Here is a 72089-nt window from a genome sequence, read left to right as displayed (position 1 = left end):
TGGCTTCTTTTTGCAGGAAGAATAAGAATATTAACTCCTTACCTTCAAAATCAGGAGTTAAGAGTCAGTGTGTTAGATACAAACCACAAAATCCTTGTTTTCATTGTGGTAGTTTATGGCATTCCATTTATACTTGTAAGGAATATCATAGTTTGTACTATGATTATTATCAAATAAAACCTTCTTTGAAGAAAGTTTCCATTATTCCTTCTAGTATAAATTCTGATTCAAAGTCTGATAGTGTAAGTTCTGATAAGAAAGATGTTAACATAAACTCTGATGCTAAATCCGCTGCAAATGTTAACAAACTTAATAAGGCCAAAGGATCCAAGCAATTCTGGGTCCTTAAAACTAATAATTAATGGTCTTTGTGATTGCAGGGCAACAGGAAAAATATTCTAGTTCTGGACAGTGGATGTTCAGGACATATGACTGGAAATAAGGCCCTGCTATCAGACTTTATGGAGAAAGCTGGCCCAAGTGTTTCTTATGGAGATGGCAACATTGGAAAAATATTGGGATATGGCAACATCAATCTTGGAAATGTCATAATTAAACAAGTAGCTCTGGTCTCAGGACTTAAACACAATCTACTGAGTATAAGTCAAATCTGTGACAGAGGTTATCATGTTGATTTCTTTGAAGAACACTGTGAAATAGTGAGTAAATCTAAAGGCAAAGTTGTTCTGAAAGGATACAGGCGTGGTAACATTTATGAAGCTAAGCTTTCAACAAGTACTGATGGTTCTGTAATCTGTCTGATGAGTAGAGCATCAATTGAAGAAAGATGGAATTGGCATAAGAAACTCTCTCATTTAAATTTCAACAATATAAATGAACTGGTCAAGAAAGATCTTGTGAGAGGATTGCCAAACACAGTATTTGCTCCTGCTGATCTTTGTGATTCATGTCAGAAAGCCAAACAAAGAAAATCTTCATTTAAGAGCAAGACTGAATCATCAATTCTTGAGCCTTATCATCTAATACATGTTGATCTATTTGGTCCAGTAAATGTCATGTCTATTGCAAAGAAGAAGTATGCGTTGGTCATAGTGGATGAGTTCACCAGATACACATGGGTGTATTTCTTGCACACAAAAAGTGAAACTGCATCTATCTTGATTGATCATGTCAAACAGCTGGATAAAATGATCAAAGATTATGTGAAAATTTTAAGGAGTGATAATGGCACTGAGTTCAAGAATTTGATAATGGAAGAGTTCTGCAAAAGCCATGGAATAAAGCAGGAATTTTCTGCTCCTGGAACTCCACAGCAAATTGGAGTTGTTGAAAGGAAGAATAGAACTCTCATTGAAGCTGCACGTACAATGCTTGAAGAAGCAAAGCTTCCAACCTATTTCTGGGCTGAAGCTGTGCAGACTGCTTATTTTACTCAAAATGCAACACTCATTAACAAGCATGGAAAAATACCATATGAGACGGTGAAGAAAAAGAAGCCAAATCTGAAATATTTTAATGTATTTGGATGCAAGTGTTTTGTTCTCAAGACTCATCCCGAACAGCTATCAAAGTTTGATCTAAAAGCTGATGAAGGAATCTTTGTTGGATATCCACTTTCCATAAAAGCCTTCAGAGTCTATAATTTGAGAACAAAAGTGGTTATGGAATCTATCAATGTCTCTTTTGATGACAAGAAGATTACTGGTCTTGAAGATTTCATCGACCATGATCAGCTGAGATTTGAAAATGAAGACTCAAATTCTGATACTGAAAATCCTGACAGTCTAAGTCCTGATACTGTAAACTCTGATGGATTAAACTCTGATGTTATTGAAACTGTGGTGACTATGTCAAAGGAAGATGCACCTATGCAGGGGGAACATACTCAAGATCCTACCACATCTCAAGAAACATCAGAACATGCATCTGGCTCTTCAAGTTCTGATTCGTCAAGTTCTGATAAGCCAAGTTCTGATAGTGCTGAAAATCTAAATACTGAAGAATCCAACTCAGAGAGCATAGTTTCAGGGGGAGCATCAGAAAATGAAAATGAAGATAGCATGGATCATGGGGGAGCATCCAGTTCTAGAGAAAACCTTCCATCGGCAAGGAAGTGGACAAAATCACATACACCTGATTTGATAATTGGAAATCCTGATGCAGGTGTCAGAACTAGAACAGGTACTTCAAATGAATGTCTTTACAATTCTTTTCTCTCTCAGACTGAGCCAAAAAAAGTGGAAGAAGCTCTTCAAGATGCTGATTGGGTGCAAGCAATACAGGAAGAGTTGAATAAATTTGAAAGAAACAAAGTCTGGACCCTAGTGCCAAGACCAAAGAATAGATCTGTTGTTGGTATAAAGTGGGTATTCAGAAACAAAACTGACAGTGATGGCATAATTACAAGGAATAAGGCAAGGCTGGTTGCAAAAGGATATTCTCAATAGGAGGGAATTGATTATGATGAAACATTTGCACCAGTTGCTAGGTTAGAAGCCATAAGGATATTTTTGGCATATGCTGCTCACAAAAAGTTTACTGTCTTTCAAATGGATGTGAAAAGTGCTTTTCTCAGTGGAGAATTGGAGGAAGAGGTATATGTTGAACAACCTCCAGGTTTTGTAGATACCAAACATTCAGATTATGTCTACAGGCTTGATAAAGCACTTTATGGACTTAAGCAAGCTCCTAGAGTATGGTATGAGACTTTAGCTCAGTTTCTTCTGGAAAGTGGATTCAACAGAGGGACAATAGACAAAACACTGTTCTACCTCAACCATGGAAAGGACTTACTTCTGGTCCAGATTTATGTTGATGATATCATTTTTGGATCTACAAATGACAAACTTTGCAAGAAGTTTGCCAAACTAATGCAGTCAAGATATCAGATGAGTATGATGGGGGAACTTAGCTATTTTCTGGGCCTTCAAGTCAAGCAGAATGAGGAAGGCACTTTTATTTGTCAAACCAAGTACACCAGAAACTTGCTGAAGAAATTTGGAATGCAAGATTGTTCAAGTGCATCCACTCCAATGGCCACTGCTACAAAACTGGATAAGGATACCGGTAAATCAGTAGATATTACTGACTACAGAGGTATGATTGGCTCTCTACTCTATCTAACTGCTAGTAGACCTGATATCATGTATGCTACCTGTCTTTGTGCAAGATTTCAAGCAGATCCAAGAGAACCTCACTTAACAGCTGTAAAAAGAATATTTAAGTATCTTAAAGGAACAACTGCTCTGGGATTATGGTATCCTAGAGAATCAGATTTTAAACTAATAGGTTACTCAGATGCAGATTTTGCAGGGTGCAAAATTGACAGGAAAAGCACAAGTGGAAGCTGCCAATTTCTTGGAGGCAGATTGGTTTCTTGGTACAGCAAGAAACAAAAGTCAATTTCCACATCAACTGCAGAAGCAGAGTATATTGCTGCAGGAAGTTGTTGTGCACATATTCTTTGGATGAAGAATCAGTTACTGGATTATGGGTTAACATATTTCAAAATCCCTATTTACTGTGATAATCAAAGTGCTATTGCTATGACAGGTAATCCAGTTCAACACTCAATGACAAAGCACATCAGCATAAGGTACCACTTCATCAGGGAACATGTGGATGAAGGTACAGTGGAATTGCATTTTGTTCCCACAGATCAACAACTGACAGATATCTTCACAAAACCACTGTGTGAAGCTACTTTTACAAGATTGGTAAATGAACTTGGAATGGTTTCAGGTTCTTTCTCTAAATCTGCTTAGACTTGTTCTGTGTTATCAAACTTTATGCTCAGTATTTACAGAATTAATCTCATTGTATATTCTGTGCATAATTGATAAATGTCTTTAAGTACTGACTGTTGTCTGATATATGTTTCTAAACTCTGATAAGTGATATGTCTGTTCTAGTACCTATTCAATCCTATGAGGATAACTGTGCTAGATACTGACCTAGTAGTCTTCAATAAACAAATGATTCCTTGAAAGAAGTAATTATTTCAGTGGAAATCTTATGACACTAGCAAATTCTGATAATTGAGCTTAGTTAAGTTTACTTTGTATATCTTATTACTAAGTCACAAATTAGAATAATGCTACTCATCTGTTAAGTTCTGATACTAGTAAAACTGCTGAATGTACTAAGTGCTGATAAACCTCACTTATCAAAAGAAAAAGCAAAAAGATCAAAGAATTAAATCAGGTACTCCTTTGAGATCTAGAGTAAAAATGTGGAAGGGACGACCCAAGCGCATTGCTGGTATTAAGTAAAATGCATTAGAAAAGCAAAATATTTTCTTGGTGACTTTTCACACTCTATGATTACTGGAGAAATACTCTGATAATAGCATAAATTCTGATAAACAGTCGTGACTCACTTACACTGAGAAGCCACTGTAAAATAGAATTTCAAAAGATGCATAAAATTAGCACAAAACAGTTGAGGTGGACTCAAGCATGAACTCATTCATCAGTAGGTTTCAGGACAATGACAGCTCTTTAGCAAAATTTTAGTTATGCCTTATTTCTAAGATGTACTGAAGTGAATCAGACTTTACTCTTTGTCTGTTATTTAGCTTAATGCACACACTAATCACTCCATCTGAATGATGAAAATTTCTGTGGTGGTCTATGTTATTTTAGATAAACAGTCATTGTGTCATTTTTGCACAAATTCTGAGGACAAGTTCTAGTTACACGTTCTGATGATTAAGTTCTGATGTCTATAACTAAGAACTTGTATGAGGATTTACTAAGATGGGCATTCCTTTTTCGAGTTAAGAAATTATGTTCTGATGAATGTTAAGTTCTGGTATAGGTCTAAGTTCTGATTTCTCAGTCTAATCCTTTACTTGGCTTATCTATGAATAAAATTTGATAACAGTCTCAGTTCGAACTAGAATATATTGAAGTGGAAGAGTAATAGTCACTATGATTAGGATTAATGGTATTCGTCCTTGAACAGTCCACTGTTTCTTGTGTCTTGTGCGGCCGAGACCATGATTCCTCTTTCCAATAAATGTTATTCTTTTTCAAAGTCTAGGGAGACGAGGTAGAATTAATTCTACCTGTCAGCATTCAATTTCTTTGCGTCTCCTGGCATTCTCTTGTCTTTATAAGCAACCACTTCACATCAGTCTTTCCATCACATTCTTCTCACACACTTATCTTCATACTTTTTCTTTCAAAAACACAATGGTCAGATACAACATGTTTTTGAACCACCAAACCTTCAATATGGAGCTAAGTTGTGCCGAGTGGCAGCAGGAATGGCATGTCACAGCCATTCCTGAGGAGATATGGGACTCTGTCCCACAGGAGGTACTGACACGCCTCCTGTTCTTCTATATGGACTACCATCGCCATCTGGAGCGATTGGAGGAGGAAAGGCTGGAAGCTCTCCGCCAGCAAGAGCGAATCATCCGACTCGCCATTCTATTTGTCGAGAGTAGGAAGAAGAAGATGACTTAATCTTGTCTTCTTCCTGTTTTTCTTCATCATCAGCTTTGTCAGGCTTCTTAGCTAGGACTAAGGCTGTTGATGTTAGATTTAGAAGCTTAGGGAAAATCTTGTATACGTATTGATGTAATTTCCATTTCATAAATGTATTGACTTGATATATTAATGAAAATTGTTTTTACTTCAAGATTTTGTCTCTGAGTTATTTTATCTTGTGTTGATAAATCCTGATTGATATTCTGATGACCATTTAAATTTTGTTTTTATTTAAGTTCCGATTCTCTGTCAGCACTTATTCATCGAAATTATCTCGGTCATTTTTAACATGATTTATTTTCAGAATATTAATGTTGCAGTGAAAAATAATTCAATCAGTGCTAACGGGTTAAATTTTGAATTAAAATTGTTTCCCTTGATAAATGGAACAGTTTTTTCCTTGAAACTTGGCAAATGGGTAAGTAATGATTACTGTTTTCTCGAGCCCAGTAACTATCCGCTATTACTGCATGTCTGACAGGTGTTCAACGGTAATATTTTTTTGTATAAGTACAGCAGAGAGAAGATTTCTTTAATCTTTTCAATTTTTTTATCTTTTATCTCTCTTCTTACTTTTACTCTCCTTCACTTTACTTTTTCCGTTGTTTTCATACAGACATTATCTCAAACACCTAACAAGCATACTTGAATCTCAATATTTTTTCACATGGCACCAAAGGATTTAATCATTGATGGAGATAAGTTTGTTCCAAACAACTATGCTGCAGTTCTTGATCACACTGAAGCTCCATCTGAATTGCACTTTGTGCAAGATCTTCTTGCACATAGTGAGGTTGGGTACGCCCTAACTCAGCCTGAATTATTCTCAAGTCAACAAGTTCTGAGGTTCTGGAGGACTGGAGTTTTTGATGATGGTGGTAAACGAGGAACTCCCAGTATTATCTTCCAAGTGGGTGATTCATCCTATGTAGTCACTCCTGGTACAGTACGAAGAGCATTACATCTTCCAGAAGATTGTACTTTCTCTATACCAGAGGAATCAGAACTTCGGGAGTTAATGACTGATTTGGGATATGAAAAGAGTCTGATGAAACTAGGACAATTGAAACGGGCTCATATCAGAAGAGAATGGAGTTTCTTCTTCGATTGCATCACCAAGGCTTTTGGCAACAAGTGTTCAAACTTTGATGCTATCCCAATAATGAGTCAGCACATCGGGTATGCACTTATCAATCAAACTCACTTTGATTTTGCAACTGCTTTAATTGGTTTTATTGGGGATAGGATGACAGAGGATAGAACTGTTGTTTACTTTGCTCGATTCTATCAACTTATTTATATGTATTGTACTGCTGAACCCCAGTTAGTCAGCACTCAAACCCCACCTTTTAAGGTTGCAAAAAGGTACTTTAACGACCTGATAAATGCTGACACAAAGAAATCAATGGTGAGACCATTACAGATTCCTCAGTCTGTGAAACAGATTCTGGTAACTGCTGATCCTGCTACTTACCAATCTGTTTACTCTAATGTTCAACCAACTCACCATAACCAAAATTCATCATTTTCAGTCCCTACCACTCAGGGTATATCTCAGCCTACCCTCAGAACTTATCTCAAATCCTATCTCTCCACTTCACAGACTGCTCAACCTTCTTCTTCAGCACCCACTGTGAAGCTTACATCCTCTAAGCCAAAGAGAACAAAGACTGTTCCTCAAATACCTCAAAAGAGGAGGAGGATTACTTTGAGAGATGAATCAGATTCTGAGGAACAGATTCCTTCTTCAGAACCTGTGGTATATGAAGCTGAGAAAGCAACTTCTCAGAAGGATTCTGATATTGGGGGTTCTAAGCTTCTTAAAAGGCTTAGACGAATGACTGTTACTGAAACTCCCACAGAATCCAAATCAACAAGGAAGTACAAGAAACAGAGGGCACAAAGGCCAGTTTCAGATGATGAAGAGGAAGCAGCTAAGGAAGGGGATCAGGAATCTCTGATCTCACAAGACAAGGAATTTGCTCCAGTCACTTCTTCTCCATCTACTCCATCTCAGGAAACTGTATCTGACAGGGCTAATTCACCATCTGCGTCTCTTGGTAATCCAGACACAAGTGCTGATATTGCTGATCAACACTTAGTTGTGTCTGAAGTACTTCTATTAGAAGCTCCAACAACAAATAATCCTTCCACAACACCTGTTACTGATGCTGTTCAGACTCCAGAGTTATCAACACCACATTCTCTGCATCAAGATGCTGATGATCAGACTTTAGGTGAGCATCAGGATTTGGCTGTTGATCAGAACTTAGTATCAGATCAGCAATTAGAGGATGCTAAAGCCTCTATTGCTACTCACACTGTTGTCTTATCAGAAGATACTGATTCTTTAAGTTCTGATGCTGCAAATGCTGAAGATACTGGTGAAGCTGCTCCAACTATAGATGCTGATGAAGCAGGTCCTTCAGGACATACTCCTCAACCGACTCTTCCTAAGTCTGAACTGATAAAGGAGTTTGTTATCAGGGATGCACCAGTACCTTGGAGTGAAACTCCTGCAGGTCAGGAGTGGACTAAGGAATGGAACTCAGTTTCTTGTGTTCCAAATGCATTACATCTTGCTGAGCACCTGACTAAAGCTGATGAAATGTTAAATTCTGATGATTTTAAAACCCAGCTTAGAGTCACTGCATTGAGTACTAAACATCTACAAGGTCTTCATTCAACTACTCATGCAGAGCTACACAAGATTCAGGAGAACTTTATCAAACAAGAACAAGTTTGGAAAATTGATAAGAAAAAGTTCTTTCAACCTACCATTGACAGGATTTCTTATATTGAGAAAACTCAAGAGAAACAACAAGCTCAGATTGATGACATTCTGACAAATCAAGCTTCTCAGCAATCGCAACTTACTGAAATCCAATCCTCAGTGGAATTACTTATCTCTCTTTTACTACCTGCTGATGCCAAAAAAGGGGGAGAAGGTAATTAAGTCCAAATGCAAAACCAACAAGACACTGCAAGGAAAGGATGATGGAAAAGATGACCAAGGAAACTCTGGAATGGGTAGTGGTCATAGTCAAGGTAGAAGATTTACATCAAGACAAGCTAGTCACAGGACAAGTTCTGATACTGGGAAAAGAATAAGTTCTGCTGCTGGTAAAAGGATAAGTTTTGATGAACTTCTAGATCTTGATGAAGAAATGTCAAGACAGTTATTTCTTCAAGAAAATCCAGGAATGGACTTGGAAAGTTTAAAGGAAGAAGAAGCCATACTTAAATCAGAGAAAGTCACATCTAAATCTGAAGCTTCTGGTAAAAAGTCACTTCCAAAACCTAAAGGCATTGTGATCAAAGAAAGGACACATACTGAAGCAACATTGGCTAGATCACAACCACATATAGATCCAAGATCCAAGGGTAAAGAAAAGGTTGGTGAACCTATCAAGGCTTATGTACCTCCTGAGGAAGAAGAAATTGCTGATGAAAAAGATGATCTTGCTCTGACTTCAAGAAAAGTTCTTAAAACAACCTCTGACATGGCTCAAGTTGTTCAGAGTCAAGAAGTTTTAAGTTCTGATATTCAAAAGAAGCAAGTAACCTCTGACAGAGCTCAAGTTAACTTGATATCAGAAAATAGATCAAAGACACTCCTACCAGGATTCACTAAAGCAAAACAGACTCAATCTTTGAAGACTACTGCAAGTGGTTTTGAAGCAAGAGTAGTTACTGGAAAGGAAGCTAGAGATAAAACTGGATTGGGAAGTGCTGATGAAAGAAGAGTACACAACACTACCAATGATCCAACTTCCTTGAGTGAACCAGGTATTGGAGCAACTCCTGAGAGATTGAATCAACTGGAATCTGTACAGATGGTTTACCATACCTACTTGAAAGAATACATCATGTTGTATTTCATGACAGATGGTAGGGTTTATCATATAAGACAAAATGTCATTCCATTGAAGTATTTTGAAGAATTGTAGCATGTACTTTTCTTACTTCAAGTGGATGACAGAATAACAGGGACTGCTGCAAACTACTTAAAAGAACAGATTCAGAGACAGAAAAGGCTTTATTCTGTTAAGTCTGACAGCATATATGTTCCAAAGTACAGAGATCACAATGGTGATATTGTTGATATGAAGCCTAATACTGCACAGATCAGAACGTATCTTGGTATTAAGGGACTTGAATTCAATCTAGAGTCTGACAAAGCTTATGTTATAAGACTAGATCAGGAGTTGAGAAAAGCAAAGATCAATGATCTCAGAGCTGCAATCTTTCAAACTGGTGAAGATACTGCAGAGCTTAAAAATGTTAAAAGGAGAATGATTGATGAACTAAGATATGCTGAGAAATGTTTGTTGAAGAACTATCTCAGAACAACTCCTGACATCAGAGAGATCAGAAAATGAAGAAGCCAAGTCGAAGATCTACAACTGCTTAAATTCTGATATTTATACAGACTGAAGTTGTTATCAGAAGTTGAAATTGGTAAAAACTTTAAGGACTGTAAGTTGTAGTTATCTAGTCTAATTCTCATGCATTTGTACTTAATGTTTTTGACATCATCAAATATCTGTTAAACTTGTATATTATGTTAATTTACAAGTTGGGGGAGATTGTTAGATATATTTGATAATGTCATGGCTAATATGTTTTATGTTTAGCTTTCAGATCTTACTGAACAGGATAAATCAGTACTTAACTGTTGATCAGTACTTATACTGGAAGTCAGGACTTAAGGATATCAGTACGTATGTTATCAGGAGATAATCATCAGAAGATAGATATCAGAACTTAAGTGCTGAAGGACAATCAGATAAGGACAGTAGCTGATTAAAGGAAAGAAGATGGAGATAAACATAAGAAGAGATATGCATGAAGAAGGAATTCCGTGAAGAATGGAATACTTGGAAGAAAAGATATCTGATTGATATATTTTAGGAAGCAGAATTATATTCCATATCAATTAGCGATTATCTTGTAACTGTGTAGTATATAAACACAGACATAGGGTTTACACTATAAGTGTTATCATTATTAGAAAAGATTATTCATTGTAACCCTAGCAGCTCTCGTGATATTTGTTCATCACTGAGAGGTAACAGTTCCATACTGTAACAGAGTTTATTGTTTCAATAAAGTTTGTTTTCTGTTACTTAAGTTCTTAAAGTTCGATTTGAGTGTACTATACACTGTATTCACCCCCTCTACAGTGTGTGTGTGACCTAACAGTTTAATCTTTAATAATGGAGTTATATCACAAACTTATAATACTGAATAAATAGAGGACTTACCGCATATTTATTTAATTACAAGCAGAGGTTTGTGACAATAAACGTGATGCAAACTATGTAGTTCTTAACATCTTATTTTTAATAAATTTATTTGTTAACAAAATGCTTTTTTTCTATATGGAGACTTTGGAAAGCTATTAAATGAGGCATAAGTTGTTTTATTATGTAATGTGTCTCGTTATTAAACAATAGTTTGACTGGAAAATTTTGTTCTAGTATTCTCACTTGGTGCACCGGATATTATGAAGTAATATGTTTGTTGTTAAACAATGTGACGAGTTGTGTAGCTGAAGTGAACCAAGTTTACAATTGCTCGGGATTCTCTACATAAAAAAAACCTAATGGGCCTGGAGTACATGTTATGGGTCGGCACAAAAATTATATTATTCTGGTTGGATTTTTTCTCCAGATAAATAATAATTTCACGTGTTGGTGTCGGTCTGCTGCGGCAGTGACACACGAGCCTATTACGGTGATCCATGTGATACCTAATATGACGACTATTGATGTCAGCTTTGTCAGCTGAATTTCGGAAAAATCCGGAATGATGTAAACTCTAACGCATTAACTGATCAAGGATCACTGAATGTGAGTTTATTGGAAGCCTATGGGTCTCTTCTGGTTGTACTAGTAGGTGAAGCAAAATATGTTAGTTCATGCGAACCATGTTAAAATTATGAAACCCAACCCTATTAAGCGTGTGATGGGTTGGGCTGGTTTGGGTTAATCGGGTTGGGTAAGAAACAAACCTGTCAAAATTTTATATAACAAACTAATGTTGATTGTAAAATATAAAAAGGAAAAAATTAAAAACAAAAAATTAAGTACTCAGTTTAGAATATTACAGTAATCCAAAATATTACCAACACTTTATTCGGAGGAAAAGGGAAAAATAGAAGACAGATAAACAAGCATGCAATATGCAGGTAAAGTCTCAGTAGCTAGTAGATAATTTGCAGATAACAAAAACCATGCAAGAGTAGTACATGTGACGGTTTGGATTGGGCTGTGTGGGTTATGTAACCCATAAGCAGCCCTACAACACGGTGATTTATAAAATGATAGAATATTGCTTGTTATTTTTTTTTTAAGAAATATTACTTGTTACTTGTTACTAGAATGGTGATTTAATGTTGTTCCAACTTCACTTCCTAATCTCTTAATACAAGTATTCTATAAATAAGTCAATATTATCAAGATTTTCAAACAAACACAGCCTTATTGGTTGGATCTGTTTGTTAGGACTTGAGACGTGGTGTTAAAAATTGCGCGGACGATATATTCTTATAGGAAACTATGTCCCTTTCATCTAATTTAATAAATATTCAATATTTTTGATTTAGAAAAATGTAACATATTCGCCATTAAGAGGATTACATGACACATGCAAATCAAAAATGACATATCTGATTAATCTAGAGTGACTCGACTTTCTCTAAAATTTGTTTTTTAAGTAAAAGTACTTTTCAGAAAATAAAATTATAACTTTTACATAACAATTTTCAACTATTTTTAGGTAAAAAGCTATTGTTGTTGTCCCAAACATACACTCTTAGTAAAAAAATAAAATAGAAAATAATTTTTAGGGAGGTTTTAACGAAAAAATTTACATATGTTTATGATTAGTAATATATATTTGAAGAAAATATTTATTTATCTTTTAACATAAAAATAACATTTTTTTCCCCGTATTTTAAAACATATCTTCGGAATGTACAAATAAAAATGCCATAATTCTAATAATCAATTCAATTAAATAAATACTTAAATAATTGTTTAAGTTATGACTTTAAATAAAACTAGCTCTATAGCCCGTGCAATGCACGGACATACTCTTTATTGCGTTAATTCAATTTTATTTTATAATTGCAATTGCTAATTGTATATTTATGTTATTTTCCGATGGATAAATGATATATTTATTTGTGTATGTGAGCATGAATACTTGTGGTATGATTACAATGTTGTTGCGATTATTTGTTTTAATTACAATTATTGACAGTATATGCATGTCGTTGCCTGGTGGATTGAGTACGTATTTGTTTGAATATATATGAGTTATTTTTTGGATGTGGTGATATTTGGGTTGAACGTATTCTTGAAAATTTGACTGAAACAATATATGATAGAAGTGGTATTTCTTGTTGTACACTGCTAATGGCGATCCATGTGGGTTATTTTAAAAATATTTGTGGTATTTCTTGTTGTCCACTGCTAAAGGTGATACATGTGGGTTACTGTAAAAGTGTTTGTGCTTATTTGAGAATACTGCAAAATATAGTAGTTTGTACATTTATAATTTTATTTTTGATTATTATTTGAATATTTATTCTTGACCTCAATAATTTTTCACATCTCTCATTCAATATTAACAAATACATAGTTCTGAATATGTTAGGCTTCTTCTGGTTTCATTTGATACAAAAACAGTACTAAGATTACCTGCTTCAGTCGCTGTCATTCTTTCAGGTTGTGACGTGTAAGGTCGCAACTATACATCAATATAAACCAACACGATCATATGTTTAATGAATGTATGTGTGTCTGTATTCATTTTCTACCATACATTTCAAAGAAAATAACACGTGAGAAATAGAATGGTATATAACTCACTTTGGACGATTAAAGAGAATAATAACAAGATATCTTGGAGGTCGATTACTTATACATAACACAATCTATAGCCAGTGTGATGCACGAACATTCTCTAAATATGTATAAAATTTTGATTTGTTCATAATAATTCAATTTGTTTGTATGTTAAAAATGTGATTAAAAATATTTTATGTATTTGATGTGTTCAAAATGCGATTGATTAGTGATACAACACTTAGTATCAATACAAGTTTGAATTGTACTTACACACACACACACACTTACACACACACATATATATATATATATATATATATATATATATGAAAGTTCCTTAATCTTTGTCTAAATTCGAATTTATTTGTACCATAAAAATATAATAGTTAAAGTGACAATAGTATATATAATTTATCTAATTAGATGCATAAATAGTTCAATGCACATATGTATGCTCGATACGTAGTTTTTTCAGTTGACATCTAACTCATATCTTATTAATTATCAAATTTATAATATGAATACGTGAATTATAAATGTTAATATTTAGAATTTTAAATTTCACTTAAATATCAAAAAATACTTAATTTGAATTAGTTTTATGTTTGATATGTTTCTCACGTATAAATATTGGATGATATATTATTATGAATAATATCATTGACAAAATATATGTATATATGGACTTATTACTCAAACATAAATCTAAATCAAAATAAGTAGTTTTTGATATATATTTTAGTGATATTTAAAAATATAAATATTAATGGTGCATTAGTTGAAAGAATAAATGGGAAATAAATATCATTAAATTATGAACGAACATGAAAATATGTATAATTTATTAATTTTTTTTAGATTATTTTATGTGTTTATATTATAATTGCGATTAGATTATTTTTTGTGTCAAAAATGTGATTGATGAGTAAAAATTAGTAGCCCAATCGAGTATTCAATTGGAGTATTCGCTTTTAAAATGCTAGACTGATTCGAATAAGTACATATACATGTGTGTGTATGTATGTGTATATCTATGTATATATGAATATGTATATGTGTAAACTAATCATGTAAAATTAATAAATTTTAACAAATGATTATTTAGTTAATTAAATTTTACATTTACGTTAATGTATATATAAAGTACACAATGGTGAAGCATATTAATGATGCGTCAATTAATATATATTAATTATGAGCAACAAATATTATCTAAGTATTAATAGTCAACTAAGAAAAATTAATTGTGAGAATAAATGTAAAATAAATATTATATAGATATTAAGTAGGGGTATAATAGTCATATAAATTAATTTACTCAACAAACTCGCTTGTTGTTGTATTATATATATATATTAGTTAATAGATTAATTAACTATTAAGAATGTTTTAATCAAAATTAGTTATTAATGTGTAGAGAATTAAATATCTTATAATAATGGCTGTATTAATACGAAATAAATAGGACGGGGTTAAAATGTCTTTTTACATTTTAGGGTGTATAACAATCATTTTACTTGATTAAATTATCTCATTGAAACCCCCACTTGCTCTATTATATATATAAATAATAGATACCCTAAAATCTATATTATATTTATTATATCCTGAAATTGTAAAAATAGAAAAAAATAAAATAAAATTACGGCTCTTTATTAGTCAAAATTTTGATCAACCAATTGGTTTGACTTTGACGAAGCAAATCCCAAACCATGTCCGCAACGGAATATTATAACGCGTTTACAGCTGACCGCCTAATATATCCCGCGTGATTTGTGCGTATCCAACCGACCTTGTACCCCTATATATACACACACCCACCACACACCTTACTTTCATCTTTCCGATCTTAGCTTTTTCTTTTTCACAAGGTACGTTCATCCTCTCTCTCGATCATCTCTCTCCCTCTCTATCTCGATTATTTCTCTCCTCTATCTATCTCTCTCGATCATCTCTATTCCTTATATTCCCCTTACATTTGAGGAAGGATGTTATATCTAATTAAGGAGGTTAATTCTAGGTCAATGACTTTTTCCTCGTTAAATATTCTTATGGATTCTGGTGAATATATATCTCTGTATGCTCTAATTAGATGTTGTAGGATATTATTGATTACTTAAGTGAATACGATGATGATGCTGTTGATGATCGCTTGTTTTGGGGAAAGCTAGATGTATTTATATACACATGATTATGATGATGATGATGAAGAAGACGATAATTCAGGACTCCTTGGAGATCCTTATGGTAGACTTATTTCGAGATCCCTACGGTAGACTTTCTCCGAATAACTTTCCACTAGTTATCAATTGATGCTTTGCTATTGGTAGTTTTTTGGTTTGTGTGTTGATGAAGATTGTAGGTTTCTCTCGTTCGAGCGACCAATGAAGCGGTAATAACTGGTTTTGTTTTGAGTAAATATTCATTACTGTTATCGTATCAATTCGTATATCGTGTCGATTGCTGATTTTGATCACCTATGGTTTACTATGGATTAGATCATTATTTATCTGCATATAAGTTTGAACGAGACAAGACACGTGGATGCCACTATGACACCTATTCTCTATCCGTGTATTTGAGATATGACTGACTAATTCTCTATCTGCGTATTTGAGATATGACAGCTTGTTAGACTTTGTGGTTGAGGTATGGTTGATTTGTGGCGTGGGTTAATATCGGCTTTTAATGTTTCTCTTTTCGTGCATTAGTCAAGATTGCAGTTGTAGTGGTTCGGAATTTGTGGTGCGAAGGATTTTGAGGATCAGGTATGTAGATGCCATGGGCGAAGTGTGAGGATTGTCTCTGGTTTGATATTGTTCTCAATATTTTGGTGAAGATTTAGAATATGATGAATGCATGTGTTTTGGTTTGTATGCAAGATGTTTGACTTAATTGGGGTGTTAATAAAGTGCGGATGTAAGATAACGGTCCCATCACAAAACTTTTGTCTCAGCTAAACCGGGTTCCTTACGGTGATTACTTAACCCTGGCAATTAGTTTTCATGAGTTTGCTTCGTGGGCTTTGGTGTATCACCATGTATGTAATATGCATAAATGGCTTATATGCTGCTATGAACTTGTAACAGTTGCTGTGTAAACATGTTTGCAATGAAAATGCCTGTTCCATTACATAGATGACTGTGTTTACCATTATCTGTCCTTTTTTTACATTTTTGCACGAATATCACTACTTGCATATTTCAGAACAGCAATTTTTCTATGCTTTTGCTATTGATTGATGAATCCAAGTAAGGTCAGCTGGTTGAGAAATCCCCTGATCTCGACGTTTGCCCCAATGGTCAGCCTAAACTTATGATTTGTGCTTAAGGATTGTCTTAGATTCTCTTCTCTGAATTAATGCCCTGTTCAGTTATTTCTGTGTCCAAACCCCCTTTCTCAGAATTTGTTACCCAGTTCTCAAAGATAGAACATCAGGAGGTGGTTGATTTGTCCTTTTAAAATTGCATCGACTACCAGGAGTGTGGTTTGCTTCCGTTTCTCATTTTACTTCCAGCTGTTTTAAAACTATTTCTTAACATCTTGTTTTTGTGTTGCCTGTTACACATTATTCTTTGAAGTATTTATGTTGGTAAAGAAAAATAAATCTATAATGTTTAATGTTATACTCAGACTATATTTCTTTGAATGAGATCTCAAGTGGTGGACTATATATTTTCAAATAACGAATGTAGTAAAGAATCCTCTTCTCAAGTAATTTGTTTGAATTGTTTTCTTTTTGCATTTTTTCCTTACATTTTATCTTTATTAAAAAAATAATTTCAGTCAGTATTTGTCATTCTGCAATCAGGATTCTCAAGTACTTTTTTTTAATGTGAAAAGCAAATTAATGAGGTTATACCGTACGGGTACAATTATTATGAAATTTCTCAATTATTTCCAACATGTTATATATACAACTATCTTTAATGTATAATATGATAATATCATTTGTGAGGTAAATTACATTTCATCTTTATTAAAAAATGATCTCATTCAATATTTGTCATTCTGCAATCAGGATTCTCGAAGTATTTAATGTGAAAAACAAGTGAAAGAGGTTATACTGTGCGGGTACAATTATCATGAAATTTGTCAATTATTTACATGAGATGTTATATATACAGCTATCTTCTATGTATATTATGAATTGTGAGGTAAAGTTTTTTTGAGGAAAAAATGTGCTGCTGGGGATCCTAAATTAATTAAGGTAAATAGTTAATAGAATTTTTCTTCATTATATTTTTTGTGAGGTCTGGTGAATATGTAGTGACTCTGATTATATGCTGTAGGATGTTATCAATGAAATAAGTGAATCTGATCAGAGAATGATGTGGCATGAAGTAGATGTATAAATATACTGAGGTGATGACTCATGGCTTTCCATTATGTCAAACTTCATTATCCTGCTCTTCTGAGAGTTGGCTGTTGTTCAAATTCATAGATTTAGCCTAATAGTGACATGGAGGGCATCTACTGACGTGTTACTGTTGTCATGTCAATCAATTTAGTGGGTGAATTTGTTTATATATTTTTGTGAATTCAAGGGAAATAGGTGACAAAAGGATGAAGGCGGTAATTACATATTCTCCTTATGTGCAACATTTAAATCCACGGTTAGTTTAACTTTTTAGTTAAGATGTGGACGAAGTATGGTTATTGTTTCTGATTTAACCTCTCAAGATTTCATTTCTCGGTTATACTTGGTACCATTTAGTAAATGATTCAAAGTCAAGTCTAATGAATTTCTGGGTTTGGTGGGTTTTGTGCATTTTGTGGATGTCAGGTTTGTTGTATGTGAGAAACAATAGAATTGGGTGGTACATGACGGGTACAATTATTTTCTGTTCTTTAAATTCTTTCTAAAACGTGTGATATAAGCAAGATTAAATTTTGTGTTTGAGGAAATAGATGTGCTGCTATCAAGGAATTTTTCTGCTTCAGTAAGATAACGATTCCTTTTCTACAGTGTGTTTTCTTAGAGGATCTGGTGAAGCTATAGAAACTGTGCTTAAATGTTGTAGGATGTTACTAATGACGTGAATCTGGTGAAAGCATGTGCTTTGGTATAAACTATGCCAGGGTGACGATAAAACAATTGCATTACTCCTTTGACATGGAAGGTGGAGTTCAGTCCTCATTTCACTTCCCACCATTCAACTGTGTGTTGGTAATAAAGTTGATTCTCTTCTATTTGTATTTTCGATGTCCACTAGTTATTCTTTCTATATGATCCCCTGTAATCCAGGCCAGAAATGAGGACAGGTAGGAAATGTTTGATTTGGTTTGATGGAGTGATTCGATCATATTATTGTTGGTGTTTGATTTCAATCACATGTCTTATAAGTTATTTTCTGTCTAAACAAGAGAGATGAGACAAGAGAATGATTACGGTAGCGATCTATTATCCTAATAGATGATTAATAATGAGTATGGTGTTGTGGATTAATATCTCTCATTTAAACATCGATACATATATTTTTTGTGCTGAGAATTGTTAGAATCAAGGTGTAAAGGATTTTGAGGGTGGTGTGTGCAGGTCAGCTTTCTATCTCAGGTTTAGTAAATTACAAACTTTATTCTAAATGTTATGGTGAAGATGTGAAGATTTTGATTACATGTTGCTTTTCTCCTGTCATTATTGGATCCGACGAAACTGTGTGTTTTGAGGGTGGTAAGTGTAGATGAGTGTACTGTTGAGGACGGTCCCAGGTTTAGTAAGCTATGAATTTTATTCTGAATGTTTGGAGAGAAGGATATAGAGACTTAAGACTAAACGTAATATTTTAGTTGTGTCATTATTGAATTTGATGAAACTATATGTTTTGGATTGTACGTGACTTGTGACTTATTGGGGATTAAAGACAGAGGTATGAATCTTTGATGTATGGTTGTAATTTTTAAAATTTTGCAACTCCTCCCAGTTTTTTTTCATTTTTCTCCAGATTCATTCTATGCCCCTGTTCCTTTGTGGTTTTGTTTCTTGAGTATTGTTTGAATCTCTTTAAGCTTGTTTGTTGTACATAAATCTAGCTTTGTTTTAGCATTATCGATCATGGGAAACAAGTGGTGCGGAAGGTGATTGTCCCATTATACTGTGTCTTGCTGAGTCAGTACACTGTGATTAGTTGATTCTGGTGACTACTTTTTCCAGGCATACTTGGGGGCTTTACGCTGTTAATATGCTCTGCTTAGATGACCATATGTGATTCTATATTTGTAACATTTGTTTTATGACTTCGTGACAGTGCTTGCATTTGCTGTATAATTATACAAGTTTACAAGGCGTGTCTTCACCTTGAAGATTTAAATATGTTTTTGTTACTAATTATTCCAGAAATTTACCTGAGCTTGAGATCTGGCTGCCAGAGGTTAGCTTATTTCACGGCTTGTGCTTAATGGTCAGATTTAAATATGTTTTTTTTTGTGACAGTGCTCTCTCCTGCTCTCTCTCTCCCTCCCTCCCTCCCTCCCTTTCTCTCTCTCTCTCTCTCTCCCCCCCCCTCCCTCCCATCCCAAGTTCTCAGGTTTTTTTACTTGGGAACTTTTAATATGGAACTTCGAGAGGTCGGTACATCATTCTGGACCTGTTAGGGGTTCCTCTTTGAAGAAACAAATGTGCTTCTAAAAGTCTGTTTTAGTTCAGTAAGTTGATGGTTCTGTTCCTCTGTTATCTTTTCATATTCATTGTGGTGAAGATACAGAAACTGTAATTAGACTTTGTAGGATGCTTTTAGTGGCATAGCTTAGTGAGTCGGACAAGAGTCTTGCTTTGCCCAGAGGTGTTAATACACTGAAGTGATGATAAAGCCTTCTTAGGACTTCTTTGAGATGGTTATGGTAGATTTATTTTGATCTCATTATAGTGCCTATCTTTCCGCTAGTTCCCGTTGATGCTTTGCTATTTTTTGGTGTTGGTGAAGCCTTGAAGATTTTAGGTTCCTCATGATTTTTTGAGGCGACAACAATGAAAAAGACTTGTGCTGTTATATTTGTTCTCGTTTTGGGAAGGTATACATTACTAATGCTGTATTGATCAGTTTGTCGTGTTCTTTGCTGGTTTTGGCCACATACATACTAGATTATTAGCTGCGTAATAGGTGACAGGGAAACTACACGGTAGTAACATACTTATTACTTACCTCTATATGTCTTATTCGAAACTACAGCTAGTTAGATTTTTTAGTTGAGAATGACTTTTAATGGTGGGTTGTTATTCAATTTTACAGTTGGTGGGTATGGTTCAGAATTTTTTCAGCTGTAAAGGGATTTAAGGGTTTGATATGTACATGCGACGGGCATACTATGAGTGGTCTCTGGTTTGATTTTATTCCTAATTGTTTGGTTAAGATTTAGAAACTCTGTATAAAAGTTATGGTGGTTTACTTTGTCATAATTGAATATGGTGTATGCATGGTTTGACTTGCATGCAAGGTGTATGACACTACTGGGGTGACAATGATAAAGACAAAGACATGACTCTTTTGAAGCGTAACGGTGGAGTAGTCTCAATCTTTTATTAATCTTTGCTTTATTGATTCTATTGATTTTTTTTTCTTTTTCGTGTACATGATATATGCTTTCTTCTTTGTGGTTATTTTTCCTGTTTATTTAAACAAGTTTGCTGTACAGAAAGTAAACTTTGTTTCAGCTTTTCTGACAATGGTATGCAAATTATACATTATTATTTATTTATGCTAAATTTAAATTATATATTATTGTTTAAATTAATTGAATATACAATAATTCTAAAAGAATATAATTAATACTTACATTTACTAACTGACGAATATGTTTAATTAATTTAGTGGAATTTTTTACTATAATAACCCTCTCCCTCCCTCCCTCCCTCCCCCTCTCTCTCTCTCTCCCCTCTCTCTCTCTCTCCTTCCTTCCCTCTCTCTCTCTCTCTCTCCCTCTCTCTCTCTCTCATGATAAGATATAGATGTGCTAAAAATGTTTATTAAGTTAAAGTTTCTTTTCTCTTTTTCCTTATGCAATCTGGTGAAGTAATAGAAAATTTTGAGGCATAAATACACTAGGTAATGATAAAATTAACACATAAATACACTAGGTAATGATAAAATTAACTATAGCTACATCGAGATGGTTGTTAGATATATTTTGATCTTCATTGTCATGCCTGATGTTGAGTTTCTGCTCGTTCTAATTGATCTTTTGTTTTTTATTGTGATGCCGATGAAGTTTCTAGGTACCTCATAATTTTGTCCAAAAGTGACTGATGATGGCATGTGTGGCAATATTTGATATTGTTCTGGGTAGGTGTTCGTTATTATAGTCGAATCACTCAGTTTATTTGTTTGCTGATTATGATCACACACGGTTTAGATCATTATGTTTGTATTACAAGAGAAAGTCAGGAGAATGACTAATAATGTCTTGTGTGCATATTTCGTTTGTTTCAAGTAGGTATTTGTTACTGTTGTCATTGTCGATCAGTTTGCAGAAAATGTAGGTACGTTTTAGATCATTATCTAAGTAATAAAAATGATTGAGACGAGACAGGAAGATGAGTATGGTAGGGATATACGTATTCTAGCGATCTGCACTGCGGAAGCGACACTCCCTCAATCTGTTTATTATTAAAAAACTACAGCTCGTTAGACTTTGTACTTGAAAAATGGATGTTCTACTGTAGGTTATCTCACTAAATTTTCTGTTTCTTAAATTAGTTAATACAACAGTTTCCATCAGTGGTTTAGAAATTGTGGCTTGAAGGATCTTAGAGGTTTGCTTTGTACATGCAATGGGAGAACTATTGAAGATGGTCTCTGGTTTGTTTTCTTATAGATTTTGGTGAATATATATCTAATGTATGCTCTGATTAGATGTTGTAGGATGTTATTGATTACTTAAGTGAATACGATGATGTTGATGTTTGCTTGTTTTGGGGAAAGCTAGATGTATTATATACACAAAGGGATGATGAAGACAATTCAGGACTCTTTGAAGATCCTTATGGTAGACTTATTTTGAGATACATATGGTAGACTTATTCCGAAAACCTTTCCACTAGTTTCCAATTGATGCTTTGCTACTGTTAGTTTTTTGGTTTGTGTTGATGAAGATTGTAGGTTTCTCTCTCGAGAATTTTCCGCGACTAATGAAGGGGACTGGATTTGTTTTGAGTAGGTAGTCATCACTATTATCGTATCAGTTCGTTTATCGTGTTGATTGCTGATTTTGATTACCTATGGTTTGCTACGGTTTTCATCATTATTTATCTGCATATAAGATGGAAGAGACAATACACGTGGACTAGTACCGTATATCATACCTATCCTCTATCTGTGTATTGAACGAGACAAGACACGTGGACTAGTACCGTATATCATACCTATCCTCCATCTGTGTATTTGAGATGACGTACTTACTCTCTCTCTCTCTCTCCCTCTCTCTCCCTCTCTCTCTCTCTCTCTCTCTCTCTCTCTCCCTCCCTCTGTGTGTGTGTGTGTGTGTATTTGAGATATGACAGCTTGTTAGATTTTGTAGTTTAGATATGGACAATTATGGGGGGTATCTTAGGTTATTAACATTCCTCTTTTCGTGTATTAGTCAAAATTATAGTTGGTGTATTTGGAGGATCAGATGGTGTATTGGTTCGGAATTTGTGGTGCAAAGGATTGTGAGGATCAGTTAAGTAGATGCAATGAGCGAACTGGTGAGGATGGTCTCTGGTTTGATATTGTTCTCAATTTTTTGTAAAGATTTAGAATATGATGAATGCATGTGTTTTGGTTTGTATGCAAGATGTTTGATTTAATTGGGGTGATGATAAAGTTGCAGATGTAAGATAACGGTCCCATCACACAACCTTTGTCAGGCTAAATCTGGTTTCTTACGGTGATTACTTATCCCTGACGAGTAGTTTTCATGAGTTTGCTTCGTGGGCTTCAGTGCTTCACCATGTAATATGCATAAAAGGCTTATATATGCTCTGCTATGAACTTGTAACAGTTGCTATGTAAACATGTTTGCAATGAAAAATCTCTGTTCTGTTACATAGATGACTTTGTTTACTGTGTCCTTTTTGTACATTTTATGTATGCTTTTGCTATTGATTGATGAATCCAGAGATTCCATGACCTCGAGGCTTGCCCGAATGGTCAGCCTAAACTCATGGTTTGTGCTCTAAGATGATCTTAGATCCTCTTCCCTAAATTTATGCTCCATTTAGATTGTTTGCGTCTCTAAACCCTCTTTATTTTCTCAGAATTCGTTACCCAGGTTCTCAAAGATAGAACATCAAGAGGCGGTTGATTTGTCCTTTTAATTGCATCGAATACCAGGGTAGTGGTTTGCTTCTGTTTCTCATTTTACTTCTAGCTGATTTAAAACTATTTCTTAACATCTTGTTTTTGTGTTGTGTGTTGCCCAATTTTGTTTTGAAGTATTTATGTTGGTAAAGAAAAATGAAACCAAATCGCAATGTTTAGTTTCATACTCGCACTATATTTCTTTGAATGAGATCTCAAGTGGCTGCCTGTATATTTTCAAATAACGACTTAAGTAAAGAATCCTCTTCTCAAGTAATTTGTTTGATTTATTTTCTTGTCTTACATTTTATCTTTATCAAAAAATAATCTCATTCATCATTTGTCATTCCGCAATTAGGATTCTCAAGTAATTTTTTTAATGTGAAAAAAAGTGATAGAGGTTATCTCGTTCGGGTACAATTATCATGAAATTCCCCAATTATTTCCAACATGTTATATATACAGCTATCTTTAATATATATATTATGAATTGTGAGGTCAGGTTTTTTTGAGGAAGAAGTACGCTGCTCGGGATTTATTTAGGTAAATAGTTCATTGAATTTTTCTTCATTACATTTCATGTGAGGTCTGGTGAAGATATAGTAACTCTGACTAGATGTTGTAGGATGTCATCAATAACGTAAGTGAATCTGATCAGAGCACGCTCTGGCACGAAGTAAATGTATAATACACCAAGGTGATGATAAATGACTTTCCATTCTTATTTTCAACTTTATTATCCTGCTCTTCTGAGAGTTGGCTGTTCAAATTCATATTTTTTAGCAGATTAGCAGATTTAGCCTAATAGTGACATGGAGGAGGACATCTACTAACTTCTTATTGTTGTCATGTCTATTAGTTTATAGGGTGAATTTGTTCATATATTTTTGTGTATTTCAAGAGAAATAGCGACAATTGATGAAGGTGGTAATAACATATTCTCCTTCTGTATAATATTTAAAATTTCGGTTAGTCTTTCTAGTTAAGATGTGAATGAATTATGGTGATTGTTTCTGATTTAACCCAGTCAAGATTTCATTTCTTTGTTATACTTGGTGCCGATTAAGTAAATGATTCAAAAATCAAGTGTAATGAATTTATGAGTTTGGTGGTTTTTGTGCATTTTTTGGATGTCAGGTATGTTGTATGTGAGAAACAAAAGAATTGTGTGGTACATGACGGGTACAAATTATTTCCTAATCTTTAAATTCTTATTAAAACGTGTGGTATAAGCAAGGTTAATTTTGTGGTTGAGGAAACAGACGTGCTATCAAGGAATTTTTCTACTTCAGTAAGGTAACGGTTCTTTTTCTACGGTGTGTTGTCTTAGAGGATCAGGTGAAGCTGTAGAAACTCTGCTTAGATGTTGTAGGATTGACAAGTGAATCTGGTGAAACATGTGCTTTGGTGAAAACTACGCTTGGGCAGTACTCTTTTGACATGGGAGGGGGGAGTTCAGTCCTCATTTCACTTCACACCAATTAACTCTGAGTTGGTAATAAGTTGATTCTCTTCTGTTTGTATTTTCGGTGTCCACTATATATTCTGTCCATATTCTTTTCTGTGTGGTCCCTGTAATCCAGGCCACAAATGAGTTCAGTCCCTGTAATCTTTTCGGTGGTGTTTGATTTCAGTAATATGTCTTATAGGTTACTGGTATCTGTGTAGACAAGAGAGAGATGAGAGCCTATTCTCCTCATAGATGATTTATGAGTATAATGTTGTGTATTATTATCTCTCATTTAAACATCGGAACATATTATTTTTTTGTGCTGAGAATTGTTAAATCAAGGTGTAAAGGATTTTTAGGGTGGTGTGTACAGATCAGCGTACTGTCAAGGATGGTCTCAGGTTTAGTAAGTTATGATTTTTATCTCAAATGTTTTGGTGAAGATGTAGAGATTTTGATTAAATGTAGGTTTTACCTGTCATGAATTCGAAGAAACTATGTGTTCTGCGGGTGGTAACTTCAGATGAGTGTTGAGGATGGTCCCAGGTTTAGTAAGCTATAAATTTTATTCTGAATGTTTTGGTGATGATATAGAGTCTTTGACTAAATATAACATCTACTTGTGTCAATAATTTGATGAAACAATGTGTTTGGATTGTATGTGACGTACAACTGACTGGGGATCAAAGACAAAGGTGCGACCCTGTTGATGCATGGTTCTAAATTTTAGCTTTTCCAACTAATTACTTTTTTTCTTTTTGAGTTCCCCTTCATCTTTCCCCAAATTCATTCTATGCCCCTATATCTTTTTGTTTTTGTTTCTTGAATATTGGCTGAATCTGTTTAAGCTTGTCTGCTTTACAGAAGTCTAGCTTTGTTTTAGCAGTATCGATCATGGAAAACAAGTGGGGCACGAGGTGATTGATTCATTGCACTGTGTCTTTCTGAATTGGTACGATGATTAGTTAATTTTGGCGACTACTTTAGCTGGACATGCTTGTGGGCTTTACGCTTATATCTGTAACATTTGTTCTATTATTTCGTGACAGTGCATGCATTCGCTATAAAATTATACAAGTTCTCAAGGTGTCCTTTCCCCTAAGATTTAAATATATTTTTGTTAGTAATAACTTCAGAATTTACCTGAGCTTGAGATCCTTCCTGATGCCGGAGGTCAGACAATCTTATGGCTTGTGCTTAATGGTGATGATAGACTCTTCCTTAAACTATTTGACTAAATACACTATAATAATGCTCTTTTAGCCTCTTGTCTTGTGCTTAATGGTGATATGGACTCTCCCTTAAATTGTTCGACTAAATACAATATAAAATGCTCTTTTAGCCTCTCTTCACTCCCTCCCTCTTTTCCTCCTATCCCACTTTCTCAGGATTTTTACATTAGAACTTACAATATGGAACTTCAAGAGGTCGGTTCATCATTCGGTCATATCAGGGTATTTTGCTCACTGGAGAAACAAATGCGCTTCTGAAAAATCTGTTTTAGTTCAGTAAGTTGACTGTTCTGTTCTCCGTTATCTTTTCATATGCATTTCGGTGTGGATACAGAAACTCTAACTGGACGTTGTAGGATGCTCTTGGTGGCATAACTCAGAAAGTCGGAAGTATCTGCGGACGTGAGCTAGAGGTATAAACACACCAAAGTGATGATAAAGCCTTCTCAGGACCTCTTTGAGATGGTTGTGGAAAAATTTATTTTTTGTCTTCATTGTAGTGCCTGATAATAGATTTTTCATATTTTTCGGTTGATAGACTGCTATTTTTTGGTGTTGGTGAAGTCGTGAAGATTCTAGGTTCCTCTCATAATTTTTTCGGACGTGACACTAACAAAATGACTTGTGCTGTAATGTATGTTCTCGTTATGGCTACGTATACAGTACTAATGCGGTAGGTATACATTACTAATGCTGTATCGATCAGTTAATCGTGGTGTTTGCTGATTTTGGCAATGTACATATTAGATTATTAGCTGCATACTACGAGACAGGACAACAGCGCGGTAGTAACATACCTATTATGGACCTATTCTCTATATTTGTTATTCGTAGTTGCAGCTTGTTAGATTTTTGTTGCCGAGTGTAGACATTTAATGGTAGATTATCTTGGGATATTAATGTTTCCTGTAACTCCAGTTGGTGGGTATAATTAAGAATTTGTTCAGCTGTAAAGGGGATTTGAGGGTTTGATATGTACATGCGACGGGCATACTATCGAGGATGGTCTCTGGTTTGACCTAATTCTTGGTGAAGATTTAGAAACTTTTTATAGAAGTTAGTGTTTTACTTTGGTATAATTGAATATGATGAATGGATGGTTTGACTTGCATGCAAGATGTATGTACTGGGTTGAGACGATAAAGACAAATGCACGACTCTCTTGAAGCGTAAGGTAGAGTGATCTCAATCTTTTATTAGTTGTTGCTTTATTGATTATCTGTTTTGTGATCTTTTTGTTACATTATAAATATACACTTTCTTCTTTGTGGTTCTGTTTCTTGTCTTTTTTAACATGTTTGATGTGCAGAAAGCTAACTTTGTTTCAGCTTTTCCAACAATGGTATGCAAGATTAAATCATACATTATTTTGTAATGCTAAACTAAATTATGAAATGCTGTTTTACTTGAATATACATTTTTTTAATGCTAAACTAAATTATGAAATGTTGTTATACTTGAATATACATTTTAGAACATAATTAACAGTTATTCATAACCAAACCAATGAATATTATTAATCAAACTAGTTGATAATTTACTACAATATCTCTCTCTCTCTCTCTGTCTGTCTGTCTCTCTTTTTATATCTATCTCTTCTTTTCGTTCTCAAAACAATTTCCAGAAACTCTCTTTCCCCCGTCCTTCCTCCCTTCTCTTCCTTTCTCAGGATTTTCTACTTGGGAACTTTTAATATGAAACTTTGAGAGGTGATAGTCGATACATCATTTTGTTAGGGGAGTTTTTCACTTTGAATTTGTATTTTACTATTTTCTGAACAGCTGTTTCCTGATATCTAATTTCTGTGTTGCATGTAGAGTTTTAATTTGAAAGAGTTAACTTTTCCGTTGAAGATATTGATGTGTTTCAGAGAATTCTTTCTAGGTATTGACTAAATTCAGTGCATAACTACGTCGTTGCTATGGTAGACCTGTTTTGATCTTCACTGTCGTGCCTGATGTTGACCTTCTGCTAGTTTTCAGTAGATGTAATGTTTTTTTGTGATGTTGATGAGGATTCTAGGTTCCTCTTGTAATTTTGTCCGGAAGTGACTGATGAGGAGGACCGTGAGGTAATATTTGATTTTGTTCTGGGCAGGTATTAGTTACTATAGTTAAATCGTACGTTTTATATCATTATGTATGTATTACAAGAGGAAGAAATGACAGGAGAATGACTATTAAGGTCGTGTGTCGTCATATTTGGTTTGTTTTGAGTAGGTAGTTGTTGGTGTTGTCGTGTCAATCTGTTCCAGAAAAAATCAGGTAGGTTTTAGATCATTATCCACATTAAAAGCAAGATAAGTGGATGAGTATGGTGGTGATAACGTATTCTCAATATTGTGTATTTTGGGAAAAATATAACCCGTGAGACTTTATACTTGAAAATTGGACGTTCCACAGTAGGTTATTTCTGTAATTTGAGTTAATTGCAGTTTGCAACCCCTAACTTTCATTGAATAAAAAAATTATATATACTTACTTTCAAAAATACAGTTTGCAACCCCTAAATTTAGACATTAAATACAATATGCATCTTTTTAATTATTTTGTTATAAATATTTATATTGTGGAGGGTAAATTGAAATTCAGCAAAATATTTAAATAATAATTTTAATTTTTTAAATTAAACTAAAATTTAGAATTTCAAATTATAAAAATAAATTAATGTCAATTATTTTATTACTTAATATGATTTTTTAAAATTTTAAAATATAGATATATTTAGAAACTTTATGATTATATATATTTTAAGTATTTTGCATTATGATTAATTTAGAGTATTACTAATAGAAAATAGCTATAATTTTTTTCATGTAAAATATGCATTAAAATAAATATTTTAATTAATTTAAAATTTTAGTTATTAATATTAACATCTCAATTTCAATTTTATAACCGCAAGGGATGTATGTTGTAGTTGATATTGAAAGTTAAGGGTTGCAAACTGTATTTTGCAAAGTAGGTATACTGTTTTGATTTTAAATGAAATGTGTGGGTTGGAAAGTGCAATTAACTCCTGTAATTTATCTCTTTCCTGTATTACCTAATACAACAGTTTGCATGAGTGATTCAAAACTTGTGGCATGAATGATATTAAAGCTTTGCTCTGTACGTGCAATGGGAGAACTACTGAGGATGGTCTCTGGTTTGATTTTTATTCTCAATTGTTTGGTGAAGACATATGCACTGTTTAAAAGTTGCGTTCTACACATGACTTCAATGAATACAAAGAATGCATGTATTTTCGCTATGCAAGATGTAATACTTAACTGGGTTGACGATGATAAAGATTAGTCCAGACTCTTTGATGTATTTGAACATTTGTTAGTCATTTATTTTTTGAATCCGTTTATCTTTTTTCGCGCTTTTTATAATACCCTTTCTCATGGTTCTGTTTTTTGTCTGTTTAAACATGTTTTTGTACAAATATGTAACTTTCTGTCAGCTCTAATGACCATGGTAGCATCTTTTGTCTGGCTAAAGCTGGTGGGGGTATGGTTATTACTAACTTTTGGTAACTAGTCAACCTGAACCTACTTTGTGGGATTTACCATGTAATATGCATATTTTGATTATATGCAATTATGTACTTGTAGCAAATGCTGTGTAAACAATTCTGCGAGCTCCTTAATGTTTTCACAACTCAGAGAAGGCCCATCGTTCTTGGAGCAACGATTTTAAGATTATTTTGCTAATTGGAACTGTTGATTCTGAAAATCGCCTGATCTTGAGGCATATGTTAGAGGTGTGGCAAAATTTTATGGCTTGTGCTTAATGGTCTTCATAGATTATCTTTCCTTAAATCAAGTCTCTTTTTAGATTTTATACCTGTCTGTCCACGACCACTTTCTTTCTCAGAATTTGTTATGCGGTTTCTTCAGACAGAACTCTGAGAGGACGTTGATGTATTGATTCAGTTGCATTTTCTACCAGGGAGGTGGTTTGCTTTTACCTCAGTTTAGCAAATGAGTCTTGGCTGATTATAATTGCTGCATGATCACAACATTTTGTTATTGTTTGCTGATTTAAAATTTCATTGTTGTATCTTTATGGTTCTATTTCTTGTTTGTTTTAATATGTTTGCTTTACAGAAATCTAACTTTGCGTTAATTGACCATTGTATGCAAGATTAAACTATACATTTCTATTAACTACTTACACATCCAACAATACTATAAGAAGTAATAATATGAACTTTTTAATTAACCAACAAATAAATTTTTTTTATTAAATTGTTGGACTGAACCTACTATAATATTGTTCTTTTTTGGTCTCCCTCCCTCTCTAACTGTGAGGGTCTCTCTCTCTCTCTCTAATTGTGAGGGGAGTTATGTGGTGTATTTTGATTTTGTAGTTTACTTCCAGACTTGCTATTTCTGTGTTGCATGTTGTCTGTTTCTTATTTTGAAAGGTTTATTTTTTTTTGAAGAAATAGATGTGCTTCTGAGAATTCTTTCTAGTTCGGTAAGTTAACAGTTTTTTTACCTTCATCTTTACGATCTTTGCTATTTCTTTTTCACAAGGTACGTTCATCCTCTCATCTCTCTCCCTCTCTCGATCATCTCTCTCCCTGCTCTGTCGATCATCTCTCTCCCTTATATTTGCAGAAAGATATTGTATCTAATAAAGGAGGTTAATTCGATTCTCTCTCTCGATCATCTCTCCCTTCTATTTGCAGAAGGATGTTGAATCTAATTAAGAAGGTTAATTCGATTCTCTCTGTCGATCATCTTTCTATCTCCCTTAAATTTGCGAAAGGATGTTGTATCTAAGGAGTAAGGAGGTTAATTATAGGTCAATGATTTTTTTCCCGTTAAATTTTCTTATGGATTCTGGTGAATATGTATCTATGTATTTTCTAATTAGATGTTGTCGGATGTTATTGATTATTAAGTGAATACGACGATGATCGCTTGTTTTGGGGAAAGCTAGATGTATAAATAACACATACACGTAGATGATGATAAATGTTTTACGACTCCTTGGAGATCTTATGGTAGACTTATCCCGAGATCCCTATTTTCGACTTATTCCGAATAACTTTCCAGTAGTTTTTGGTTGATGTTTTGCTATTGGTAGTTTTTTGGTATGTGTTGAAGATTGTAGGTTCGAGAAGCGACTAATGAAGGGGACTTGTGCGTTAATATCTGGTTTTGTTTTTAGTAGTTATTACTTTATCGTATCAATTCGTTATCGTGTTGATTTCTGATTTTGATCACATATTGTTTACTACGGTTCTGATAATTATTTATCTGCATATAAGATGGAACGAGACAAGACACGAGGACAAGTATCGTATACCTATTCTCTCCATCTGTGTATTTGAGATATGACATACCTACCTAATCTCTTATATTTGAGACATGACAGATTGCTAGACTTTGTAGTTGAGATATGGACGATTTGTGGTGGGTTAATTAAGGCTACCAATTTTCTCTTTTTGTGTATTAGTCAAGATTACAGATGGTGTAGTGATTCGGAATTTGTGTTGCGGAGGATTTTGAGGATCAGGTATGATCGTCTCTGGTTTGGTATTGTTCTCAATTTTTTTGGTGAAGTTTTAGAATATGATGAATGCATGTGTTTTGGTTTGTATGCTTAAGTGGGGTGATGATAAATTGCAGAACCGCTGTAAGATAACGGTCCCATCAAACGACTTTCGTCTGGCTAAATCTGGTTCCCTATGGTGATTACTTATCCCTGGCAATTAGTTTTCATGAGTTTGCTTAGTGGGCTTTAGTGCTTCACCATGTAATATGCATAAATGGCTTATATGCTGCAATGACTATGAACTTATAACAGTTTCTGTGTAAACATGTTTGCAATGAAAAATCTCTGTTCAATTACATAGCTGACTTTGTTTACCATCTCACGTCCTTTATGTACATTTTGCACAATGTTCACAACTTACATATTTTAGAACAGCAATTTATATATGCTTTTGCTATTGATTGGTGAATCCAGAAATCCCCTGATCTCGAGGCTTGCCCCAGTGGTCAGCCTAACTTACGGTTTTTGCTCGAGGACGGTCTTATGTTCTCTTACTTAAATTAATGCTCTGTTTAGATTATTTCCGTCTCCAAACCTCCTTTCTTTCTCAGAAATTTTTACATGGGTTCTCAAAGATAGAACTTCCAAGATGCAGTTGATTTATCCTTGTAATTGCATCGACTACCAGGGGAGTGGTTTGCTTGAGATTTTCATTCTACTTCTAGCGGATTTAAAAGTATTTCTTAACATCTTGTTTCTGTGTTGCATGTTGTCCAGTTCCATTTTGAAGTAGTAAAGAAAATAAAAATTAAATAGCAATGTTTAATGTTACAGTCAGACTCTTTATATTTGCGCTTGACAGTATATTTTGAAAGATATCCCTAAAGTTAAGAATTAAATAATGAGTTAGGTAAAGTATCCTCTTCTCAAGTAATTTGTTTTGAATTATCTCGTCACATTTTCTCCGTGCATTTTTTTTTTTAATTTAAAATAAACTCATTCAATATTTGGCATTCTGCAATCAGGATTCTCAAGTACTTTTCAATGTGAAAAACAAGTGAAAGAGTTTATATCATACGGGTAAAATTATCATGAAATTTCTCAATTCTTTCTAACATTATTACATATACAACTATCTTTAATATATATTATGAATTATGAGGTTAAGTTGCTTAGGAGGAAAAATGCGCAGATGGGGATCTATTTAGGTAAATAGTTAATAATGAGGTTAAGTTGCTTATGATATAGCAACTCTGATTAGATGTTAGAGGATATCATTAATGACATAAGTGAGTCTGATCAGAGCTTGCTCTAGAGGGAAATAAATGTGTAAGTACTCCAAGGTGATGAAAAATGACTTTCATAGGTATGTCAAAATTCATTATCCTGCTCTTCTAGGAGCAGGCTGTTGTTCAAATTCATTAATTTAGCCTAATAGTGACATGGTGGGGGGTATCTGCTGACTTGTTACTGTTGTCATATCAATCAGTTAATTGGTTGATTTTGATCGTATATTTGTGTCTGCAATACAAGAGAAATAGAAGAGACAAGAGGATGGAGGCATTAGTAACTTATTCTCCGTTTGTGTAATATTTAAAATCACGTTTAGTTCAACTTTCTAGCTAAGATGTGGAAGATGTATGGTGCTTGTCTCTGATTTAACCCGTCAATATTTCGTTTTCTGTTATACAGTTATACTTGGTACTGGTTTATTATAGGATTCAGAAATAAAGTGTAATGAATTTATGGGTTTGGTGGTTTTTGTGTATTTGGTGGATGTCAGGTCTTTTTGTATGAGAAACAGAAGAATTGGGTGATACGTGACGGGTATGATTAGTATCAAATCTCTAAATTCTTTTAAGACGTGATTCAAGCAAGGTTAATTTTGTGGTTAAGGAAATAGATATTTTATTAAGGAATCTCTCTAATTTGGTAAGCTAATGGTTCTTTTTTCCTGTGTTTATTCTTATGGGATATGTGAAGCTATAAAAACTCTTGTTAGACGTTGTAGGCTGTTACTAATGACAAGTGAATCCGGTGAGAGCATGTTCTTTGGTGCAGAATACACTATGGTGACGATATAACAACACATTACTCTTTTGACATAGAAAAGTGGAGGTAAGTCCTCATTTCACTTCCCACTGTTCAACTTGTGGTAGAAATAACTTGATTCTCTTCTATTCAGTCATATTATTGGTGGTGTTACATTCGATCACATGTTTTATAGGTTATTATATGTGTAAACAGGAGAGATGAAGCAAGAGGATGATTACGGTAGTAACCTATTCTCCTCATAGATGATTTATGAGTATCATGTTGTGGATTATTATCTCATTTAAACATCAACATACATTTTTTATGCTGAGAATTGTTAGATTCAAGGTGTAAAGGATTTTGAGGGTGTGTGTGCAGATCAGCGTACTATCTCAGTTTTAGTAAGTTAAAAATTTTATTCTAAATCTTTTGGTGAAGATGTAAAGATTTTGATTAAATGTTGCTTTTTTCACCAGTCGTTATTGAATGTGTTTTGAGGGTGGTAAGTGTAGATGAGAGTATTGTTGAGGATGGTCCCAGTTTTAGTAAGCTATGAATTTTATTCTTTTTTTTTGTCGGAACTATGAATTTATTCTGAATGTTTTGGTGAGGAGGATATAGAGACTTTGACTAAACGTGATATTTTACTTGTGTCATTATTGATTTTGGTGAAGCTATGTGTTTTGGATTGTATGTGACTTATGAAGACTCACTGGGGATTAAAGACAGAGGTACGACTCTTTGATGTATGGTTGTAATTTTTACTTTTTGCAACTCCTCTCACTGATTTTTTTTGAGTTCCCATCATTTTTCTCCAGATTCATCCTTTGCCCCTATGTCTTCGTGGTTTTGCCTCTTGAGTATTGTTTGAATCAGTTTAAGCTTGTTTGCTGTACACTGTGTCTTGCTGAGTCAGTACACGGCGTTTAGTTAATTCTGGTGATTACTTTTTCCCAGACATACTTGTGGGCTTTACGCTGCTAATATGCTGCGTATATGATGATAACTGATAAAAGATATTCTAAAAGAGTAAACTAAAACAGAACTATTTTATTATCTGAATCCATACTTCTATATTAAAATACATTATAATTCACCTCTTTATATATGTGGACATTTAACCAATACACCTAATAAATAGGTAACCCTAACCTTATCTATAATTCAAAAACTACATTATTTAATAAATATTTAAACTCTATTTCTAACAACCTAATCAAAATCAATCCAAAAAACAATTCAAATAATTTTGAATTATTATTTCCAACACTCCCTCTTAATTCAAAATTTTTAAAATTACTTGACCAGTGATGTACTTCCCATGAGCATTCTCTCCACAATTTCATTCGGGAGCCCTTCTCTCCACAGTTTCATTTGGGAGCCCTTCTCTCCACAGTTTCATTCGGGAGCCCTTCTCTCCACAGTTTCTTTATGGTGCACATAATCACCAATAACTCAAAAAAAAATATTTTTTTTGAAGCTTTGAGACACACATCTCATTCTTCATGAATCTCTAGCAATACTACCATCTGTTTTCTTCCATTTCTTCATTTGTTCGCAGCAATTTTTTGACGCCCAGTTACTCAATCGAACATAGCTCGGATACCATGTTGGATTATGTGATTCTATATTTGTTTTATTACTTCGTGACAGTGCTTGCATTCGCTACATATTGATACAAGTTCATAGGGTGTGTCTTCCCCTCGAAGATTTAAACATGTTTTTGTTAGTGATAATACAGAATTTACATGAGCTTGAGATCTGGCTTGTGCTGAATGGTGATCATAGACTTTTCCTTTAATTACTCTCTCTCTCTCCCTCTCTTCCCCCGCCCCCCTCCGTTGTTACATTACTAATGTTTCATCGATCAGTTTATAATGTTCTCTGCTGTTATGGCCATATACATGCTAGATTATTAGCTGCATAATAGGAGACAAGGCAACTACACGGTAGTAACATACTTATTACTTACCTATTCTCTGTATGTGTCTTAATTGAAAGCTAGTTAGATTTTTTAGTTGAGATTAGACGTTTAACGGTGGATTATTATTCAATTTTACAGTTGGTGGGTATGATTTAGAATTTTTTCAACTGTGAAGGGATTTAAGGTTCGATATTTACATGCTATGGGCATATTACCAAGGATGCTCTCTGGTTTGATTTTATTCTAAATTGTTTGGTTAAGATTTAGAAACTCTGTATAGAAGGTGTACTGTTTTACTTTTTGGCATAATTAAAAATGATGTGTGCATGGTTTGGCTTGCATGAAAGATGTATGACACCATCGGGTGACGATGATAAAGACAAAGACACGACTCTTTTGAAGCGTTACGGTAGAGTAATCCCAATCTTTTATTAATCATTGCTTTATTGATTCTATTGAACTTTTATCATCTTTTTCGTGTACATGGTTTTATGCTTTCTTCTTTGTGATTTTATTTCTTGTTTGTTTAATTAAGTTTGCTGTACAAAAAGTTAACCTTGTTTCAGTTTTTCTGACAATGGTATGCAAGATTAAATTTGTACATTATTTTTTTATCCTAAATTAAATTATATATTATTGTTTAAATTACTTGTATACTATACAATAATTCTAAAAGAATATAATTAATAATTATTAAATCACTAATCAATGAATATTTCTAATTAAATTAGTGGAAAAATTATACTATAATAACTCTCTCTCTCTCTCTCCCCCTCTCTCCATTTCATTCTCAAAACAAATTGCAGAAACTCTCCCCCCCCTCCTTCCCTCCCCTATCACTTTCTTTCTCAGGATTTTTTAATTAAGGGACTTCCATTATGAAACTTTCAAGAGGTCGATAGTTGATACATCATTTTGGAACTTACAAATCATTTTTGTGTGTATTACAAGAGGAAGAAACGAGACAGGAGAATGACTAATAAGGTCTTGTGTGTATATTTGGTTTGTTTCAAATAGGTATTTGTTACTGTTGTCAGTGTCAATCAGTTTGCAGAAAAAATAGGTACGTTTTAGATCATTATCTACGTAATGAAACTGATATAGACGAGGCAGGAGGATGAGTATGGTAGGATATGCCTATACTCAATTTGTGTATTTTTTGAGATACCACAGCTTGTAAGACTTTGTACTTGAAAAATGGTCATTTTACAGTAGGTTAATTATTCTCTTTCCTGTATTAGTTAATACAAGAGTTTGCGTGACTGGTTCAGAAATTGCGGCGTAAAGGATTTTAAAGGTTTGCTTTGTACATGCAAACCTTAAAAGTTGCGTTTTACACATGACGTCAATGAATATGATGAATTCATATATTTTGGCTTTTATGCAAGATGTAAAACTTAACTCGGGTTATTGTGATGTCCCTACTCTTTCAACGTGTGCTGGTAGATTTATCTGAATCTTTGCGCGTCATTGCATTTCCAATTTGTTTATCTTTTTTCGTGTTATGATATGCCCTTTCTTCTTTGTGGTTCTATTCTACACCAAAAATATTCTCTTAAACGAAGGTATTCTTGTGTGTTAAACATGTTTTTTGTACGAGGATTTAACTTGGTTTCAGCTCAAAAAACTGGGTAAGCAAAACTGTCATCGCGCAACTTTTGTCTAGTTGAAGCTTCTGGATTATGGTTATTACGGTTATTACTTACTTCTTGTAACTAGTTAACCTGAAATTAGTTTACCATGAAAATTGCATATTTAACTTGTATGCAATTACGTACTTGTAACAAATGCTGTGTAAACATGTTTGCGAACTCCACAAAATTTCCAAAACTGAGGCGGCGCCGTTACGATTTTAAAATGACCGCTGAACGGGGCGGATCAATGATTTTAAATTTAATGGGGCTGGGGTAAAATATTTTTTTTTTGCGAATCCTATATATGTAAAAGTAAAATTACAAAGTTCAAAAAAAATAAGTAATAAAGTACTAATTTATTGTTAAAAATAAAGTAAAATTTACTCGGAATAAAAATAAATTTTGACATAACACTCATTTAGTGTATTAAAATTATAAGGTACACATATTTAATTTAATGGTATATTTGTACTCACATTCAATTAATTACATAATATTCAATTATAAATAAAAAAAACTAAATAACTTCAAAAAAAGGAACAAAATAAATCAATCAACCCAACTGATAAATAAATAAATAAATAACATCGTTAAAAAACAAAAGTCGATTAAAAGATGATTGATGAACAATATGATAACTGATAAAATAACCTCTTTTTTATTTACAGTGTAGCCCGTGTGCTTGTTTTTTTTTTACTTTGTTTATACATTAAATATGATAATGGACTGTCTTATTTTTAAGATAATGACCCATTTAGTTTTCATATTATTATGCAATAGCTAAATATCTACGCGGTTATATAAACAGGGCTTCTTATTTAAGTAGACTAATTTGTAGCAGGCTGGAATTATATATATAAAATTTTAATGGCCCACTAAAATTTCACTGGGGCCGGAGCCCACTAAGTCATGTGCTAGGTCATTCCCGCTGCTGAATGCTGCTGATGGTTTTGAAAATCTCCTGATCTTCAGGCGTATACCAGAGGTTTGGCATAATTCATAGATTATCTTTCCTTGAATCAGGGCTCTGTTTAGATTATATATTTTACTCTCCAAGACCAGTTCTTTCTCAGAATTTGTTATGCAGGAACTCTAGATGGAACTCTGAGAGTTTGTTGATGTATTGATTCTGTTGCATTATCTACCGGGGGGTTTGCTTTCGCCTCGGTTTTTCATTTGCATCTTGGCTGATCATAATTCATAGTTGTGTGACATCTTGTTTTTGTCTGCTGATTTAAATTTTTATATGTCGTATTGTGGTTCTATTTCTTGTTTGTTTCAATTTGTTTGCTGGACGGATGTTTAACTTTGTCTATACTGACCATGGTATGCAAGATTAAATAATGCATTACTATTAATTACCTACACATATAAAACTCTAAGAAATAAGAATATGATTTTTAGGCTACCTCTCTCTCTCTCCCTTCTTCCCCCAACTCCCACCTCACTTTCTTTCCCAGGATTTAAGTTAATGGAACTTCTTATATGAAACTGTAAATAGTCTATAAGTCATATTGGTGCTGTAACTTCGAGAAGTTGACATCTCATTTTGTTTACAATGGAACTTTTTAAATGAAACTTTGAATGGTCTATAAGTTATATTGGTGCTATAACTTCGAAAAGTCGATATCTCATTTTGTTAATGTAAGGTTTTGTGTTTTACTTTTTGCTGAAAACAGCTATTTCCTTATTATTTCCGTGTTGCATGTTTTCTTTAAAAGGTGTAGTTTTCTCATTAAAGAAATAGATATGATTCTGAGAAGTTATATTTTGTGTGCAATCCGGTGTTGTACTAGAAACTCTCGTCATAGGTTGGACAATGTTCCTGGTAGAGGTCTGTGCTTTGGCATGAACGACAGGTATACATACATCAAACAAGGTATTCTTTAATATGGTGCATGATCTTAAGTATCTTCTAGTTTTTGGTTAATGTTTCTTTCTCTTTTGGTGGCGGTGGCGGTGGCGGTGGCGGTGAATATTCTTGGCCTCTCTCGTGATTTTGTCAGAGTGAATAATGAGGTGGACTTGTGCGGTAATATATGATTTCATTTTGCCTAGGTATATGTTACTGTTATCAATTTTTTTGCGTTTGTTGATTATGATCAGACATGATTGTTATCTGTGTATGCAATACAAAGAAAAGTGACAGGCGGACAAGTAAAGTACCAAATAACAACACACTATTTATGTTTTTTTTCGAAGTTACAGCTGGATAGAATTTATAGTTCAGATATGGACATTACTGGGTTTTCTTGGGCTATTAACATTTCACCTTCCATGTATTATTTCATATTACAGTTGGCGTGAATGGTTCATAAATTGAATAGGAGTGAAGGATTTTGAGGTACGCAAGAGTACAATATACATAATGGTTTAATTACTTAATTCTACAATAATTTTAAAAGAATATACCTGTTTAATTAATCAACAAATAAATATTTTTAAATAAATTGTTGGATTAAGTTTACCATAGTATTGGACTATTGGTATTTTCAGCCTCCCTCTTTCTCTGTTCTCTCCCCGTTATCCCCCTTCCTTCATCAGGTTTTGTTACTTAAAAACTTTAAACATGAAACTTTGATAGGCCGATACACCATTTTGGTAACAGCTTTTCCTAATATTGTTTCTGTGTTGCATGTTGTCTATTTCCATTTTTAAAATTTTATAAAGGTTAATTTTATCATTGAAGAAGTAGATGTGCTTATCAGAGTTCACTTCACTCGAGTTCAATAAGTTGACGGTTTTTTACTAGTAAAACACACTCACATGCCCACCTTTTTCTTTGAAAAGGTTCGAACCCTTAACATCCCATAGAGGGGAGCAAGGGAGACACCGTTAGACTGATGACCTTGTTTCTATTTTTATTTTTTTGCATATGCAATCTGGTGAAGTAGTAGACTCTCTCATCAGATGGCTGTTCTTAGAGCATATGCATCCACAAAGTCCATTGATTCATCAATTCATGGATTCAATTGATGAAGTTGATTACTATTCACGGTGAATCAACTATTTTTGTTGATTTTTATGCACCCGTGAAACTCCATCAATTCATCGATTACTATTCATCAAATAAATAACTTAAATTTATATCATAAATTTAAGTTCATCTCCATTATTTAATGGTCCCACAAATAATATCCAATAATAGTTTGTTATATAATTTTAGATTTTTGATAAGATTGTGGATAAATTTAAATTTTTGATAAGATTTTCTTTGAATCATGTAATGACACGTGTCTTGATCTAAATTTGTAGATAAAAAAATTATCCATAAATAATATCATGATCTCCTCAGTTTAGTATCTCAAAATTATTATATTTTGTTGTCGAAATGAATGCATTGAAAAGATTGTTGAGTCAGAGGCAACAACACAGTCAAGAAAGTCTGAAATCATGAATACCATGGTCACCGAAGCGGCAATTGACTTCATCGACACTTCAGATGAACCACAAGGACGTGGCTCACGGCGTGTCAAATCTCCCAATCATCAAAGACAAAGGCTCTCGAGGGGAAAAAATCTCATGGAAGATTACTTCGTTGATCGTCCAATTTTCAGGGAAGACGACTTCCGTCGAAGGTATAGAATGTGCCCTCATATTTTCAATCGCATCATGACAGCTCTTTGCACTCAAGAATCCTACTGGCATCAAAAAACAGATGCGGTTGAATTATTGGGGTTGCTACCCCAACAAAAAATGACCTCTGCATTACGAATGCTAGCTTAAGGTGCAACAGCTGATCAATGTGCCGAAATATGTATAATGGGAGAATCAACTACACTTGAGTGCATGAAAATTTTTTGTGAGCAAGTGGAAGGAATCTTTGGTAAAGAGTACTTTCGTGCTCCAACACCCGCAGATTTAAAAAGGCTTCTAGCAAGAGGCGAACAAAAAGGATTTCCAGGTATGATTGGGAGTATCAATTGTATGCACTGGGAATGGAAGAACTGTCCAAGTGGGTGGGGTGGAGCTTATAGTGGTCGAAAAGGACGTCCGACTATCATTTTAGAGGCCATTGCTTCTTATGACACTTGGGTGTGGCACGCTTTTTTCGGTGTACCTGGAGCTCAAAATGATATCAACGTTCTAGATCAATCTCCCGTATTTGATAAAGTTATCGCAGGAGATAGCCCAACGGTGGCGTTACACGTCAATGGCAAAAGATACAATAATGCTTATTATCTTGCTGATGGGATTTATCCTAGGTATTCAACATTTGTAAAAACCATATCAAATCCTGCCACTCAAGCACATAAATTATTTGCTAAGAAACAAGAAGCATATCGCAAAGATGTAGAGAGGTGTTTTGGTATCTTGCAATCTCGATGGGCAATTTTTCGTCACGATGCTCGGATGCATAAGCGTTCCACACTTAAAAGTATCATGATGACTTGCATCATATTGCATAACATGATAGTTGAGGATGAATTTGTTGAAGACGAATTTGTGGAGTCAGTAGAAGAAAATCTAATGATTCCATTAGCATCACGGGTTTACGAGGGGCCGGTAGATTGTAATGGAGTTAGAATTTCTTTTGCACCAGTACAAAGAGATGGAAGAAATCAACAAGCATTTTGGGATCGTATTGAAAACTTGAAATCAGCTTATGCATACAATGCTTCAAAATGATTTGGTAGAGCACAATTGGGCACTGGAAGCCAATGAATAGTTATGGATGTCAAATTATTATCCCTTCAAATGTACCACTTGATAATATGAAAGCAAGAACCACAATTTGAATAAATTTCATTTATTGAATTAAAAAGCATTGAACATAATTAAATTAAAAAGTATAATACATAGTTGGATGAAAAAACAAAGTACATAGTTGAATGAAAAACGTAGATGAAGCTAATCATAATAATCATCGTCAAAGTGAGGAACGTAAGCACCATCACTAGTAGTCTCATTCACTTGTTCCATGATCTCAACTTTCTTTCTTTTAAACCACTTTTTCGTATTCAGAGTCATTTGGCTAGTATCCATTGTCATGATCTTTGTTTGCGCCCTTAATTCTTCAATAGCAATTTCTTTTGCCAATATTACTTCTTTTCGTTCTTCTAGAGCATCAAGTCTTGCATGTCTTGCTTCCTTTCATTTTTCAAGTTCTAATATCTCCCTCGACATTTGAAGGGTTTCCTCGTCTCTTTTGATGTTGGCCTCCAGAAGTTGTTTTTGGTTACATTGCATATTATTGAAAATAGCTATAGACATCTCATCTTTTTTTGTCATACCTTGTTTTCCTTTCTTTTTGGCTTGCTTTGATGCCTTCATGCCCATGGGTTTAATCGGACTAGAAGGACCTCGGTTTCTCAATTAGACTCCGGAGTCGTGAAACCTTCTTCATCAACGAAATTATCACTATTCAAATTAATTGGTGATTCCATTTGTGTTGGAAAGTTTCGTTGAAACGGAGGAGAAGTGGTTGGAACGTCTACAAATTGAGGATGCGCCGCAACTGCTTCATAACAATCCCATTTGTCAAATGTTTTATTCATGTCCTTGAAATATAATCCTTGAGCTTGAGTTATCTAAATAAAATGACAAGTTATGCATATTAAGTTACCATACAAATAATATATAACATATGATTGTGAAAAATAAAAAACTTACCTCATCCACCAAATTGGTTCCGCTTGCACTATGTCTACTAGCTTTATTCTTCGTACAATGCCATTTTTTTAGTGTTCTTTTCAATGGTGTCCAATGTGAATCAAGAGCAACTTTTGAACGAGGTTTGGCATGAGGATTCTCGGGAGTGCCACACCATTTTTTTGCATAATCTTCATAAATTCGCCCCCATAAATTGCTCTTGTTTGAATATCGACCGATGATCGGATCAATGGATTGTCGAGCCCATGAAATACATAATTGTAATTTTTCGGAAGGAAGCCAATTAGTACCCATTAAATATTTAATATATAATAATTTCAAAGAAAAATAAAATTGAGAAGATAGAAAAATGAGTATTGTAAAATTTGGTACAAGCAGTAAGCAGAAGAAGCAGAATAAGTAATATATACACATAAATATTGGACCGTTGTTGCATCAAAGCTATAGCCGTTATGGTGTAAAAAGTAAAAAAAAATAGCGGACCCACTGATTGCCGGCCGTTGCATCGTCCGCTAAAAATCAAAGCTGGGGTTGTTGAATTGATGGAGCTTCAAAAATTGAAGCCATCAATTTTTCAGCGGTGCATGTTCATTTTGGTGTGCCCCATCAAAAAAGCAGCTGAATCAATCTAGAAACCTTCCCCGGTGCATATGCTCGTAGTGTTATAAGTCTTTGTTTTGGTGTGAACTTGAGGTATTAGATACACCAAGGTAATCTTAAACCAACTTAGGACTCATTCAAGATTTTTGTGATATACTTGTTTTGATCAGCATAATGGTGCTTGATACTGATTTTTGCTAGTTTTCGGTTGATATTTTGCTATTCTTTGATGGTGGTGTTAATAAAGATTCTTGATTCCTCCCATAATTTTGCCTGTCTGAAGGTGTGACTAATGAGGACTTTTGAGTATCTGATTTCCTTTTGGGTAGGAATTTGTTACTATCTAAATCAATCAATTTTTTATGTTATTCGTTGATTATGATACTACATATATTTTAAATCATTATCTGTGTATTAGAAGAGAAAGAAACAAGACAGGAAGAGGACGAGTATGGTAGTAACGTACGAATTCCTTATTGATATGTTATTTAGAATTACAGCTCTTCATATTAAGATGGACTTTTTCCGAACGTGACCCCTAGCTGCTATCGTTTTCCCTTCCATCTAATATCGAATATTGCAGTTGGGTGCAAATGGCTCAGAAATTGACCAGTTGTAAAGGATATTGAGGGTTTGGTATATTCATGCAATGAGAATTATTATCGAGGATGGTCTATGGTTTGATTTTATTCTTGATTGCTTGGTGAAGATTTAGAAACTTTGTATATAATTTATATTTTCTTATGTGTGGCCTAACTGAAATGATTGCATGTTTTGGCTTGTCTGCAAGATATTTGGCACTTCTTATTTCGTGTAAAGGGACAATGATAAAGAGACGTGTAAAGGTAGAGTAATCTCAATCGTTGTTAGTCTTTTCATTGATTATTCTTTGTTTTGTGTTCATGATGTGTATTTTCTTCTTTGTGGTTTCGTTTCTTGATTGTCTATACATTTTTGCTGTAACATAAGTCAACTTTGTTTCAGTTTTATAGGCCATATATGCAAGATTAGATTATGCATTACAGTAGATTTTAAGCTCAATCAAAATGTACATTATTGTTTAAATTACTTGAGTATACAATGATTCTAATTTATCGACTAAACAGTGATCTCTCTCTCTCTAAACAATCTCCAAACAGTCTCTCTCACTAACCTCGGTTACTAAAATATGGACACCTGAATTTGTAATATGAGATCCCTCCTTCTTCTATCCATCTATACGTACAGTAGTTATAGGCTGAAATGATTATACATAGAAAAGCTATTTACATCTCTATCTCTATCATAAGGCGGTTAATGGTTATTTTTCTCTATTATTTTCTTATAAATTTAGGTAAAGATATTTATTTTGTAATTAGCTGTTGCGGGTCGTTATTGATTGCGGAAGTGAAAATGATGATGAGGGAAATTGTTTTGGTGGGAACTAGATGTATTTATACACAAAGATGACGACGAAGACAATTTATGGCTCCTTAAGATTGTTATGTCAACTTATTTTGAGTTTAATTTTTTGTGCCCAATGTAAATTTGTGCTAGTTTTGAGTTGATGCTTAACTATACTTCCTTGGTGTAATTTTGTCCGAAAAGTGTTAAGGAGGAGGATTTGTGCGGTAATTTTATTTGATCTTCATTATGTACCTGATGCTAGTTTTTAATTGATTATTTCTTTCTGTGTTTTTTTGGTGCTGTGGTTGATGAAGACTTTGAGGCTCTGTTTGGTAATTGCCGAGTGAATATTATTCATATCATTTCTGTACCTGTGCAATGCACGAGATACATTATATTTTTTTTATAAAAATGATTTTATATAAAGTGTTTCACCTTTTTAAAAAATTGTTATTATTGTAATCGTAAGTAATTGAACCTTTGTCTCTTCACTTAATAATACAATTTATGAAATGACTATTATACCCCCCAAACGAATTAAACCATATAAATTAACTTAAACCTATTATATATTTTGTTTTGTCTACCTTTATCATATTATTACTTGGATTTTAATTTTTTCCCATTTTTAATTTTTTTAAACATATATTTGCCTATACTTTTTCAATAAATTAATCAGTTTTACTTAATATTGGATTTTTTTTCAAATTATCTATTTTTGATTATATTTATTGTATTGATGCATTATTATATTTTGACTTATTCAGTTGATTACTTATATTTGTATATTAAATATTTACATATTAGAAAAATAGTAAGAACGATTAGAATGTGAATGAGTTTATAAAATTTATTTTTGTATCTTCCGTACTTACTTCTGCTGATTCTCTAGGGAATAATTTGTTAAATTTTATTATATTTTTTAAACTTAGTTCAATGACCGTGTTAACATGACGGCCATATTACGTAGCCGTACCATCTTAAATCCTATACACCAATAATATATATAGGATATAATTTTGTTTATAAGTTTCTTATACTTGTGGTATTAGCCATCTGGTTTGACAATTTTCATATTTTGTACGTAAGTTTCTTTTTACTTGTGGCATTCTCGAATATGATCAATGCATGTTTTGTCTTTATGCAAGATGCCTGACACTACGAGGGTGCCAATGATAAATACATAGTCTTGACTCTTTCTACAAAGGGAGGGATGGGTTGTTTCAGTTATTTTTTTCATTTTAGTCTAGCTGATTATAATTCATTGTTGCATCACTACATCTTGTTTTTGGTTGCTGATTTAAAATTTTCACTATCGTCTCTTTGTTTGTAGGGGGTTATCTCGTGATATCAACGTATCTCCATCCAATATCATTTAATATTAGAGTTAAGGTGTAAATGATTTCGTGCGACATGTATACTATTTGAGGATAATCTCTAGTTTGACGATTACCTAGTGAATATAGTCATATTTTGTTCAAAAGTTTACTTCTGGCATTATCGAATATGATTAATGCATGTTTTGGCTCTTTTGTAGTAGAATTTGACCACTGAGTTTCGTATGAGATATGTACGACACTAAGGGGGTGACGATGCTAAAGACAGAGTTATGACTCTTTCAACGTGGGGTGGCATGGTTGAGGTCTCTCTCTATCTCTCTCCCCTGCCTCTCAGTTACTTATTTATGCACACACCTTAGTTTCTAAGGTGACTAAAGGGAGATTTTGTGCGGTAATGTTATTTTGATCTTCGTTATCAATGTTATGCTTTTTGCTAGTTTCCTGTGGATGCATTGGTATCTTTTGGTGCTCTTTTTAAGAAAGATGCTAGGTTTCTCTCAAGTGATTTTGACCGAGAAGTGACTACCGAGGATTTGTGGTAATCCTATTTTGATCTTCATTCAAGTACCTCTTGGTTACTTCTGCTAGTTTTCGGTGGACACTTTTTTGTTGGTATTTTTAGATCCTGTTTATAAAGATTCTAGGTTCCTCTCGAGTAATTTTTTGCAAAAACTGACTGATGAGGACTTCTGCGGTCATATTTGGTTTTGTTTTGAGTAGGTATTTGTTACTTTCATATTATCAAACAGTTCCAGTGTTTTCTAATTTTGGCCAGGTACATTTTAGATTGTTACATGTGTTTGAATAGATATACAGACGAGACAAGGAAGACGAGAACGGTAGTGACATACGTATACTCTTTCTCTGTATTATTGAAATTTACTGCTCATTAGACTTTGTAGTTGAGATAACGACGTTCGTTCCCCAAGATTTAAAAAAAACTGCCTGCTCCCTGCAGTAGGTTATCTCAGTAATGTTTCTCTTTCCTGTATTAGTTAATACAACAGTCTGGGTGCGTAGTTCGGAAATTGAGTCATGAAGGATTCTAGATGATTCTAGATGTTTTCTATGTACATGCAAGGGGAAAACTGTTGACGACGGTCTCTGGTAGGGGTGAGCAAAACCGAACCGAAACCGAAAAACCGAACCGAACCGTGCTAATTCGGTTCGGTTCGGTCCTGATTTTTCAGAAATTCGGTCTATTCGGTCCGGACCGAATAGACCGAAATAAAATTCGGTTCGGTTCGGTTCTTTTAAAAAATATTTCGGTCCGGACCGAATAGACCAAATTATAAATACTATAATTTTATATTATATATATTTTATATATATATCTTAATAATTGTAATCATAATTTTTAATTTGTAATTGTATTTATACACTCTTAGTACTCTATAAATCACCTTACTTTAATTATATTTTAAATTTTATAATTTTTGGTTTAAAATTTCAATAAAACCTTATTTTTTTCAAAAATTCGGTCCGTTCGGTCCAAAACCGGACCGAACCGAATTATTTCGGTTCGGTTTGGTCTAGTCCATATTACAATTTCGGTTCGGTTCGGTCCAAGAAAAAATGGTAATTCGGTTTTTCGGTCTATTCGGTTCGGTCCGGTTTTGGACCGAACCGACCGAATGCTCAGCCCTAGTCTCTGGTTTGATTTTTATTAGAGTTGTTCGGTGAAGATATTGAAACTGTGCAAGATGTAAAACTTAACTCCGGTGATGATGAGCAAGATAAGTCTCGACTTTTTTTGTGGGTGATGGTGGATTAATCTGAATTTTATGAGTCATTTCTTTTTTGAATTTGTGAATCTTTTATTTGTGTTCATGATATACCCCCTTTTTCTTTGAGAAATGGACCAAAATGTCAATATTTCAGTAAAAAATGCCCAAAATGTCCGTTCTGAGAATTATGGCCCAAAATATCATTTTATAATTGCGTATCGTGTAACGTTTTGAAAATATCTTCTTCCTTTTTTTTTTTGTAAAAGTATACCACACGAAGTAGCGTTAAGGTTTTTTTGATTTTTTTTGTTCTTTTTACTTTTTAAGCTTTTATTGTTCATCGTTTTAGGACCGAAAATAACACTTAATGTTATGTTTTTAATAGTCATTTTCAAATTAATATTTTTAAATTTAAAGGCGTAACCTAATTTAATAATTTTTAATTTTTTAGGGTTCAATAATCCCCTTTTGAGTTTTATAAATATTAAAAAATTAAATAAAAATACATCTAATTTAATAATTTTTTACATAGGCCCTAAACTTTAGAGCCTAAACCCCAGTTTAATCTAGGATTTAGGCTTTAAATCTCAGAATAAAAAAACATCAAAATGTAAATTATAAATTAAATAATTTTAAAATTTAAAGGTGTAATTTAATTTAAAATTTTTAAAATTTTTAGGGTTTAACAATCCCATTTTAGTTTTTAGAAAAAATTTAAAATACTTTTTATTAATTTAGGATTTAACAATATTTTATTTGGATTTAAAAAAAATTATTTTAAAAAATTAACTTATATAAAACACTATATAAAGTAGTGTTTTGGGTTCAAAACGTTACATGATATAGTGATGTAGTGTTATGTAGCGTTTTGGCGCCAAAACACTACATCATGTAGCGTTTTTGCTATTGAATGTATTAAAAAAAAGTTAACCATACTAACGCTACTTCATGTAACGTTGGAACATTAAAATAAATAAAGGATACAAAACGCTAGGTTGTTTTCCAAACGTTACACGATGTAACGTGATAAAGTGTGATAATTTGGGTCATAATTTCCAGAAGTAATATTTTGGAAAGTGATAGTAGGGGCCAACACCCTTCTTCTTTGCAGTTCTGTTTCTTGTCTGTTTAACATATTTTTTGTACAAAATTTTTACCTAGTTTCAGGTTTATTGACTATGGTATGCAAAACTGTCCCCTAGCACAACCTTTGTATGGCTAAAGCTAATGGGAATGTGGTTGTAACTTATTCTTGGTAACTGGATTACCTAAAACTACTTTGTGGGCTTTACCATCTAATATGCATATATGGCTTAATGCAATTGTGTACTTGTAACATATGTTATTATGTCTATAAGCTCAATAAATTTCACACACAAGTCCCGAGGTGCATACTTCTCGAGTAATGATTTAAATATTTCTTTTTTGAATTTTTGCTTATGTTTCTGAAAAATCGCCCGAGCTTAAGGCGTAAACCAGAGGTGAGGCAAAATTCATAACTTACGTTTAATGATCTTCATAGATTATCTTTCAGCGTTTTGTTGAGATTATGTATCTTTCTTCCCAGAACAGTTACATCTGGAATTTTAAGATGAAATTTTCTCATATTATAATCAATACTTGTTTTGGCTTTTTAGATATATGATACCACAGGGGTGATGTCGTGGTGATGATAAATACAGTCATGACACTTTCGACGTGTGATGGTAGAGTATTCTCAATCAATTAATCTCTCTCTCTCTCATTGATCTCAGTATATGTCATATAAGTTTCTAATATGAAATTCCTCTTATCTTCTGTATGAGTTATACGGTATTGTTATGTGAGAGCTTTTTGTCTAGGTATCCTTTTTTAATTAATGGATCATACGACCGGTTGAATGATCATCATCTCTCTCTCTCTCACACACACACCCTCCATATATACAGCAATTGTAGGCTGAATTAATGAATTATACATACCAATCCCTAACTGTCATAAGCAAGTAGGTTGTTGGTTCTTTTCTTCCTTACTTTTTTTTACAATTTGGGTGAAGGTATGTATGTTCTAATTAGATGTTGCGGGACTTTATTTATTACATAAGTGAGCATAAATATGAGAACAATTATTTTGGCAGGAACAAAATGTTTTTCTACACAAAGAAGACAATTCGAGGCTCCTTCAAGATTGTTTAGTTACATTTTTTTAGTCCAATTTCGTACCAGATTTTAACTTTGTGCTGGTTTTGAGTTTATGCTTTGCTATTGATATTTTTTTGATTGTTATGTTAAAGATTCTATGGTTCTCTAGGCCTAATTTTGTCAGAGAAATGTCCAAGAGGAGGATTTATGTGGTAATGTTATTTTGATATTCATTTTTGTGCTTGGTGCTATTTTTATGGTGCTAGTGTTGATGAAAACTCTAGGTTTCCTTCAAGTAATTATTTCGAAGGTGAATAAAAGGAGAAATTATGTGGTAATATTATTCTAATCTTCGTTATCATGCCTATTGCTAATTTTCAGTGGATGTTATTCAATTGGTTTCTTTTGTTGCTGTTTTTGATGAAGACTCTAGGTTTCTCTAGAGTAGTTTTGACCGAAATTTGACTACTGAGTATTTGTGTGGTAATCTTATCTTGATTTTCATTGTCGGGGCTCAGTTTTACTTTTGCTAGCTGACACTTTTCTGTTGGTATTTTATGGCGGCGTCAGTAAAGATTCTAGGTTTTTATCGAGTAATTTTTTTTCCCGAAAAATGCCTAATGAAGACTTGTGTAATGTTTCTTTTTTTAATTTCAGTTAATACAACAGTTTGTGTGAGTGGATAAAAAATTATGGAGTGAAGGGTTTGAATGGTTTGCTATGTGCATGCAATAGAGAACTGCTGAGGATGGGCTCTGGTTTGATGTTATTCCTAATTATTTTGTGAAATTATGTTTAAAAGTTGTGTTTTACACATGACATTGTTAATATTATACGTAAGATATACAACATAAATGGGTGATGATGAGGAAGATAAGTCATGTGTGTGTTGGTAGATTTATTTGAATCTTTGTTGGTCGTTGCTTTTTTGAATTTGTTTACCTTTTTGTTCTCATGAATCAAACCCTTTCTTCGTTGTAATTTTGTTTTTTGTCTGTTTAACATATTTTTTTTACGAAATTTTTTCTTGGTTTTAGCTCAAGTGGCCATGATATGCAACAACTATCCCAACAAACAAATTTTATCTATCTAAATTTGGGTGGATTTATGATTATTACTTTTTCTCGGTTAGTTGGTTTATCTAAAACTGCTGTGTGCGCTTTATCATGTAATATGAATATATGGCTTAATGTGATTATGTACTTGTAACTTATACTGTGTTAACATATCTGCAAGCTCCAATGATCTTGTACACAAGCCGGGAGGTGCATGTTTCTCGGTAAAGATTATTTTACCAGTTTCTGCTGCTGATGTTTCCCAAAATTGCTTGAACTTAATGCGTACATTATAGGTTAGAAAAAAATTGTGGCTTGTGCTTAATGGTCTTCATAGATAATCTCTCCATAGATCAGTGTTCAAGATTATATATATCTCTCTCAAGCAGGGGGTAGCCACCTTATAAGCAGGGGTCAGTTGCACCCCCTTAACTCCTAAGTGTCTTCTTATTTCTATTACATAAAGTTTAAATATTTTATACTTGACCCTACAAGATAATATTTTGGACCCCCTAATTTTTTTGATCCCGCTTAAATTTTATTCTTGACCTCACTTAATAATATAACTTGTAAAGAAGTGCATAAATTTATCTTTTAAATTCAATAAAAGAGGTTAAATATATCGGATAAGAGATAAATCGTTAATTATGATCTCATTAAATATAAATCAAAAAAATCGTATTTGAAGGTATTGTTAATGAAGAAATTATGCAAAATATTGTTAATGAAGCAATGATGTAAGGTATTGTTAGAATTGACTATTTTTGCATTTTTGTAATTAAAATTTCATTTTCCGTTCAATATTTTTTCCCGACCCCTCTAATCAGTTTTCTGGCTACGCCCCTGTCTCCAAGACCACTTATTTTCTCATAATTCATTATGCGTGAACATTAAGATAGAACTTTCACAGGTCTTGTTTCTGGTTGCTGATTTAAAATTTTTATTATTGTATCTTTGTGGTTCTATTCTTGTTTCTTAAAAAATGTTTGCTCTGCATAAATTTAACTCTATCTCAGCTAATCAGCTTTATCGACCATGGTTGTGTACATGCGACGGGCATACCACCGGGAATGGTCCTCTGGTTTGACAATTTACTTACTGACTATTTATATTTTGTTTAAAAGTTTCTTTTTTTTACTTCTGGCATTATCGAATATGATCAATGCATGTTTTGGATTTTATGCAGTAGAGTTTAACCGATAAAATTGGAATGTAATATGTATGATACTATCGGGGGGATGACGATAAAGACAGGGCCATGACTCTTTCAATGTGGGGTGAGATTGTAGATAGTTCCCCCTCCTCTAAATTACAGTAGTTATAGGTTGAATGTAACATAAGGATGCTATATCTCTAGCGAAGAAGGTTATTGCTTCTTTTTTTCCATTACTTTTTCTTATGAGTTTAGGTGAAAATAGGTATGTTCTACATAAATGTTGCCCGATGCTATTAATCACACCAGTGGACATGATGACCGAGCAATTATCTTGACAAGAACTAAATGATTTTTACACGAAGATAAATGAATACGACAGTTTGCTTGAGTAGTTCAGAACCTACGACATGAAGGATTTTAAAGGTTTGCTATGTCCATGCAAAGGGAGAACTGCTGAGGATAGTCTCTGGTTTGATTTTATTCACAATTGTCTAATGAAGATATATAAACTATGTTTGAAAGTTGTGTTTTGCACATGACATCAATAAATATGATTCACATGTATTTTGGCTTATCTGCAAGATGTAGAACTTAAGTGGGGTAACGATGATAAAGACAAGTCTTGACTCTTCACACAGTTTGTGCTGGTAGATTTATTAGAATCTTTGTTAGTCGTTGCTTATTTAAATTTGAACATAATGAGATCTCCTAACCACTTTTATTTGAAGACGATCCCTAAAAGTTCTGCAATATGATTTTCTTCAACATGGTAAATTATAGTAGAACATCATCCACTCCTTCAATATGAACACGGGACCTAAAGGCTCATGACTAAGTATTGAAGATACCACATAACTTCTTGGTCAAGAAGAGGTAAATGCACTTGTCTTCCTATTTAATCATCTTTGATTGAATAAAAGTTAATGTCCTCCAATAATGACCATACAATTAGTACAAGTCTATTCCATTGCCTCCAGCTAGAAATCCAGTTCAAAAACCAAAGATATCGTCTTAAGAACTCAAAACAAGTCTGTTGCCACGACTTCAACTTCCAGTTTTCAAAAATGCCATTTTACACCATTAGTCGAGTGTTCCAAAGTATGGACAATATAGTATTAAATTTCTGAAAAAGTTCTAGAACTACCAGAACTTTAAGTGATCATTTGGGGTTTATCAGCATGTACCCAAACTATGTACTTGTGTAAGATGTGGTTTATCTCCCAACATCACAAGATATTTTTAGAATATCTTAGAACCTCTCATTAAATTTTAACAAACTTTTAACAAATCCTGCAATATTGTAACAAAAAAAAAATATATATATATAGCAACTTTTAACTCCAAATTTTCACTATCAGAATATATCAAACAACGTCTTTGCAACTCAAAGTAGAACAACATGATTTTTTAGAATCTAATGTAAACCGTTTGACGCCAACCTGTTGCATAAATAGCTCATATTGTAAAGTCTTTACTGAAAATACATGACATAATATTTCATTATTTTCCAAAACCTAAAAGAAACTTCGTGTATGATATCCCAAATAATGAATGAGAAAAATCTTTAAATGAAATTTCTAAAGAAAACTTTCGTTGAACATGTAATAATCGAAAAGATATGAAGATTTTTTTTTTATTAAATGACATAGTAGCGCCAGTCTTAAACAAGAGTATATAAAAAACGCATGTTAGATCTTGTTAGAAAACCTTCTTCTTTTTCTATGCTATCATTCCTAATATCACATACTGAACAAACTAATTTAACAAAATTTAACATATCTTAACAATAAGATAATCTCAACAGAACACCTTAATAAATCTTGCATATTAACATGACACTTTAATGAAATTTAATAGAACAATTTAGTGAATCATATAAAAATACCTTAATGGGTCTTACATCAGGGGAACCTAACAATCGAACACGAACTCCCATGTGTTATGGTATGTTCTTCAATATCCGACGAGTTATTATCATCCGTACAAGTCAAAGAGTTTTAGTTAGTGTTCTAAGTATTTAGTTATAATCAAATATAAATTTTGTGATTTATGTGTGAATTATTTGGATATTTGAAAAGAATAATTATATTATATATATTTCATGTTGTTTTTATTTGATGAGTCAGTAAAGGATTTAAGTTATGGTATGAAAATGTGATAGAGTCGGTTTGTTGTCATACCGTCAATTGGGGCGAGACCCGTTATGTGAAAAGTGAATTTAATAAAAAGTTTTGAAATGGGAAATGACTGAAATATGTAAAATTATGTAAGTGGAACAATCCTCCGTGTGCTTGTGTATAATTATATTCAAGTTTGTAAAGTTATGTTGTTATTTAAAGTATCAGTTATCTGGTATATGCATAACCAGTTATAAAATAGAATTTAAATAGAAAATGTATAAATATGAGATGTGGTTGATGTTAATATGTGAATATATGTTATTTGATGATTACGTGTGTGAATTTGTGATTCTGCAGTTTTTAAATATTTTTAAAAGAATTTACTAGTTAAAAATAAGGGTTATTTGATCCTTATGTACTTTTATTAAATTATCAGAGTATGATCAAATTATGAAATTTATTTTATTATCTCCATAATGGTACTAGAGACTTTTTTAAAATGGGATTTTGATTTATTTTAAGGTCCTGGTATTTTTTAAAATAATTTTTTAAGATTATTTCCATTATTAGTGGTTTACTTGTAAAATTCATAGAAAATAAACCATTCGCTCCAAAATTATTTTAAAATAGGGAGAGAAAGCTAATTTCATATTCTACTTTTTAAAAATAAAATTTAGATTATTTTTTATCCTTACGAAATTGTTTTATATTATTTAAATTATTTTAAGCATTTAGTGCATAAAAGAAATATTAAAAGAAAAAGGAAATCATAATTTGTAAATGACTAAAATCCACCTGCCTAAACCCACCTTATATCTCCCTCCTCCTTTACACCCCCGTGTTAAGGGCTTACTCCCGAGTTTTTTAATGAAAAGGAATAAAGTGACTTGGAGGTAAAGTACTTTCATCCCATTTTTGGAGTGAACGTTTTGGAGTGAAAAAATGACAAATTTACATTCATTAACACTTGCTTTCGCTCGTTTTAAAAATTCGGGAGCACGATTAAAGAGGGAAGTGAAACTACTTTACTTACCCTTCACTTATTTTCTTTCCTTTTTAAAACTCGGGAGCAAGAGGTAAGTCTCTCTCTCGGATTCTCTCTCTCTCTCTCTCTCTCTCCTCGGTATCTCTCTCTCTTTCTCTCTCGGGTTCTACTCGATTTTTGGCCAAAGTTTTTATCCAAAACCAGATTCATGCTTTTCTTTGCTTTGTGTTCATGAATATGTGGTTACATGTGTGTATTATTGTGTGTAATTATGGTATGGGGGTTAAATTCCACTTCAGTTTTGGGTTGAATTTGGGTTTTGAACTCATATTTTAAGTGTTAAATTCGGTTTTGATGCAAGCACGTTGATTTGGTGATTGATTCTTGAAATCAGCAGGGTTTTCGGGTGGAGGCCGAGTTTGGGCAACCCCGAGACCTTGTCGCCACTGGCCGTAATCTTCGGTGAGCCGGTGGTGGGCTATGATGTCGATATTGAGCCTTAATAAATAATAAAAATCATTTTATTTACTTGCATGTCAATTATTAGTTTGATTAAATATTTTCTAGATATTGATTTATGAATTTTGATTCGAATAAGTGTAGGGTTGATACGTAATTAGTCGATTATATCTTTATGTGTAATTCATGGTTTTTCAAATCTTCAGAATCAAATTATTGCCTTTTAATTTGGTTTTTGGATTCAGTTTCTTTGATTAATTCGGTTCGAATTATGTGTAGTTGGTAATATAGTGGTTCATTTGATTTGTTACTTGCTTGAGATTCGATGTACAATGGAAATTAAATAATATTAGGATTTATAAAGTTATTTTTCTTATAACATGGTTTAATTCGAGAAAATTGGTTTATAATTGATATAATAAAAGGGGTGTATGAATGGTCAAAAGAATAGTAAAAGGTTTATGTGTGATGTCTACTTACTGATTGTTTGTGAGTTGCAAAGATTGTTAGGAATTGATTGGTTGAATTGGATTAAGTGGTTAGCAAAATTACGAATGGGTCATGTCGAATTTTCGTTAGGATTATAGAGATTAAGTGGATATGCTTCGATGATTGTGTGTTGGTTGTTTTGTGATTAAGAGTTAAGTATTAAGGGCAAGGTATGTTATCTATATGCAAGTATATAAGTAATGTTTCGAGTTGGCCTAATGAGTCAGAATGAGAATAATAGGAATGTGAGATATATATATATATATATATGAAAGTATATGACTTGGTGTTATGTGTTCTATATGGTTAGAGTTATATATAAGTTGGTTTAAGTAACGGGGATGGGGTAGGAAATAGACATTTAGGGAAACGTCGATTGTTTGCGAGGTTCCTAATTAGGATTTATTTGATATTGTAAATTTGAAAAGCGAAGGCGTGCAAACTAGGAAATGAAAGGAAATTCTAGGTGGCAGTAACTCAATCCATGTGAAAAAAGAAAGCTCTTGAGGTAAGTAACTCTGCCCTTTCCTTGTGATATGATCACATAGATTATTTATGATATTAATTGATAAGGAGAATGACTATAGTACTGTTATTGAATCTTGTTGATAAATCCTGATATTAGTTCATTTCTTTTCAAGTACGTTTACCCTGTTTCATATGGATATCTTGTTTTCTATAGTAACCTCTTACCCTATACTTCCTAATGAATCGTTTTCCTAATTAATATATTTGTTGACCTAGATCCCCTTCTTGACAGACTTATGCATTGTTAACGTATCGTTTCTTGATATAGCTTTGCTTAGTAACCATGATAATAACTATGCTTGATCTCGATCATTTCCCCAACTTACGTTCATTTCATGTACATTTGTTTATCCCACCTAAATTCTTGAATTGAATCTAAAAATGATTTTTGACTTGATAAAGTCTGAATGATTTCAAAGGCTGGTAATATTTAAAAAAGAATTTAGTTTAAAATTTCTATGTTTTCCAATATATAGGTTTTCTATGAATTCCTAAAGATTGGATAGGAACGTAAGAGGCTAGTGGGGCTAGTCCAGTCGTATAAGAGGCTAGCATAGTCCAATATTATAGGCTGAAATAATGCCATAGGCACCTTATGACCGGATGAAGTTCAGTACGGGATAATCACCCGTATTATATTTAAAAGATGGATAATCCAATCAAGGGTTTAATGTTGATAAAAGTGAAAAGTAAAAGATTTAATAATCGTGCTCTAAGCATTATTTACTACATTTTGTTTTGAAACTGATTAATTGAAATTTCTCCAAGTTGTTGGAACCTACTTGAGAACCCTATTACTTGTTCATAAAGCTGAATATCTGGAACCTTAATCTTGAATCCTTATTTCGAAGATCCTTTCTAGCTTTTTCTAAATTACCATTACTTATTCTTTTGATATTAAGAATTTCGCTTATGCTTTTGATATTTAGAAGTGTTTATTAGTTAACTGTTGAGCCTTCTAGCTCATTTGTTTGCATTGGTCTAACCTTGGCAGTTAAGCAACAAGATGGCCAGACTTAGGCATACCGCTCGTAAGAGTATTCCTAGTAGTCCTTTCCGCACAGTTAGATTGCCGGTGTCATATCAGGTAGATGCAGAGTGATGAAACGTTGGTAGTTGGTGGATTGTAATAGTTGGTAATCAGATAAATTTGGGTTATATAGACTATTCCAAACCGGGATCGTATTTTGAATAATATATGAAAGGCTTGTATAATAATTAATAGGGAAAAATATCAAGTTGCCCACTGGTTTCATTCAAAATTATCAATTAATCCCCTACTTTCCAATCTGACTCAAGTTTGACATTGGTGACGTCATATTGTACTAGCCGTTAGAGTCAATCCATTTTTTTAACAGTCAACATGTAATGTGGCAAATAGAAGCACTGATTGGTTGAGTTGGCTTCTACCTGGACTATCAACGACTATAATATACTTTAGTAATATATATACATGTATCAAAGCATAAGTACAATTAGGGTTCTTCATTTTATTTCCGTGTAATATTGAATATTACAGTTGGGTGTAAATAGCTCAGAAATTGATCAGCTGTAAATGATATTGAGGGTTTGGTATGTTCATGCAATGAGAATTATTATCGAGGATGGTCTACAGTTTGATTTTATTCTTGATTGCTTGGTGAAGATTTAAAAATTTTATATATAAGTTATATTTTCTTATGTGTCGCCTAACTGAAATGATTGCATGTTTTGGCTTGTCTGCAAGATAAATGACACTTCTTGTTTCGTGTAAAGGGACAATGATAAATAGACGTGTAAAGATAGAGTAATCTCAATCTTTGTTAGTCTTTTCATTGATTATTCTTTGTTTTGTGTTCATGATGTGTATTTTCTTCTTTATGGTTTCGTTTCTTGATTGTCTATACATGTTTATTGCAACAAAAAGTCAACTTTGTTTCAGTTTCATAGGCCATGTATGCAAGATTAGATTATGCATTACAATATATTTTAAATTATACGTTATTGTTTATATTACTTGAGTATATAATAATTCTAATTTATCGACTAACCAAGTGAATTCTCTCTCTCTCACCTCTCTCTCTCTCTCAAAACAATCTCCAAACATTCTCTCTCTCTCTCTCTCTCTCTCTCTGTCACTAACCTCAGTTACTAAAATATGGACACCTGAATTTGTAATATGAGATCCCTCTTTCTTCTATCCATCTATATATACAGTAGTTATAGGCTGAAATGATTATACATAGAAACGCTATTTATATCTCTATATCTATCATAAGGAGGTTAATGGTTATTTTTCTCTATTATTTTTCTTATAAATTTAGGTAAAGATATTTATGTTATAATTAGATATTACGGGACGTTATTGATTGTGGAAGTGAATATGATGATGAGGGAAATTGTTTTGGTGGGAACTAGATGTATTTATACACAAAGATGACGATGAAGACAATTTGTGGCTCAATTGTCTCCTTAAGAATGGTATGGTAAACTTATTTGGAGTTTAATTTTTTGTGCCCAATGTTAAATTTGTGCTAGTTTTGAGTTGATACTTAACTATGCTTCCATGGTGTAATTTTGTCCGAAAGTGTTAACGAGGAGAATTTGTGCGCTGATTTTATTTTGATCTTCATTATGTACCTGATGCTAGTTTTCAGTTGATTATTTCTATATGTATTTTTTGGTGTTGTGGTTGATGAAGACTTTGAGTTTGCCTTGAGTAATTATGTCTGAAAGGTGACTAAAACAAAAATTTGTCCAATTTTATTTTGATCTTCATATCCATGCCTATTGATAGTTTCTCTGGATGGATGTTATACTATGGTATCCTCTGTTGCTGTATTTGATGAAGATCATAGGTCGAGTAATTCTGACAAAGAAATAACTACTAAGGATTTGTGTGGTAATATTATTTTGATTTTCATTGTCGTGCCTCATGTTTGCTTCTTCTAGTTCTCAGTTGACACTATTATGTAGGTATTTTCTGTGGCATTAATGATCTAGGTTCATCTTGAGTAATTTTTTCTGAAAAGTGGCTTATGAGGACTTGTGCTGTCATGTTTGGTTTTGTTTTGAGTATGTACTTATTACTTGTTACTTTTGTTGTATCAGTCAGTATTTTGATCAGGTACATTTTAGATCATTATCTGCATTAAGAAAAGTGACGAGACAAGGAGGATGAGTACGGTAGTGACGTATGTAAATCTGTTGTTTTACATCTACTTTGACTTTGTAATTGAGATATGGACATTTTACAGTAGGTCATCTCGGCTATATTTCTCTTTCTTGTATTAGTCTATACAACAGGTAACGTGAGTGGTTCAGAAAAAGTGGCAGTAAGAATTATAAAGGTTTGCTATGTACATGTAATAGGAGAACTACCGAGAATGGTCTCTGGTTTTAATTTATTCTCAATTGTTTGGTGAAGATATAGAAACTATGTCAAAGCTGGTTTTTATTACACATGACATCAATGAACATGATGAAATTTACACATGTATTTTTGCTTATATGCAAATTGTAAAACTTAACTGGGGTGAAGATGATAAATACAAGTCCTGACTCTTTCAACATGAGCCAGTAAACTAATCTGAATCTTTGTTAGTTTTTGCTTTTTTGAATTTCTTTTATCTTTTTTCGAGCTCATTATTTACCCTTTATTCTTTATGGTTCCATTTCTTAATTGTTTACTGTTTAACATGTCTTTCGTAAAAAAATTACCTTGTTATTCTCGTCTGACCATGGAATGCAAAACTGTCCCATCACATAACTTTTGTCTGGGTAAAGGTTGTGGAGGTATGGTTATTACTAATTGTGGGCAAGTGTAACTAGTTTCCCTAAAACTACCTTGTGGGCTTTACCATGTATTATGACTGATATGTGAATATGTACTTATAATATAGGCTGTCTAAACTTGTCTGCAAATTCCATAAATATTGCAAAAGTCACGAGGTGCATCTTTCGCGGAGCAATAATTTAGAGAGAGAGAGAGAGAGTCATGACTCTTTCGACGTGTGATGGTAGAGTTTTCTCAATCTCTTTCTCCCCCCTTCTTTCCCCCTTTCCCCCTTTCCCCTCTCTCACTGACCTCAATTACTTAAATATATGATAGATTACACTGGATGGGTATGATGATCATCAACTCTCTCTCATCTCCCCTCTCTCCCCCCCTTATCTGTAGACAGTAGTTGTAGGTACACAAGTGCAGGCTGAATAATTATGATAAGGATGCTATCTATATCTCTATCATAAGCAGGTCAATGGTTTTTTTATTCATTATTTTTCTTTTTAATTTAGGCAAAGATATGTATGTTATAATAGATGTTGCGGGATGAAGACAATTCGAGGCTCCTTCAAAATTGTTATGATGGCAGACTTATGTTGAGTTTCATTCTTATGCCTGATGTTAACTTTCGACTAGTTTTCAGTTGATGCTTTATTGTTGCTTTTTCTATTTGGTGGTGGTATTACAGATTCTATGCTTCTCTGGAGTAATTTTGTGGGAGAACCATTAATGAGGAGGATTTGTGCGGTAATCTTGTTTTAATCTTCAGTATCGTTCCTAATGCTAGTTTTTGGTTGATTATTGTTGTTGGTATTTTTTTTGGTGATGTTGTTGATAAAGACTCTAGGTTTTCCTCGAGTAATTATGTCCAGAAGGTGACTAAAAAGGAGAAATTGCGCGGTAATATTATTTTGATCTTAGTTATCATGCCTATTGCTAATTTTCTATGGATCCTATTTAGTTGGTATCTTTTTATACTGTTTTTGATGTATATTCTAGTTTTTGTCAAGTAATTTTGTCCAAAAAGTGACTAATGAGGATTTATGTGTAATCCTATCTTGATCTTCATTACTGTGCCTCCTGTTTACTTTTGTTAGTTTTCACTTGACACATTTCTATTGGTAATTTTTGGTGGCGTCAATAAAGATTCTAGGTTATCATCGAGTACATATTTCTTAAAAAGTGACTAATAAGGACTTGTGTCATCATATTTGGTTTCGTTTTGAATAGTTATTTGTTACTATTATCGTATCAATCACTTTCAGTGTTTTCTGATTTTGATCAGGTACGTTTTTTTATCATATCTGCATATTAAAAAAGATAGAGACGAGACGAGGAGGACGGGTATGGTAGTGATGTATTCTTTATCCGTGTAATATGGAAATTACTGCTCGTTAGACTTTGTAGTTAAGATATGGACGTTCTACCATAGGTTATCTCGGTAATTTTTCTCTTTTTAATTTAGTTAATACAACAGTTTTCCTGAGTGGTTAAGAGAGTGTGGCATTTTTATTCCCAAACAATCTAACAAAGAATTACAGAAGGGGGGTTGAATGTAATTCTGGCTTCTTTTCAATTTTAAGAACAGTTCTACTATGAATATATAATTGTGTTTGATTTAGCAATGGTGCGGAATGAAAGTAGTAAAGAAATCAAATCACAAAGTAATTAAATACAAGTACTTAAAAACTTTCTGGTGGATTAAACTTTTCCACCAGAGATATATATTAAATAGAGAACTCTGTATTACAATGTTGTACACAGCTGCTTACAAGTTAAACTACAAGAGCAGAGAAATTCTTTACAGATTTTGCTTTTTCTATTTCTCTGGTAATTGCTTACTAACTTGGATAAAGGTCTACTTGCTAGACTTGGTTTATATATTACCAAGTTACATGATGAAAAGACAAACAAATAAGAAAAAATGTTTCTAGTCTAATTCACATGCTTCTTCATTTTTCAATCCAGCATCTTTGAATATCTTCAATTTAGCATGGAAATGGAAATACTTCTTTTTTCTCTAAAACCTGTAATTAGGATGCCACATTCCATTTACGTACAATCAACGCATATGACTATCTTGTCACTATTAACTGGTCTTTTGAATTTGATCATCTATTGAAACTTCATTGGATCATCCGTTGAAACTATGGTTGATCATCCGTTGAAACTTTGGCTGATCATCCGTTAAAGCTTTAGCTGATCATCCGTTGAAGCCAAGTGAAACATCCATTAAGACTGTCTTCATGTCGGTTAACTCCATTTCATTTATACAAGATTGCAAGACATCTAATATTTATAATTAACCAACCTATCTTGCATATCAATCTAGTAGTCAACATGACTTAAACATTCTACAACATCTAGTTCACTAATGCATAATTACAATATGTAGAAATGTGCTACTAAACTTATTATTACATAAGATACTATTTCAACGGATGTTGAAATGATCATCTGTTGAAGCTACAAATTCACTTAATTAAATCAACTAAGTGTTTTATTTAACTTATCATCAAGTTCACAATATATTCTTAATAATCTCCCCCAATTTATGTCTACTAGAATTGTAGCCATAAATTAAGAGAAACTTGATGATAACAAAACACTCTTTGAATACAGACTGAATTATAGTAGATAAAATTTATTGACAAACTTACAGAGGAAGGTTTGTGGAGAATCTCACAGGCCATTTTCAAGGTGCTCCTCTAGACTGAGCAAATTTAGATTACTTCCTTGATTGTCTGAACTCTTTCCCAGCTTCACATTATTTTCCTCAATTTGATTTTGGAGTTATTTGTAAAACTCAGATTCATCTTCATTTGTCTGATCCAGCTTTTCTTGCATCTCCATAAGAGTTTATTGCTTGAAATCTTTAGCAGATCTTCCAATCTGAAGAATCTTCTGATGCATTTTTCATCTTTGAACTCCATTATCTAGTATGGCCTCAAATACACCCTATCTCCAGTAAAAGGAATTGCTAATACTCTTGGGAGTGCATTTGGTCCTCTCCAGCTATTCCCTATCTCCTAAATCTTGTTTAGTACCATTTTCTTGGCAACTATGTTGAATCCAAAGTTCTTCTTGATTGAGGAGAAGATAGTCACCAGAGTAGAGTAGCCTTCATTGAGAATTCCGTGAAGGGGCCAAGTCATCTCTCTTCCATCCTTGTACCTGAAGACTAATCTTTCTGAAAGATGTCTGTAAGCATCAATGGCTCTAATTTCATCTATCTCTTCCAGATATAGATTTATGTTTGAGAATTATTTAATGTCACAAATGAAGAGTTGATCTCCCTTGTTGACAGTTGGTTTGGGTGTGGTCAGTGATTTGGATTGAAGTTTGACAGGCTTGGCCTTCTTGATAGCTTTCTTCTTTGTCTTTCTTGGATTTACTTGGATTGGAATGTTTAGATCAGGAGGAGGCAGGCTGTCCCAATCTATGGGTTCATCTTTGGGAATTACAGGTTCACCATGGAAAGTTATGTTAGGATCAACCTTGAATTCAACCTCCTTCAATGTAGGTATGGATAGTTGACTTGAAGTAGTAGATTGGATTGACATGTATTTTTCCTTATCATCATTGAAATCTAGCTTCCTCTTGGATGGGAGCTTGTATCTAAATTTCCTAGTCTGCTTTGGTTTTTCTTGTTTTCCTTCAATCAGATTTTCAGATGTCACAGTAGACAATGCAGCTTCTGTGATTGCAGGCTTCTTAGCTTGGTTCTGACATCTAAAGCAACTTGCTTTTGTTGTTGTTTGAGCCTCACCTTTTCTTCTTTCTTAGCCTCTACAAATTGTGGATGTCCAACCACTACACATGTTAATTTACCATTTATGTAGATCTTAGTAATTCTTTTCTTTGACTCTGTGATCTTTGAAGAAAGGAATAGACCTTCCAAGCAGCTTCTTTTCATCTGGCTTAGGGGTTTCATACATTAAGTCCAATGGATTTTTGTCTGAATTCTTTGGATAATTTGTCTTGGGATTAAAAATCTCATTGGCCTTTGGAGATTTAATTGATGAGGGTTGACCTCTTTCCATGTTCCCTAAGATCACTTCATTTGCTGAAATTTGTCTCGATTGAGAGAAATGAGAGAATACTTTGTCTTGCTTCTCAATTGGATCAAACTTCTTCTTGATGTTTTCATCAAGCTTCTTCCAGTTTTCATTTAATTCCAACTCAGCTGCTGCTATCTTGATCAGATCAATGCTGTCAAGAGCTGGTGGCTTAAAGAAAGCAATTGTTGGAAAATTACCTTGCTAACTTGTATGTTGAGCACTTTCTCCCCCTCACTGGTTGACTCTCCATGACTAACTGGAATGATGTCTTTCTCCCCCTTTTTATTAGCATCAAGTTGAGAGGAGGTTGAGTTTTATGCAGCCACCAACTGTTGTAGCAGACTTATTTGAGTTTCCTGATTTTCAAGTATCTCGGCCATTTATTTCTCCACCTTTGTCAATCTTGAGTTCATGGCCTTAACTTTTCTGTTAACTCAACTTCCTTTCTCAGCTTTTGAGCTATCTCTGTCATTGTTGTGCCTAGAAGCCTAGCATCCAACCTTGCAACAAAGTCCTTTTTAATTTCACCAATTTCATTATTTATGGTGTCCACATCCTGACTTTGTTGAAGAGCTTGAATTTTGTGCAATTGTTGAGATTCCAGGTGAGCTTTAAGTAAACTCTAGGTGTTGGAACTAGTAGATGCTTGAATTGTTGTTTGGGTGTCATGGATAAGCTTGAATAGTGTGGATTGGAGATGTGGGTAAGAGCATTCCTTGTGCATCATCCATTATGGAGTTTTTGCATCTCCCCCTATGCTCATGCTTTTTATTTCATCATCCTCACCATCATCCCCAAATGATATTTCAGCATTTTCAAAATCATCACCAGCTGTGGAAGGCATGACAGTGATTACATCCTTAGCCCTTTGCATGGAGGCAGTTGCGTGCACCAAATTGAGAATCTCTCAGCAGCCACATTATCATGTTCAGCTAAAACTTGATAAGCTGGAACAGGGTGAGTAAATGCCTCAGCTTCATAAGAAACAGAGTCTAAGACAGCTTGATACTCTTGCTGAAATAGCTGTTTCTTTTCAGCCTCATTGACATCCCCTAACTCACTAACAATGGGCACTTCTCACTCTGTAGTACCTGCTTTTCTCTCATTATCTCTCTGTTTTTGAATCAAGGGCTCCCCTTGGCTACCCACCCTCACACCCTCACCTTCACCTACTAAGGTGGGACTCCAATCATTCACTTTTGCCAAGCTGAAATAAATAGCTTGCATATTTTCACTCTTTTCCTCTCCTTTTGCCTGAGAGCAACTCAGCCTCTAACTCTGTTCACTCCCTTCCCTCAATCCTAAGAGTGACTGTACAACTATTAGATCATCTGCACTTGTAACAATAGTTGAAATTTGAAGTGGTGCAGTGATATTCAACGAATGAGAAACATCCATCGAGGGAGTAGTTGAGAGTGTCAATGAATGATTGTTGTTAAGCACATCCGTCGAGATACAATCATTAGTAAATAGATGAACAATATTCATCAAGATAGTAGAAATGACAGAGTTTGGAGTAGAAACTACTGTAGAATCTGTGGTAATTGATTTGAGATTTTGCACAGATTTCTCAGTAGAATCAGAAAGAAATGGCAAGTGAGCCAACAAATCATCTAAAAGATAATGCTTACGTGCTGTAGATTTTGGCTTCTCCATGAGTGTTAAAGATGGAGAATCAGGAATTAATGTGTGAATCATGTCCACATCCAAAGAGTTTGTGGGTGAATTTGGTGTGTGAGGTGCTTCTATTATTAAAGATTTTGGTTGTGACTCCATATTTACATGAGTCACATCAACCGGACTTTGAGAAGGTGCTGTGACTGAGTCTTTAACTGCAGTTTGCACAGTGTGTGCACCCTGTGTATCCCCAAGTGTTTTAGATTTCTTCTTTCTAGCATAAGTTTGGTGTGAGCTTGTGTCCCTAACCCTCTTGACATCTGCTCTTAGTTGAGAGCTTGTTTCAATAGTAACATCCTTTTGGGAGGATGAAACTAGTAATGAGCTTGAGTCCTTATTAAGTACTACAGTCTGTTGGGAGACTGCAGTATGGCTAGGTTGGGTTACACACACCTCTCCCTCCTTATTCTTAGGGCTTCTTTTATGTTCACCCTGTCCCTCACCAGACTTACTTCCCTTCACAGTCCCCTCTTGGTTCTTAGTGGATGATACAACTAGCCTCTTTTGAGAGAAACCAGAAGGGGCTTTCTTTGACTTGGATTTTGAAATTCTTGGTTTTGTAGCTTGGGTAGGCACATGTCTGGTCACTGTCACAGGTGCCATTGCCACAGTTGATTGCAAAGAAATAGGTGGCTGAGCAGTAGTAGGGACAAAAATATTTACCTCACTTACCTGAGGCTGTTCCATGATTGGCATGTAAACAAGGGGAACATCCTTGTGGTGATTTACCCTGTTCAAGTCAGCAATAATCCTTCTCTCTTGGACCCAACAATCTAACTTGTTTATTGAGTTCTCAATTGAGAGATCCTCAGAAACAAAATTAGCTAACATTATAAAGAATCTAGCATAATAGACGTTCTTAGACCTCTTTTTTATATCTCCTATCTTACTCCCTAATTCATACATGACAGAAGTACTGAAATTAAAATACTTATCACTTAAAAGCATATAAAGCATGTTAACAAGTGAATTAGTCACAACATCAAAGTTTCTAACTTTACTAGAAAACACCTTAATAAAGGAATCACATAGAAAGCTCCATTCTTTCCTAAGACCCATTCTCCTAACATCACCTAACTTAGTGGCAGTAAGAGCATAGCCCATAGAAATTAGCATGATACTCACATCAGTGTCTCTAGGTGGAGCAAGTGTGTTATTTTCAGGCAGTTTAAAGCACTTTTCAATTGTATCACCGTTAATACAGTGTTCATTACCTTTGAGAGTGAAGGTAATGGTTTTGTCCTTTGAGTTGAACACTTTTGTTGTCTAAATTTCCTCGACAACTTCACAGTAAATGGTTGGAGACTCAAGCATGGCATAACTCAGTTTGCAGTTCAGGATGGAGTCCATCATTTTATGATAGTCTTCAGATTCCGGAATTTGCTTGTTCACCAAAGCCACAAAGTTGTTCTTTTCATAAACGTACCCAGTTGAGGACATGATTTTGACTACGGGTGCCGTTGTTGTGATTGTAATTAGTTGTAGAAAGGGAGTATTTGCTTTTGGAGAAGAAGAGAGTTAGAGAAATTGCTTGAGAAAGATAAAAGTAAAAATAAAAATGAAATTAGCCTTTATAGTTACTCAGAAATAAAATATCAAAAATTAAAAATTAAAATAAAGTTACCAATCAAATTAGCCCAAAATAGCCGTTTAAACATAAGGAAAACTGTCAAAATTCTAAAATTATCCGTTGAAATATACATACAGGCTGTAAGTAAATTCGACGGATAATGCTTAGAATTAACGGCTGAGATTGAGAGCAATTTGATGGATAAGAATAGAAGTACCCAGAGTAATGTTTGATACCTCAACGAATAATGAGATTCAATAGATATTCATTTTCAACGGATAATGAACATCCGTCGAGATGTAAATTTTGACATAGCCAAAATTTCATCTTTAACAGTAAGCATCAAATTTTACTCTGGCTTCATTTCAATTTGCTTAGACATCAAAATAAATTAAGAGTAATTAAGCATACCTAACTCACTTACCAACCTAGTAAAGGTGGATTCATCAAGTGGCTTGGTAAAGATGTCTACAAGTTGCTTCTCACTTGGAACAAAATGAAGTTCCACAGTACCATTCATGACATGTTCTCTAATGAAGTAGTACTTGATGTCAATATGCTTGGTCCTTGAATGCTGTACCGGATTTTCCGTAATTACAATGGCACTTGTGTTGTCACAGAAAATAGGAATCTTATTCACCTGTAGACCATAGTCCAACAGTTGATTTTTTATCCATAAAATCTGTGCACAACAACTACCAACAGCAATATATTCAGCCTCAGCTGTAGAAGTAGAGACTGAGTTTTGCTTTTTACTGAACCAGGATACTAGCTTATTTCCTAGAAATTGACAGGTTCCTGTTGTACTTTTTCTATAAATTTTATAACCTGCATAATCTGCATCTGAATAACCAGTTAGATCAAAACCTGAATCTCTAGGATACCAAATGCCAAGTTTTGGAGTTCCTTTGAGATATTTAAAAATTCTCTTAATAGCTACTAAATGAGATTCTCTAGGATCAGCTTAAAATCTAGCACAAAGACAAGTAGCAAACTTTATATTTGGCCTATTGACTATTAAATATAAAAGTGAGTCAACCATGCCTCTATAACTTGAAATATCCACAAACTTTTTAGTAGTGTTTAATTCAAATTTAGTTGCAGTGACCATGAGAGTTTTTGCAGATGTGCAATCCATTAAGTCAAACTTTTTCAAAAGATCATAAATATATTTGGTTTGACTAATAAATATTCCATCACTTGCAATCCATTAAGTCAAACTTTTTCAAAAGATCATAAATATATTTGGTTTGACTAATAAATATTCCATCACTAACTTGCTTAACTTGTAAACCAAGAAAGTTATTTAGTTCTCCCATCATGCTCATTTCATATTTACTTTGCATCAATTTGGCAAAAATTTTGCAATTTTTTTCATCTATAGAGCCAAATATAATATCATCTACATAAATTTGAACAAGTATACTAGAGCCATTAACATTTCTATAGAATAAGGCTTTATCAATAGTACCTCTTGTGAAATGATTTTCTAAGAGAAACTTTGACAAAGTGTCATACCAGGCTCTAGGTGCTTGCTTCAATCCATAAAGTGCCTTCAAAAGATAGAAGACATATTCTGGAAAATTTGGGTCTTCAAAACCAGGAGGCTGACTGACATAGACTTCCTCCTCCAAATCTCCATTCCGAAAGGCACTCTTGACATCCATTTGATAGACCTTGAAATTGGAATGGGCTGCATAGGCTAAAAAAATTATGATGGTTTTAAGTCTTGCAACAGGAGAAAAAGTTTCATCAAAATCTATTCCTTCTTGTTGACAATAGCCCTTAGCAACCAATCTAGCTTTGTTCCTGACTACTATGCCATTTTCATCCATCTTGTTTCTGAATACCCACTTGGTGTCAATAGGATTCTTTCCTTTAGTCTTGGGTACCAGCTTCCAAACTTTATTCCTTTCAAATTGGTTTAGCTCCTCTTGCATAACTAAAACCCAATCAGGATCCAACAGAGCTTCTTCTACCTTTTTAGGTTCTTCCTGAGATAGAAAGCTGTTATACAGACATTCTTCTTGAGTTGCTTTCCTTGTTTGCACTCTTGAAGATGCATCACCAATAATTAGTTCAAATGGGTGATCTCTAGTCCATTTTCTCTGTTGTGGTAGATTAGCTCTAGATGAAGAGGCCTCATAGTTGTCATAATATGTGACTGAGTTTTAATTAGAAGAAACTCCCCCTGAGTTTGTGGATCTTTGACTTGAAGTTGGGGTAATTTCTTCTTGTTATCTGTATTGGCTTTCAACTCCTATTGATGGATCAACGGATGTTGATCTTTCCCTTTCGACGGATGATGCAGATTGTCTTTCGATGGATGATGCACTTGGTCTTTCGACGGATGATGAGTTATGTGCTACATTAGTTGTAGATTTTTCAGCATTATCTTTAGATATTATTTCTTGATCACTTTCATCATCACTATCATCATAAATCATCTCAACATTATCAAATTTGAGGCTTTCATGGAAATCTCCATCTTGCAGTCCTTTAATCTTTTTATCATCAAATACAACATGTATAGATTCCATAACAATGTTGGTTATGAGATTGTAGACTCTGTATGCTTTTCCAACTGCATATCCAACAAAAATTCCCTCATCAGCTTTGGCATCAAACATTCCATGTTGATCAGTTTAGTTCCTTAAGATATAGCATTTACAGCCAAAGACATGAAGAAAGTTTAAGTTTGGATTCCTATTCTTGAACAATTGGTAGGGTGTCATGCATTTTGCTTGATTAACCAAAGAGATATTCTGAGTGTAGCATGCAGTATTTACAGCTTCTGCCCAAAAGTATGTTGACAACTTTGATTCTTTTAGCATTGTTCTTGCAGCTTTAATAAGAGATCTATTCTTCCTTTCCACTACTCCATTTTGTTATGGAGTTCTTGCTGTTAAAAACTCATGCATGATCCCATTCTCTTCACAAAACAACCTCATCACAGAATCTTGAAACTCAGTTTCATTGTTACTACTGATTCTCCTTACTTTGAGATCAAGATGATTGTTGACTTGCCTTATGTGATTGATGATGATTTCACTAGCTTCATCTTTGGATTTGAGAAAATTTGTCCAAGAGAACTTTGAGAAATTATCCACAATTACTAGGTAGTATCTTTTCCTTGAGATGGACAATATATTGACTGGTCCAAATAAATCCACGTGCAGTAGTTATAAAGGTTCTTCAATTATTGAATTAAGATTCTTTTTGAATGATGCCTTGATCTGTTCTCCTTTTTGACAGGCATCACACAATCCATCCTTTGAGAATTCCACTTGTGGAATGCCTCTTACCACATCTTTCCTGACTAGCTCATTCATAGTCTTGAAGTTAAGGTGGGACAGCTTCTAGTGCCATAGCCAACTCTCATCCGAACTTGCTTTTCTTAATAGACAAGTAACAGATTCTGCATTTGATGAGTTGAAGTTATCTAGATACACATTTCCTTTTCTGACTCCAGTAAGAACCACTTTTTTGTTTTTCTTGTTAGTCATAACACAGGCTTCAAAATTGAATGTTACTGAGTTGCCCTTATCACACAGATGGCTGATACTCAACAAGTTGTGCTTGAGTCCATCCACTAGGGCAACTTCCTCAATAATGACATTATCCTTTGAAATCAAGCCATATCCCATTGTATAACCCTTGTTGTCATCTCCAAAAGTGATACTTGGGTCAGCTCTCTCCTTGAACTCAGTGAGCAGGGTAGAATCTCCATTCATGTGCCTTGAGCACCCACTATCCAAATACCAAAGATTCTTTCTATTTTCATGCACACAACAAGTTTTTTTGGGTCCTAATTTGTTAGCCTTTTTCTTAGGTTTCTTAGGCTTGTCCTCATTTAACTTAGGCATTTGAAGTTCATTCTTAGTCAATTGAGTAGATCCCTTAAAACCATTCATCATTACAAAATTATCATGCACGGGCTGGTTAACATGGAAAGGTGTATTTTGTGCAAACATGTTATTCCAGTATGGCATGCTAAATGGCATGTGTGGCATACTAAATGCAACATAGTAAGGATTTTGTGCAAATAGCATGTTAGCAAACTGTGCATTCAAATTATGTGC

The 72089-nt window shown here is 33.7% G+C and overlaps 1 protein-coding gene and 1 long non-coding RNA gene across 11 annotated transcripts; both read left to right on the top strand.

Moving 5' to 3' along the window:
• The first annotated feature begins 15082 nt into the window (after positions 1 to 15082).
• On the top strand, positions 15083 to 32773 carry LOC141708732 (uncharacterized). 6 transcript variants are annotated; one of them, XR_012569656.1, is made up of 5 exons: positions 15084 to 19686; positions 19836 to 30021; positions 30135 to 31787; positions 31901 to 31962; positions 32241 to 32773. It is a non-coding gene; the product is annotated as an uncharacterized LOC141708732 (long non-coding RNA). The 6 variants fall into 6 exon arrangements; XR_012569658.1 differs by lacking the exon at positions 32241 to 32773 and having other exon boundaries at positions 30135 to 30979; positions 31733 to 31787; positions 31901 to 32146; XR_012569657.1 differs by lacking the exon at positions 32241 to 32773 and having other exon boundaries at positions 30135 to 30979; positions 31728 to 31787; positions 31901 to 32146.
• Positions 32774 to 39711: 6938 nt separating this feature from the next.
• On the top strand, positions 39712 to 47400 carry LOC141708731 (uncharacterized). Of its 5 annotated transcripts, none has more exons than XM_074512493.1 (3): positions 39712 to 44416; positions 46498 to 46599; positions 46735 to 47400. In XM_074512493.1, the coding sequence occupies exon 1, from the start codon at positions 41121 to 41123 to the stop codon at positions 41985 to 41987; it is 867 nt and encodes a 288-aa protein (XP_074368594.1). In that variant the 5' UTR covers positions 39712 to 41120; the 3' UTR covers positions 41988 to 44416; positions 46498 to 46599; positions 46735 to 47400. The 5 variants fall into 5 exon arrangements, with proteins under 5 accessions (XP_074368594.1, XP_074368592.1, XP_074368591.1 ...); XM_074512491.1 differs by having other exon boundaries at positions 46495 to 46599; XM_074512490.1 differs by having other exon boundaries at positions 46498 to 47400.
• Positions 47401 to 72089: the final 24689 nt, after the last annotated feature.

The sequence above is a fragment of the Apium graveolens genome, chromosome 2, assembly GCF_009905375.1.
Source record: "Apium graveolens cultivar Ventura chromosome 2, ASM990537v1, whole genome shotgun sequence".
Taxonomy (NCBI): domain Eukaryota; kingdom Viridiplantae; phylum Streptophyta; class Magnoliopsida; order Apiales; family Apiaceae; genus Apium; species Apium graveolens.
Note: the sequence above shows the minus strand (reverse complement) of the source record. Positions and strands in the feature narration are given on the sequence as shown.

Excerpts from the sequence above, each read along its gene's own strand:
- LOC141708731 (XM_074512493.1), top strand. The coding sequence starts at position 41,121 with ATGGGAGAATCAACTACACTTGAGTGCATGAAAATTTTTTGTGAGCAA.